This window comes from Arachis ipaensis, chromosome B4 (assembly GCF_059453495.1).
Source record: "Arachis ipaensis isolate K30076 ecotype BB chromosome B4, ASM5945349v1, whole genome shotgun sequence".
NCBI classification, from domain to species: Eukaryota; Viridiplantae; Streptophyta; class Magnoliopsida; order Fabales; family Fabaceae; genus Arachis; species Arachis ipaensis.
Window position 1 is genome coordinate 103,815,160 of NC_142439.1, and position 72,089 is coordinate 103,887,248.

Below are 72,089 nucleotides of genomic sequence, written 5' to 3' on the forward strand. Positions count from 1 at the left end.
ATATCATTATATCATTAATGTTCCTTTAATGTTGAGAGTACATACCTTTCTACCATGTTTTATTTAATTATTTAATGTACTCTAATTCCACCATGTGTATTTACATGACTTTTTATATCATTATATCATTAATGTTCCTTTAATATTGAGAGTACATACCTTTCTACCATATTTTATTTAATTATTTAATGATCCTAATTCCACCATATGCATTTACATGACTTTTCATATCATTATATCATTAATGTTCTTTTAATGTTGAGAGTACATACCTTTCTACCATGTTTTATTTAATTATTTAGAATATCCTAATTTTATCCTGTACATTTACATGACTTTTCATATCATTATATCATTAATGTTCCTTTAATATTGAGAGTACATACCTTTTTACCATGTTACATTTAATTATTTAGTATATCCTAATTTTATCCATCTTCATGCATGAGTGCTTCTTGTATGACCCTCTTTTTATGTATGCTTAAAATAACCTTGATTGTAAATTGAACAGAGGGAATGATCCTTCGGTAAGGGAAGGTGACCCCAAAAGACAAGATATCAAGATGATCCCTCGATAAGGGAGGGTGATCGATCGAGATGATCCTTTAGTAAGGGAAGGTGATCGCCAAGACATTCGAGATAAGAACCTTCGGTAAGGGAAGGGGACTCTCATTTTATACCGGTTTGAGTTCAATACCTTCCATAAAAGTTAAGAAAGGAGAAAGCATGAATGAAAGTTTGATTTTTATATTTTTTTTAAGATTTATTTATGACTATGTTGATGTTACTTAAGATGTTATCCTTCTATTCTCTTTCTATGTTCTTTCCTTTTTACCTATATGTTTTACGCTTTACAAGAGGTTCATAATACATGCCATATCGTACGACGTTCTTTTAAAATCCCGCACGTGGGCTGGAGATAGATATGGAGGTGTTGCATAGCACTCCTACTGAGACATTAGGTTCTCATCCCTTTTTCTTTTCCTATACTGTCTCCAGAGGAACATGGCACAGTGGATAGAGATGACGCAGTGCCCTCCGAAGGTAACTTCTGTGTATGACCCCTCGAAGCACGCGTGGGTAGTTTACGACCACTACTACCATGCTCCAAACTATCTACTTAGGTCGAGAGTTCATGGAAGGAGAACCCCAGCTGCCCGTCAAGTCCTAGTTCATCCCACACAACGGAACCAGATCTTCACTGCGCGAAGAGGTGTTGGAGGAAAACCACTGATACCTCGATTCGTGAATAACTGAAGGGTCTTGATCAAGGATAGGATATGACACAAGTATGGGAGCCTCTTCGACGAAACTAGTTAGGACGTATTAGTTTCTTTTCTTTGTTTAAATTACCTCTAAACATTTTATTTTGAACCGTACTCATGGATAAGTTTATTATTTCATATTTATTATCGTTTTAGTACTACTTGTTTTCCTCTTCATGCGCACTTCCTCCCTTCCTTGCATAACGATTAAGTTCAGTCTCTTTCTCTATCGAGTATGGCACCTTATTTAAAGACCCTCAAAGATAGGATATAACTTAGGGTGTTACAATTAATGGTATCAGAGCAAAGTCGATCCTAGGAATTCTATCTTAGGAGGTACGACTAATAAAACTTCTCCCTATGGTTATCCTTGAACAGGAAACCTATGGTAAGCCGTGGACGCCCACGTGGCTCGAGCTCGAGCTCATCAAACCTAGCAAAGCACATGAAGGAGATGGCCAAGGCAATGAAGGAGCAGGCCCAAGCCACTACTCTGATGGCCCAACAACTGTCCACTGGGGACAAGGATCCCAATATTCCCAGGCTGGAGGTGGGACAGACCCGTACAACTTTTGCTGACTTCAAGAAGATTGGTCCGCCTGAGTTCCGTGGAGCCCTCAACCCTGATATGGCAGAAGAATGGCTGACGAAAATAAAAAAGGTATTCACAATTTTTCCATGCACTGAGGAGCAGCAAGTGAGCTATGCTACCTTCATGCTCAAAGCTGATGCCAAGTTCTGGTGGGATGGAGCAAGACGGTTGTTGGAGGATGCTGGAACAGATATCAGTTGGGCCACCTTCAAAGAAGCTTTCTACAAGAAGTACTTTTCCCTTTCTATTCGAGAGTCCAAGGAGATGGAGTTTCTTCAGCTGAGGCAAGATAGGATGAGTATTGCAGAGTATACAGAGAAGTTTGAGAGACTCTGTAAATTTTCCGCCATGTATAAGGCTAATCCAAATGAAAAGTGGAAGTGTATGAAGTATCAAGGAGGGCTCAGGGCAGAAGTCCTAACCGCTATAGCCCCACTGGAAATCCGGGAGTTCTCCTCCCTCGTTAGCAAGTGCCAAGTGATAGAAGAATGCACCAAAAAACTAGCGTTGGAAAGAAGCGAGGCTTTCAAGAAAAGGCAATTGAATCAAGAATCATCTCAGCAGCCGCCGCAGAAGAAGGCCTTTCTTGAGAAACCTACAGGAAGGCAACCTCAACAGGGCACGGATCGCCAGGAACCTCCCACTGATGCCTCACCAAAGACCACCGAACTCAAGGAGTGTGCTTCATGTGGGAAGCAACATAGGGGTAGGTGCCTTGCCGGACAAAATGTCTGCTTCCGGTGTTTTCAGCCGGGGCAAATCGCCAGGGAATGCCCAGCAGTTCTCCCACCCCTTACCAATCTAACACAGCGTCAAGGGCGAGTCTTTGCCCTCAGCAGCAAGGAAGTCCACGAGTCAGAAGATCGAATCGAGGGTAAATGCACAATTAATGGAATCCTTTAACTATCCTAGATGATACTGGTGCTTCTCTTTCGTTCATATCTCTCTCCGCTACTAGTAAGATTAGCTAACCCATGTCCAAATCACTATGCATCCTACTAATGACCTTTATCGACCAAATTAGGATGTAGAATTTGGGGACAAATTCTTTTTTTATGGGGGTGATAATGTAACAACCGCCCCTTCTAGAAACAAAATTAAATTCGAAATTTGAAAATCAGTTAGGAGATAGGCTTAGGATTTTAAATTTATGGATATGAACCTAGTAACCACCCTCCGTTTGAAATTTAAAATATCCCAACTACCCTTTCCCCAAATGTATATAAATCGGGGAGCACCCATAGGTAGAAATCACTCCTCTCAAATACTAATCCTCTCCCTTCTACAAAGAAATAATATTTTGTGTGCAAACACAAGAGGCAAGCTCGAAGAAGCATTAGGAAAAAAGTAAGGAATTATACCTTTCTCACTTTATGTTGGCATGTAGTATGCTCTAGTTATTGTTCTTCCATCCATGCATGGTTACTATCTTTCATGTATCTCATGGCATTAAGTACCTTTTTGTTATCCCTTATCCATATTAACCATGTCTATCTATGTCATTCATAATCCCGTGATTCATGAGTACATACCTTTCTACCATGTTTTATTTAATTATTTAGTCCGATGCATTTACATGACTTTTCATATCATTATAACATCAATGTTCCTTTAATGTTGAGAGTACATACCTTTCTACCATGTTTTATTTAATTATTTAATGTACCCTAATTCCACCACGTGCATTTACATGACTTTTCATATCATTATATCATTAATGTTCCTTTAATGTTGAGAGTACATACCTTTCTACCATGTTTTATTTAATTATTTAATGTATCCTAATTCCACCATGTGCATTTACATGACTTTTCATATCATTATATCATTAATGTTCTTTTAATGTTGAGAGTACATACTTTTTTACCATATTTTATTTAATTATTTAGAATATCCTAATTTTATCCTGTGCATTTATATGACTTTTTTTTCATATCATTATATCATTAATGTTCCTTTAATATTGAGAGTACATACCTTTTTACCATGTTACATTTAATTATTTAGTATATCCTAATTTTATCCATCTTCATGCATGAGTGCTTCTTGTATGACCCTCTTTTTATGTATGCTTAAAATAACCTTGATTGTAAATTGAACTGAGGGAATGATCCTTCGGTAAGAGAAGGTGACCCCCAAAGATAAGATATCGAGATGATCCCTCGGTAAGGGAGGGTGATCGATCGAGATGATCCTTCGGTAAGGGAAGGTGATCGCCAAGACATTCGAGATAAGAACCTTCGGTAAGGGAAGTTGACTCTCATTTTATACCGATTTGAGCTCAATACCTTCCATAAAAGTTAAGAAAGGAGAAAGCATGAATGAAAGTTTGATTTTTATATTTTTTTTTAAGATTTATTTATGACTATGTTGATGTTACTTAAGATGTTATCCTTCTATTCTCTTTCTATGTTCTTTCCTTTTTACCTATATGTTTTACGCTTTACAGGAGGTTCATAATACATGCCATATCGTATGACGTTCTTTTAAAATCCCGCACGTGGGCTGGAGATAGATATGGAGGTGTTGCATAGCACTCCTACTGAGACGTTAGGTTCTCATCCCTTTTTCTTTTTCCATACTGTCTCCAGAGGAACATGGCACAGCGGATAGAGATGACGCAGTGCTCCCCGAAGGTAACTTCTGAGTATGACCCCTCGAAGCACGCGTGGGTAGTTTACGACCACTACTACCGTGCTCCAAACTATCTACTTAGGTCGAGAGTTCGTGGAAGGAGAACCCCAGCTGCCCGTCAAGTCCTAGTTCATCCCACACAACGAAACCAGATCTTCACTGCGCGAAAAGGTGTTGGAGGAAAACCACTGATACCTCGATTCGTGAATAACTGAAGAGTCTTGATCAAGGATAGGATATGACACAAATATGGGAGCCTCTTCGACGAAACTAGTTAGGACGTATTAGTTTCCTTTCTTTTTTTAAATTACCTCTAAACATTTTATTTTGAACCGTACTCATGGATAAGTTTATTATTTCATATTTATTATCGTTTTTGTACTACTTGTTTTCCTCTTCATGCGCACTTCCTCCCTTCCTTGCATAACGATTAAGTTCAGTCTCTTTCTCTATCGAGTATGGCACTTTATTTAAAGACCCTTAAAGATAGGATATAACTTAGGGTGTTACAGAAACTCTATCAACTATTGATTAATTCACTTTAGTGCTAGTAGTTGTAACAGGAACTACCATATAGAACTGGATCATCCTTGCATTCAAAAAGTTTTTTTTCTTTTACACAAAATAGTTTGTAAGTCCGTTTACCCATCTTGATTCCTCAAAAAAGACATAAGTGAGAGCAAACATAACAAATAATAATAATAATAATAATAATCAGTCTGCTAATTAGTTTTAATAATGGTCATTAACAATTCTAAAATTATAAAGACACTAGACCATTATCACAGGAATCACGTTGCCAATTCAATCCGACAGTCTTTGTCCCTACAAATGATAGTTATCGTACAAGGGGCTCATCTAACATAAATCTATATATATATATATATATATATAGATGTTTTTAGACAATCTACACCCAAAAATTAGCCATAATAATATTATATTTTGTTTTGCAATTTGTTTGCTTCAAAGTTTAACATTCTCGTTTGCTTATAAGAGAGATCTCTGATCTAGGTTAACAAGATAATATTCATTGATGAGCGCGACTGAAATTTTGATCAATTTATCTAATTTAAGTTATAAAGGATGAGAATTTAACTTTTCCTAATTCGCATCATATCATATGGTATACCCTGCCAGTTTGGAAGCCACTCAGATAAAGACGTCTAAAATGTCTTCTTTTAAAAATATTTTCATATTGTATTTTAATTGATTTCTGTGTAATTTATTCGGTGTTCTTCATTACATATTATTAAATTCCTCAAAAAATTTTCTTTTCAGAAACAATAAAAAATATTTAATTTAGACTAAAACAAAAAAATAATAAATTAACTATTAGATTTTTTTAAAAGATTATTTACATAAAAAAATATATCACATTCATTAATATATATATATATATAACAAGCTCTTAAAATTTTTATAAATAAAAAATAATTAATTTATATTCGTACAATATATAAAATAATTACTATATTATTATTATATTATATATTAAGATTCACTAATTTAAATTTTTTTTATTTTTAATATAAGCATTAGAAATAAATAAAATTTTTATAACTAAATGTAGTGTAACAAAATATATATAATATTAATTAGTTTTTAAAAAATATTTTCTTTCATTTTAGTAAAATAACTATTTATTAAACACTACAAAAAATAGAGTTATTTTAACACTTTATTTTTTAACATCATAATTAAATGTCAAAATTAATATATATTTTTGACAAATATCACAAATGTCAAATTTTTTATGTTTTCTTGATGAATAATTTGACCGTAGAAAATTATTCCTCAATTTTGATACTCATTTGTTTTCAATTTACTCCACTATTTTTCTTTTTCTTTGGGCTCTATGTTAATTTTGACATCACACTGCTCTCAGTTTAGGATTATACTACTCATTCTTTATCTTCAAAATCTCAATTTATTCTTTAGTTTCAAGATCTCATTTCATTCTTTGTTAAAATTTTTTGTTGAAAATATTTTATAGTCAATAAGTGTCAAAATAAATAGTATTTTTGACAATTAATAAGTATCACAGAAAATATGTTGTCAAAATTTTCTAACAAATTATTTTTGACAGCCAATATTTATCAAAATAAGATTTAAATTTTTTTTACAATCACTTATATGTTAAAAATACTATTTTTAACAAAATTTTTATTAACATATTTTCATAGTTAAAATAATGTCAAAATTTATTTTTTTGACAAATTTTAATTTTCTTTTACACATTATAACCCTCAAAAATAATCTATGTTGTTGTAGTGAAAGTAGACAAATTAATTATTTTCTTCTCATATACAGTTTTTTTAAGACATAAAAGTAATTAATTAGGACATTGGTTAAGATAATTAAAGTCACTATTTCATTAAATTTTAATTTAAAAAAAATCCTAGTTAATTTTGATATAGAAATTTCGAATTTGAAAACATTGATAAAAATTATGTTGAATTTTGATTTATTTGATTCTCATTTAAATTAATCACTATATAAGTTAAAGTTCTGTTTTGAAGTTATATTTGAGCTTTAATCTGATTTTTAAAGTTTCAATTTACTTAGTTTGATTTTTTAACTTAGGTATCCGTGACTCATATTAGGATTTTAAGTGTTTAGTTGAAAAAAAATAAGGTAAAAAAAAATTTCAATTGTCACATCAAACAGTCGCTAGAATGTATAATGTAACAGTCGTTAGTCCATCTCAGCATGTCGTTAACGATTTTGTGAGACAGTAACAAAAATAAGATTAGGAACCAATGTGAGTCATAACTATTAAGTTGGGAGACTAAATTGAGTAAATCGAAATTTTTGAAATTAGATTGAAACATAGTTGTTAGAACCGAACCAGTGATCGAACCGGTCAAGCTACTAGTTCACTGGTTTATTGGTTCAACCGATAAATCACTGGTTGAACTGATAAAACCGGTCACTACAAGAAAAAGCGTATTTATCGACGCAAAAAATCGACGGCTATCTCTTCCGTCGATATTTTTCGACGGCTTGCTGTCGATATTTTTTAAGAAATAAAAATAAAAATAAAATAATAAAATCGACGGCTTGTTCGTTGATTTTTTTATGATGCATTAAATTCCTCTTAACTATCGTCGTATTGTCAACGAATCGGAGGGCGAAAATACTTATTTTAAAATCGACGGACATGGCGTCTATTTTTATATTTAAAATATCGACAACATTTCCTCGATAAATTTAAACGATCCAAATTGCTTTCTAAAATCAAATAAATGGTGTGGATTTAATGGATAAAATAGACGCTAAAGGCGTTGCTTTTTTTCAAATTAAAATCAACAAACTTACCGTTGATTTTTATTGCTAATACACCTACCCCGCGCCCACTTCCCGCTCCAATTCAGAAACACAAAATATCGACAGAAATGGCGTCGATTTTAGTAAGCATATTATAGAAAGAAATGGCGTCGATTTTATTGGATCAAATATCGACAAAAATGGCGTTGATTTTATTTAATAATATCGACGGCGATGTTGTCGATTTTAGTAAAAATGTAAAACTCTCAAACTCATATTATAGACAGAAGAGCTGTCAATTTTATTAAATTATTATCGACGGCCAGGCAAGCCGTCGATTTTATTAGCATTTTGAAAAATCGACAAGCTTAATAGCGACCAACTTCGCTGTGTATTTTGCCGTCGAATTTTAATATTATCGACGGCTTAGCCGTCGATTTGGCCGTCAATTTTAATGACATTTTTTGTAGTGGGTCTCACGTAAATATAAAATATAAAATAGTTAAAAATTTAAAATTAAAATTTGAAATACATATCTTCACTAAAATTTTATGAAGAATCAAGTCTCAACTTCTAAAAATAACTAATATAAAAAAATCATAAAATTTTAATACTACAATAGTATCTTATTTTGACACAATAAAAAAATAATTAATTCACAAAGCCTATCATCTAACTATAATATCAGTAGATTTTAACACTAACATAAAAACAAATAACCTTAATCACAATACTAGCAATAAAATAGATCAAGTAAATTAATAAATTTTTAGTGAAATTTATATTTATATTAATAATGGTATATAATTAAAATATAATTAATTTTAAAAATAGAAAAAACAAAAATTAAATTAAATTTAGATATTTATGTATACTATATAATTAGTATTTGTCAAATATAACATTTAAAAGTGCAATGGCTAAGTGGCAAGTAGAGGTTGTTTTTGCTCCAAGGTTCTTGGTTTGAGACCTTGTGGAGACATTTTAAAAAATTTTTCAAGTAGACCAGTTTGGTTAGACCGATTTGCACCGGTTCTTACCGGTTCACATCGGTTTTATTCCTTAAACGGTCCAAGGAGTAAACCGTTAGTCCAGTTCACTAGTTTTTTGGTCGAACCAGCCGATCCAGTTCGATTTTTACAACTATGAATTCAAATACGAACATAATTAGAGAGAACAATAAGTATTATCTCTTTGTTGACAATTAAGTTGTTTTAATGGTAATTAAGATCTAATAATAGTTTATAATAAAAGAAGCATTCTTTTGCAACAATGAACCTATAGTAGTAGTTAAGGGTGTTCATAGATTAGATCATATCCATATAAATCCACAGTATTTATCCGTATCTGATCTGTAATTTAAGGATATGATCTGATCTGTAAGATGATCGGATTGGATCGAATCGGATCCACACTCTAATCAGATAGAAGTAAATATGTTTACAAAAGTAAACAAAAAAAATTATTGACTTTTTTATAAAAATAAAATTTTTTAATATTTTTTATTTTATAGATATATTTGATATCTGATCCAAACATAAAAAGTGTGAATATCAAATTTGATCTAATGAGTTTAGTGCAGATTGGATCGAAATTTTAGCCATATTCCATCTGTAAACACCCCTAGCAATAATAACTAAAAAATTATAATGATTATATTTTTAACTAAGAGGAAATGCAAAAAAAAAAGTACTAAATACAAGAACATTTAATCAAATATTAAAAGAAAATTTTACTTTAATTTAAAACAGTTGGACTTTTTGGTTCATATATATATATATATATATATATATATATAATGTAGTAATAATAATAATATGATAATTATTTTATATATCACACAAATATAAACGTTTTTTTTCTATGATCTTAAGAAAGGTTTTGTAACTCCCTAACCTTGTTATCGATTTTTGTAGTGTTAGCCCTCATATTATCAATTTGATTCATATATAATTCGGATGATAAATTATTTGGTGACGTGCTTCCTTTTTTACTGTGATATACTTGTTTATTATTATTATTATTATTATTATTATTATTATTATTATTATTATTATGTACATTAAAAAATAACAGGCCAAATTATTGCCATAACATAATAGAAGTATGGAAGTTTATCATTCTTCTCTAATGGAGGAAACAAAATTCTTTTCAATAGTTTATTTAACGTTTAGTAGAATAAAAATAAATTTTATTAGAATAAATTTTAGTACGAGTTTAATATTTTTATTCATCATAAAATATTTATAGAATTACTCGTAGATAAATTTTGGAAAAAAAAAAACATGATTTTTAATTTTATTTTTAAATAAACTTTATTTTTAATTTTAAAATAAATTTTAATTTTATTTTTTAATAATATTAATTTTTGACCGTATATAATTATTCAATTATTTTTTAATCATATATAAATAAATTATTCTTAATAAGACTTTTTTGTGTTATTCAATTATCTTTTTTAAAAAATAATTAATTATTAAAATAATTAAACTTTTCACAACAAAAATAATAAAAAAATTATGAACGAAAAAAATTAACCTGATAATTTTTTGTATTTTTATTTATATTTTAATTATAAGCATAAATATAATTTAATTATATTATTTATGAAATGTGACTATAGATATAGATAAAATTTAGTTATATTACTTATATATAGTTTCATTGTATTGTATTGCTTATAAAGTTAGATTATAATTATGACAATAGAATTGTTCTTGTATTTTTATATGTGTGACTAATTGGTGGTATTAAAATATTACTCTTAATTATAAATAAAGTTTATAATTTTAAAAATCAAAGACTTAATTAAAAAGATACGAAAAAAATGATGTTAAAATATTCTAACTCTTTAAAATAAAAATATTCGAAATTCAATTAAAAATTATTTAAAATTTAAACTCAATAAAAATTTATATTCAATGTGTTTTGTATTAAATATATTTAATAACCTATTATATCATATTGGTTGAAATTAGTTTTTATAATGTTAATTTTTTAATAACACTTTATTAGAAAAAATAATATTTTCAGAATTTTTTAAAAACTAATTAATATTATATATATTTTGTTACATTACATCCTGTTATAAAAAATTTATTTATTTTTAATGCTTATATTAAAAATAAAAACAAAATTTAAATTAGTAAATTTTAATCTATAATATAATAATAATATAATAATTATTTTATATATTATAAGAATAAAAATTAATTATATAAAAATTTTAAGAGTTATATATATATATATATATTTTGATGAATGTGATATATTTTTTTATGTAAATAATCTTTTAAAAAAAATCTAATAGTTAATCTATTACTTTTTTGTTTTAGTATAAATTAAATATTTTTTTATTATTTTTGGAAAGAAAATTTTTTAAGGAATTTAATAATATGTGATGAGGAATACCGAATAAATTATACAGAAATCAATTAAAACACAACATGAAAACATCTTTAAAAAAAGACGTTTTAGGCGTCTTTATCTGAGTGACCTCCTTACTATAATTTAATATAGAGAAAATTCTCCTCTCTCTTCCTAATCGATGCTAAAACGATACTCCCCTCCCTTTTAATTTATTTGTATACTTTCTTCTCTTATAATTTTTAAAAAACCACTCCTTTATTCCATTTTAAATTTTGTCTTGACTAACGTAAATTTTACCTATTTTTTTAAAAAAATTATTTTTTATAAAAATATCCTTTAACAAAAAATTTATTTTTTGTGATTAAAATTTGTTTACCAAAATATCTTTTAAAAAGATTATATTTTTACTAATTAAATTGAATTTTTACTAAAATCATTTTTTAAAAAATTATTTAATGATTAAATTATTTTTTTTCTAAGATAACAAATTATTGTTTTAATGATAAAAAAATTATCTTTTTTAAAAACATAAGTGAGAGTCACCCTTGCTTCTGAAAATTGTTCTTGGAGAATTCATGCTTCATGCTTCTCCTTCTTCAGCTTTCTTTTCAGATTTTTCTAAAATTTTTTAAAAAATATTTTGATAAAAATATAATTTAATCGATAGAAAAATAATTTGTTAAAAGATATTTCGGTAAACAAAATTTAATCACAAAAAAATAAAATTTTTTTTAAAGGATACTTTTGTAAAAAAATAATTTATTTTTTTTGAAAAATGGATAAAATTAACGTTAGTTAACACAAAAAAAATTAAAATGAATTAAAGATGAAGTTTTTTAAAAATTATAAAAAAGGAGAGTGTATATTTTACAAATAGAAGAAAGAGAAATGTCAATTTAGCATTTCTCAGAAGAGGAGAGTGAGATTTTCTCTTTAATATATTTTATAACTCTTCAAATTGACTAATGATAAAAATTAGAAAAAAGATTGGAATCTAATTAAATTATTTCTTTCTAATATTCCTAAGGTTATATTCTAAGTTTAATCATGAGGATTGATTAAATTTGATTTTCATAACAAAAATGATAATAATATAAAATAATTTTTGATAAAATTGTTAGAATATTACAAATAAATATTCAAATTTGTCTCTAAAATATTATTCATTTTTCAACTTGGTTCCTAAAAATTTTTTTAATCAAATTCGTCTTTCAAAGATTTTAAATTAGTCATATTAGTCATTCCATCACTATCGTCACTGACAACATCAAAATTTACTGATGTGGCACATTAAGTGACACCACACTGACCATAGCACATCCCTAACAGTCATAATTGGTTGTTAACGTGATAAATTTATACAATTGAGTCAAATCAATTCCAAAATGAGGAGGACATTGAGATATTGAAATCCTTCAATTTAGAATTGATTTTATCTAATTTTATAAATTTATCATGTTAGCACCTAATTAGGATTGTCAGGTAGGTATTGTGGCATCACTTAACGTGTCATATCAGTAAACTCTGATGCCATGAACAACGGAAGTGAGAGAAGAACTAATGTGATGAACTTAAAATCTATCAAGGATAAATTTTTAAAAAAATATTTCGAGAATGAATTTGAAAAACGAACAATCTTTCAAAAATGAATTTGACCATTTACTCATAATATATTACTTCTTGCTAATTGTGTTGACAAGATTTAGTTATCAAAATAATAAAACAAATAAAAAATACATATATATTTTCCTTGAAGAAGGTTAAGAAAATTAAATTCACAAATAAAATTAGATAAAAGGTAACTGTTTAAGAACAGACGATATATGGTGCTAATCTTTTTTATATTCATAATCGACTCCCAAACTCAAAATCTGGTATGGCAGACCCTTTTCATTTTTGGCATCTAATAAGCTATTTCATTCTTATGAAAAAATTTATTGGTGGATACTCCAAATTTCAAATCACAATTAATGGTGTACATGCTCAGTTCAGCCCGGACTTGAAGCATTTTTGTGCACGTTGGCTTGAACCCGAAGTGGCTTAAGTCTGACCCAGAAAAAGGAAATGAAACCCAGAAGAATACCTCACCCGGGTCCAAACCATAGCTTGGTCACCTGGCCCATCCTGATGAGGATGCACTATTCCAATAAAAATATACTTAGCTAGCTTAGGGCATAACACAATCCGGAATCCTATCTTCCCTCAGCACGCACACTCACATAGCATGCTCAATCCATGTATGACGGCACCCTTTCTCTCTTAGCACTCTCTCTGTCTCTCACCACCCGCCACCATCACCACTCACCAGCCTAGAGCTCAGAGTCACTTTGGCCCGAGATGAAGCTCCTCAGTTCGACTTCTTCTCTCACCTTCAAGACCACGGTACTGGTGCTGCACTGCTTCTTGGTGACGATGACCCTCAGTGACAATGACACTATCAGTGGCTACGAAGTGCGATAGTGCTTCTATGCTCTATTTTCCCGGTGTTGCTTCCCGTAGTCATCTACTTCTTCTCTTGCACCATCAGTCCTCGTGAAGGTTAACCACACCACCACTAGAAGCTCCAGCAAATCTCAGTCAGCTACCACCTCTACTCTGTTGCCCCTGGCTGTCTTCTTCTTCTGAACCCCTAGTCGCCTTTTTCTTCTCCTCTCTCACCTCTGTTCTCAAGCTCAGGTAAACCATTAGTATTTTTATTAGGAATTTTGATTATTGTTCTTATTAGTATTTTGATCATTGAAACTTCTCATTAGGAGTTTTGATTGTTATTCTGATTAGGATTAGGGGTTTTGATTATTATTTTGATTATTGGAACTTCTGATTAGGAGTTTTGATTATTGTTCTGATTAGTATTTTGATTATTGTTCTGACTTCTGATTACCAGTGATGGTATTTTCTTTTTTTTTTCTGGAAAAATTAATTAGTGATGGTATTTTGGTGTGTTGATTATCAGTACTAAATATTTGCTCTGATTATTGCTTAGCTTGTTTTTTTCTGATTTGTTCTTAAGTTAGTTTATGTGCTTATTTTTTATATTAAAGTTTCGATTTCACCAGATTTTTACCTAGTACAATTGTGGTCCGAAGGTGTATAGGTTTCATCAAGTCTAAAGTCAGATTATGGTCTAAAAATTAGGCTCGTTACATATTTAAGGTCGAGTCTGAGTTAGGAAGAACTCGGTTTCACCTAGCCTTTATACACCCATAAGCACAATTTCTTTCAAAAATGACGAATATCCTTCTCATCTCTCAATTACCTTTGAGTTGTACCATCTTGGGCAGGAATATTACGGCATTTCTCAATATACACTACAACAATTCTGGCAGATAACGGCAAAAATTTTGCGGCGGGTTTATAAAACCGCTGCAAAATAAATAATTGCAGCACATATCGCGGTGGTTAGGAGTGGGGTTGCAATCAGCCTTGTATTTAGCGGAGATTTTCCTAGAACTGCCATTTGACGGAGGAAAAATATCGGTAAAGAATTTCACAAAAATAATCACGTTGCAAGTATAGTTCTAAATCGACAATTAAACCTCAATCAATATTTAATTTGTTTGTCACAAATACAAACCCAATAAAAATAAATCGAAGTATTCAAACCTCGGATCGTCTCTCAAGGAATTGCAGGGAAGTGTACTTATAATTGGTTATGGAAAAGTATTTTTGGGGTTTTTGTGATAAGAGACAAGTAATGTAAATAACAAGAAAATAAAATAACAACTAAGAAAAGTCCTAGCAAGGATTGAGAATTGGAATTCCTATCCTCATTATCATTGTCAATTGTGATGGTAATTATGAATTGCCTTCACTTAGTTAACCTCTAACAATGAAGGAAAGTCAAGTGAGCAAAATCAACTTAAGTTCACAAGTCCTAATCAAAGACTAGATTTAGTGAAGCCTAAGCCAACTAGCAAGTCTCAATTACCAATCAACAAAAGACTTTTGATAACTCAAGAGTCTCTAAATAATCAATCCAAGGCAAGAGCATGAAAATCTAAATTAAAATCCACCCAAGCATTTTATAAAATACTTGGAAGGCACAAAATAAAAGCATGATAAACTTAACAAGGAATATTAAATCTAAACAACCAATTGCAAGCATCAATGACTAACAATTAAAGAGAGTAACAATAAACATAAAAAAAAACATAATTGCATTAACAGAAATTAAATGTAACAAGAGCTCATAAACATAAAAATGGTGAAAGGGGGGAATTAACAAGAGAAGAAGATGAACTAAAGTGCTTAAACAAATAAAAGTAAGACAAAAACTAAGTTAAAGGAAGATTGAACCTGAACCTAAAGAGAAATTGAAAGAAGAAATCCTAAAACCTAGAGAGAGGAGAGAGCCTCTCTCTCTAGAATTCTACATCTAACCCTAACTAATTGTGTGAATGAAAGTTGAATGATTCAATCCCCTTTCTAGCTTCACTCGGCAGCTTCTATTCTTCAATTTCGGGCTTGAAACTGGGCCCAAAGCAGCCCAGAAATCGCCCCCATCGTTTCCTGTAAATTGCAGCACGTGACGCTCTGTCACGCGTACGCGTCGCTGAACCAAAATCCTATTCACGCGTACGAGTCATCCACGCGTACGCGTCGCTTGTCTGCTGCACAGTCACGCATACGCGTCGTCCATGCGTGCGCGTCGCGTCCAGATTCTGAAATCCTTAATTTCTTGTGTTCCTTCCACTTCTGTATGCTTCCTTTCCATCCTGTAAGCCATTCCTGCCCTATAAAACCTGAAATCACTTAACACACACATCATGACATCGAATAAAAGGAGAATTAAAAACTAGCAATTTAAAGCCAAAGAAGCATGTTTTCAATCATAACACAAAATTAGGAAGGAAAATGTAAAACATGCGATTTCTATGAGTAAGTGTGAGAATAATGGATAAAATCCACTCAATTCAGTATAAAATAAACAGTAAAATAGTGGTTTATCAATCTCCCCACACTTAAACATTAGCATGTCCTCATGCTAAGCTCAAGAGAAGCATAAGAGTGAAGAGGAATGGTAAGACTTATTAAATGCAACCTATCTATATGAATGCAACTAAATGTGAAATGCTTCTACCTACTTGGTTAAAAGTAAATAAATCTTTCAAGAACAAGTATGAACTGGATTCCACTAATTCAAATCATAAAATGAAGTACAAATAGACTTGCACGAAGAAAGCTCGTAAAAGCTGGGAACAAAGAATCGAGCATCGAACCCTCACCAGAAGTGTATACACTCAAATCACTCAAGTGTTTAAGGTTCGGTTCTCTCAATTCTCTACTAATCTTGCTTTCTAAGACTTTCTCTTCTTCTACCAATCAACAAAAATTTAATGCACAAATACACATATCAAGAGGTCGTTTCAAGGGTTGTAATGGGGTTAGGGTCAAGGTAGGATTGTATTTGGTTAAGTGGACTAAAATCTGAATCCTTGATTAACCCAAACTTCCCACCTAACTTAAGACAATCCATGTAATCACAATACAAAATTTAACTACCCATTAACTATGTTTTCCACATATTCATGCATCTGATTTTGAGTACAATACATATGCATTGCTATCACCATTTACTTTGGGGCATTTTGTCCCCTTTTATTATTTGCTCTTTTTCTTTTCTTTTTTTTCTTTTTTTTTTCTTTTTATTTTTCGCAATGCATATGATTAAGGTATTGAATTCAACAATATGTGCTTAACTATCTTTTTCACAAATTCACCAAAAATATACAATACCCAATTCTCAAACCAAACGTTTCCAAACCTAATTTCCCCACACTTAATTCATGAGCACTCTCACTAGTCTAAGCTAACCAAGAATTCAAATTAAGGACATTATTATTTTTCTCTTAGAGTTAATGATGTGCTAAAGTAAAGAACAAATTGGGTTAAAAGGCTCAACATTGATTTGCAAAGGATAATGAAAGGGTAAGGCCATATGAGTATGTAAGCTCAATGAAACAGAGGTCTCAATCATGTAGGTTGATAAACCCCATTTTTAGGGTTTATCTTGTATAGGTTTTGAGGGTTTTATCAATGATCTTTCACACTTATTCATATAAAAATGCATGGTTTTGTGTTCCCTTCCCAATTTTGCCTCATAGATGAAAGCATGCTTCTTTTGCACTAAATTAGATATATCTTAATCCTCCTCTATTACCATTCGATGCCGTGATCCGTGTGTTAATAAAGTTTATAGGGCAGGGACGGCTTGGAGGAGAGGATGGGAGCATGCATAAAGGGAAGGAGCATAGAAAATTGAGCTTTGGAAACTTCAGCAGTGAGGTGAACGCGCACATGGTGCGTCCGCGCGGATGCGCGCTACCAAAGCCAAAGCTAGGAGCCAAGCTGGAAGTCGGCGCGTTTAGCGGCTGGGCCTCAATCCTCATGGACGCACCCACATACGCTGCGCCTGTGCGCATATTGCAATTACCCCAGGGACACGTACGCGTACACGCCGATGGCCACACGTGATTTTTTAAAGAGAAAATATGACCAGCGATTTCAGGCAGTTACAGGCCCTGTTTTGGGGTAGAGTTTTGGTAGGAAAAGCTTAAGAAGGCTAAGGATTGAAGGGCTTGGGAGGATTCACTCATTCTTACATTTTGCTAGATATTTCTCATAGTTAGTTACATTTTATAGAGAGAGAACCTTCAACTTCTCTCTAGGATTCCATTCTCCATTGCAAGTCTCCTTTGATTCTCTTGGTGAGATCCATTGTAATTCACTTTTACTTTGATGCAATTAGTAGATCTACTCTTCTCCTATTCTCAATTTGTGTTCTTTGGATCCTTCCACTTTGGATCTAGATCTAACATTGTTACTTTGATTTGGATTAGTGAATTGAGGTATTTTCATGTTCATTACTTGTAGTTGTTCAATTTTTGATGATTGTGTGATTTAGGTAGCTTGCATTCAACTATTTTCTTCAATTCCATAATGTCTCTTATGAATGCTCACCAAATGTTTGATGAAATGATAACCCTTGCTATGGAGTAGAATTTTCTTACTTGGCTTGATGGTTGAGTTATTGGAGACACTTGAATAGTGGATATCAATTGTTGATTGAGAATTAAGAGTTGCTAATTGACTTGGAGGGCACTAAAGCTAGACTTCCCAAGGATTAGACTAGGACTTGTGACTCAAGTTAGTTACTTTCACTTGACTTTCCTCCATGACTAGGGGGTTAATGGTGCACGAAATTGTGATCATCAATGGCGCCAACATCATGGTACGCACAATTGTAATCTCAACTCTTTGTCACAACTCCGCACAAACTAACCAACAAGTGCACTGGGTCGTCCAAGTAATAAACCTTACGTGAGTAAGGGTTGATCCCACGGAGATTGTCAGCTTGAAGCAAGCTATGGTCATCTTGTAAATCTCAGTCAGGCGGATTCAAATGGTTATGGAGAATTGATAATTAAAATATAAATAAAACATAAAATAGGATAGAGATACTTATGTAATTCATTGGTGAGAATTTCAGATAAGCGTATGAAGATGCTTTGTTCCTTCTGAACATCTGATTTCCTATTACCTTCTTCCAATCATTCATACTCCTTTCCATGGCAAGCTGTATGTTGGGTTTCACCGTTGTCAATGGCTACCTCCCGTCCTCTCAGTGAAAATGTTCCAAATGCGCTGTCACCGCACGACTAATCAGCTGTTGGTTCTCGATCATGTTGGAATAGGATCCATTGATCCTTTTGCGTTTGTCACTACGCCCAACACTCGCGAGTTTGAAGCTCGTCACAGTCATCCCTTCCCAGATCCTACTCGGAAGACCACAGACAAGGTTTAGACTTTTCGGATCTCAGGAATGGCCGCCAATGATTCTAGCCTATACCACGAAGGTTCTAATCTTAGATTAGAAACCCAAGAGATACACATTCAAGCTTGATTGCATGTAGAATGGAAGTGGTTGTCAGGCACGCGTTCATAGGGGAGAATGGTGATGAGTGTCACGGATCATCACATTCATCATGTCGAAGAATGAATGGATATCTTAGAATAGAAATAGGCTTGAGTTGAATAGAAAAACAATAGTACTTTGCATTAATTCATGAGGAACAGCAGAGCTCCACACCTTAATCTATGGTGTGTAGAAACTCCACCGTTGAAAATACATAAGTGAAAATAGTCTAGGCATGGTAGAATGGCCAGCCTCAAAGGTCTAAGGACTAAACGTCCAAAGATGAAAATACAATAGTAAAAGGTCCTATTTATAGATAACTAGTAGCCTAGGGTTACAGAAATAAGTAATTAATGCAGAAATTCACTTTCGGGCCCACTTGGTGTGTGCTTGGGCTGAGCATTACAGCTTTCACGTGTAGAGGCTTTTCTTGGAGTTAAACACCAGCTTTTGTGCCAGTTTGGGTGTTTAACTCCAGCTTTTATGCTAGTTCTGGCGTTTTAACGCCAGAATTTCTATGCTGACTTGAAACGCCGGTTTGGGCCATCAAATCTCAGGCAAAGTATGGACTATTATATATTGCTGGAAATCCCATAATGTCTACTTTCCAACGCAATTGAGAGCGCTCCAATTGGGCTTCTATAGCTCCAGAAAATCCACTTCGAGTGTAGGGAGGTCAGAATCCAACAGCATCTGCAGTCCTTTTTCAGCCTCTGAATCAGATTTTTGCTCAGGTCCCTCAATTTCAGCCAGAAAATACCTAAAATCACAGAAAAACACACAAACTCATAGTAAAGTCCAGAAATGTGATTTTTATTTAAAAACTAATAAAAACATAATAAAAACTAACTAAAATATACTAAAAACATACTAAAAATAATGCCAAAAAGCGTATAAATTATCCGCTCATCACAACACCAAATTTAAATTGTTGCTTGTCCCCAAGCAACTGAAAATCAAATAGGATAAAAAGAAGAGAATATACTATTAATTCTAAAATATCAATGAAACTTAGCTCCAATTAGATGAGCGGGACTAGTAGCTTTTTGCCTCTGAACAGTTTTGGCATCTCACTTTATCCCTTGAAGTTCAGAATGATTGGCATCTATAGGAACTCAGAATTCAGATAGTGTTATTGATTCTCCTAGTTCAGTATGTTGATTCTTGAACACAACTACTTTATGAGTCTTGGCTGTGACCCTAAGCATTTTGTTTTCCAGTATTACCACCGGATACATAAATGCCACAGACACATAACTGGGTGAACCTTTTCAGATTGTGACTCAGCTTTGCTAGAGTCCCCAATTAGAGGTGTCCAGAGCTCTTAAGCACACTCTTTTTGCTTCGGACCACGACTTTAACCGCTCAGTCTCAAGTTTTTACTTGACACCTTCACGCCACAAGCACATGGTTAGGGACAGCTTGGTTTAGCCACTTAGGCCAGGATTTTATTCCTTTAGGCCCTCCTATCCACTGATGATCAAAGTCTTGGATCCTTTTTATTATACCCTTGCCTTTTGGTTTAAAGGGCTATTGGCTTTTTCTGCTTGCTTTTTTTTCCTTTTTTCTTTCTTTCTTTTATTTTTTCGCCATTTTTTTTCTGCAAGCTTTTCCCTGCTTTTTCTTGCTTCAAGAATCAATTTTATGATTTTTCAGATTATCAATAACATTTCTCCTTTTTCATTATTCTTTCAAGAGCCAACAATTTTAACATTCATAAACAACAAATTCAAAAATATGCACTGTTCAAGCATTCATTCAGAAAACAAAAAGTATTGTCACCACATCAAAATAATTAAACTAGTTTCAAGGATGAATTCGAAATCATGTACTTCTTGTTCTTTTGTGATTAAAACATTTTTCTTTTGAGAAAGGTGATGGATTCATAAGACATTCATAGCTTTAAGACATAGACACTAAGACATTAGTGATCATGTAATAAAGACACAAACATAGATAAACATAAAGCATAAAAATTCAAAAAACAGAAAATAAAGAACAAGGAAATTAAAGAACGGGTCCACCTCAGTGATGGTGGCTAGTTCTTCCTCTTGAAGATCTTATGGAGTGCTTGAGCTCCTCAATGTCTCTTCCTTGCCTTTGTTGCTCCTCTCTCATGATTCTTTGATCTTCTCTAATTTCATGAAGGAGGATAGAATGCTCTTGGTGTTCCACCCTTAGTTGTTCCATATTGAAACTTAATTCTCCTAGGGAGGTGTTAATTTGCTCCCAATAATTTTATGGAGGAAAATGCATCCCTTGAGGCATCTCAGGGATTTCATGATGAAGAATTTCCTCATGCTCTTGTCCATGAGTGGGATCTCTTCTTTGCTCCATCCTTTTCTTAGTGATGGGCTTGTCCTCATCAATGAGGATGTCTTCCTCTATGTCAATTCCAGCTGAATTGCAAAGGTGACAAATGAGATGAGGGAAGGCTAACCTTGACAAAGTAGAGGACTTGTCTGCCACCTTGTAGAGTTCTAGGGATATAACCTCATGAACTTCTACTTCCTCTCCAGTCATGATGCTATGGATCATGATAGCCCGGTCTATAGTAACTTCAGACCAGTTGCTAGTGGGAATGATTGAGTGTTGGATGAACTCCAACCATCCCCTAGCCACGGGCTTGAGGTCATGCCTTCTTAGTTGAACCGGCTTCCTTCTTGAATATTTCTTCCATTGAGTGCCCTCTTCACAAATGTCTATGAGGACTTGGTCCAACCTTTGATCAAAGTTGACCCTTCTAGTGTAGGGGCGTGCATCTCCTTGCATTATGGGCAAGTTGAATGCCAACCTTACATTTTCCGGACTGAAATCTAGGCATTTCCCCCGGACCATTGTAAGCCAATTCCTTGGGTCTGGGTTCACACTTTGATCATGGTTCTTGGTGATCCATGCATTGGCATAGAACTTTTGAACCATTAAGATCCTGACTTATTGAATGGGGTTGGTGAGAATTTCCCAACCTCTTCTTCGAATCTTATGTCGGATCTCTGGCTATTCACCCTTTTTGAGCTTGAAAGGGACCTCAGGGATCACCTTCTTCTTGGCCACAACTTCATAGAAGTGGTCTTGATGCACCCTTGAGATGAATCTCTCCATCTTCCATGACTTGGAGGTGTAAGCTTTTGCCTTCCCTTTCCTCTTTCTAGAGGTTTCTCCGGCCTTAGGTGCCATAAATGGTTATGGAAAAACAAAAAGCAATGCTTTTACCATACCAAACTTAGAAGGTTTGCTTGTCCTCGAACAAAAGAAGAAGGAAGAGAGTAGAGGAAGAAGAAATAGAGGAGATGGAGGGGGGTTAGTGTTTCGGCCAAGGGGGAGAAGTAGTGTTTAAGATGTGTGAAAATGAAGGGGTGAAGATGGGTTTATATAGGAGTGGGGAGAGGGTAAGGTTCGGCCATGTATGGGTGGGTTTGGGAGGAAAAGTGGTTCGAATTTGAATGGTGAGGTAGGTGGAGTTTATGATGGATGGATGTGGATTGGTGAAGGGTTTATGGAGAAGAGGGTAGGATTTGATAGGTGAGGGGTTGTTGAGGAAGAGGTATTGAGGTGATTGGTGAAGGGTATTATAAAAAGGTGTGAAGAAGAGAGAGAGTGAGTTGAGGTTGGTGGGGATCCTGTGGGGTCCACAGATCCTGAGGTGTCAAGGATTTCTCATCCCTGCACCAATTAGGCTTGCAAAACACCCTTTGCTGCCAATCCTGGCGTTAAACACCAGGTTGCTGCCCATTTCTGGCGTTTAATGCCAGCTTCTTGCCCTTTTCTAGCGTTAAACACCAGTCTGGTGCCCATTTCTGGCGTTAAACGCCCAGAATGGTGCCAGACTGGGCGTTTAACGCCCATTCTGCTGCCCTTACTGGCGTTTAAACGCCAGTAGGCTTCTCCTCCACGGTGTACTATTTTTCATTCTGTTTTTCAGTTTGTTTTTGCTTTTTCAATTGTTTTTGTGACTTCACATGATCATCAACTTACAGAAAACATAAAATAAATATGGAAAATAGAAATTTAACATAGATAAGTAAAATTGGGTTGCCTCCCAACAAGCGCTTCTTTAATGTCAGTAGCTTGACAGTGGGCTCTCATGGAGCCTCACAGATACTCAGAGCATGATGATGGCCTCTTAACACCAAACTTAGAGTTTGGTTATGGCCTCCCAACACCAAACTTAGAGTTTGAATGTGGGGTTTGACTCTGTATTGAGAGAAGCTTTTCATGCTTCTTCTCCATGGTTACAGAGGAAGATCCTTGAGCTTTAAACACAAGGGAGTCCTCATTCACTTGAAGGACCAATTCTCCTCTGTCAATATCAATCACATCTTTTGATGTGGCTAGGAAGGGTCTGCTAAGGATGATGGATTCATCCATACACTTCCCAGTATCTAGGATTATGAAATCAGCAGGGATGTAGTGGTCTTCAACCTTTTTACCAAGACATCCTCTACAAGTCCATAAGCCTGTTTCCTTGAATTGTCTACCATCTCTAGTGAGATTCTTGCAGCTTGTACCTCAAGGATCCCTAGCTTCTCCATTACAGAGAGAGACATGAGGTTTATGCTTGACCCTAGGTCACACAGAGCCTTCTCAAAGGTTATGGTGCCTATGGTACAAGATATTGAGAACTTTCCAGGATCTTGTCTCTTCAGAGGTAATTTCTGCCTAGTCAAGTCATCTAGTTCTTTGGTGAGCAAGGGGGTTCATCCTCCCAAGTCTCATTACCAAATAGCTTGGCATTTAGCTTCATGATTGCTCCAAGGTACTTAGCAACTTGTTCCTCAGTAACATCTTCATCCTCTTCAGAGGAAGAATACTCATCAGAGCTCATGAATGGCAAAAGTAAATTCAATGGAATCTCTATGGTCTCAGTGTGAGCCTCAGATTCCCATGGTTCCTCATTAGGGAACTCCTTGGAGGTCAGTGGACGTCCATTGAGGTCTTCCTCAGTGGAGATCACTGCCTCTTCCTCCTCTCCAGGTTCGGCCGTGTGGGTTATGTTAATGGCCTTGCACTCTCCTTTTGGATTATCTTCTGTATTGCTTGGAAGAGTACTAGGAGGGAGTTCAGTAACTTTCTTACTCAGCTGACCCACTTGTGCCTCTAAATTTCTAATGGAGGACCTTATTTCAGTCATGAAACTTTGAGTGGTTTTAATTAAATCAGAGACTACAGTTGCTAATTCAGAGTGGTTCTGCTTAGAATTCTCTGTTTGTTGCTGAGAAGATAATGGAAAAGGTTTGCCATTGCTAAACCTATTTCTTCCATCATTATTATTGTTGAAGCCTTGTTGAGGCCTCTGTTGATCCTTCCATGAGAGGTTTGGATGATTTCTCCATGAAGGATTATAGGTGTTTCCATAGGATTCTCCCATGTAATTCACCTCTTCCATTACTGGGTTCTCGGGATCATAAGCTTTTTCTTCAGATGAAGCTTCTTTGGTACTGACTGTTGCTGCTTGCATTCCAGACAGACTCTGAGAAATCATATTGACTTGCTGAGTCAATATTTTGTTCTTGAGCCAATATGGCATTCAGAGTATCAATCTCAAGAACTCCTTTCTTCTGACTTGTCCTATTATTCACAGGATTCCTTTCAGAGGTGTACATGAATTGGTTATTTGCAACCATTTCAATGAGTTCCTGAGCTTCTGCAGGCGTCTTCTTCAGATGAAGAGATCCTCCACCAAAGCTGTCCAATGACATCTTGGACAGTTCAGACAGACCATCATAGAAGATACCTATGATGCTCCATTCTGAAAGCATGTCAGAAGGACACCTTCTGATCAATTGCTTGTATCTTTTCCAAGCTTCATAGAGGGATTCACCTTCCTTCTGTCTGAAGGTTTGGACTTCCACTCTAAGCTTGCTCAATTTTTGAGGTGGAAAGAACTTTGCCAAGAAGGCATTGACTAGCTTTTCCCAAGAGTTCAGGCTTTCTTTAGGTTGTGAATCCAACCATGTTCTAGCTCTGTCTCTTACAGCAAAGGGAAAAAGCATAAGCTTGTAGACCTCGGGATCAACCCCATTGGTCTTGACAGTGTCATAGATTTGCAAGAATTCAGCTAAGAACTGATGAGGATCTTCCAATGGAAGTCCATGAAACTTGCAATTCTGTTGCATCAAAGAAACTAATTGAGGCTTAAGCTCAAAGTTGTTTGCTCCAATGGCAGGGATTGAGATGCTTCTCCCATAGAAGTCGGGAGTAGGTGCAGTAAAGTCACCAAGCACCTTCCTTGCATTGTTGGCATTGTTGTTGTTTTCGGCTGCCATGACTTCTTCTTGTTTGAAAGTTTCTGTTAGGTCCTCTATAGAGAGTTGTACTTTAGCTTCTTTTAGCTTTCTCTTCAAGGTCCTTTCAGGTTCAGGATCAGCTTCAACAAGAATGCCCTTGTCCTTTATCCTGCTCATATGAAAAGAGAGGAGAAGAAAATATGGAATCCTCTATGTCACAGTATAGAGATTCCTTGAGGTGTCAGAGGAAAATAAAAATAGAAGGATGAGGTAGAGAAGAGAGAATTCGAACTTATCAAGAGGGACAGAATTCGAATTGCTGATAATGGAGAAGTGTTAGTCCTTTAAATTGAAGGATTTGGGAAGAAGGGAAGAATTTTCGAAATTAAAGTAAAAAGATTTTGAAATAATTAAAAGAAATTTTGAAAATTTGGTAAATGATTTTCGAAAACTAAGATTGGAAAAGAAATTAAGTGATTTTTGGAAAAGATTTTGAAATTAGAAATAAAAAAGATATGATTGAAAATTAATTTTGAAAAAGATGTGATTGAAAAGATATGATTGAGAAGATATGATTGAGAGTCAAATTAAAAAGAGAAATTTTTAAAATTAAAGTTGATTACTTGACTAACAGGAAATTAAAAGATATGATTCTAGAATTAAAATTTGATCCTTTCTTAATAGGCAAGTAACAACTTGAAAATTTTGAATTAAATCATTAATTGTAGCAAGGATTTTCGAAAATAATAATAATTTAAAAAAATGGAAAGAAATTGATTTTGAAAAGATATGATTGAAGAGATATGATTTGAAAAAAAAATTTGATTTTGAAAAATTATGAATATTTGAAAAATATTTGAATTAAAAACAAAATCTTCCCTCTAGTGTCCTCCTGGCGTTAAACGCCCAGAATGGCATCCATTCTGGCATTTAACGCCCAAAATGCTACCTTTTTGGGCGTTTAACACCCAGCCAGGGTACCTGGCTGGCGTTTAAACACCAGTTTTCCTTCCTCACTGGGTGTTTTGAACGCCCATCTTTTTCTCTGTAATTCCTTTGCTGCATGTTCTGAATCTTCAATTCTCTGTATTATTGACTTGAAAAGACATGGTTGGAAAACTAAGATTAAACAAATAATGCATGCAGGACACCAAACTTAGAAGTTTGTATACTAAGGACTATAACAATTTGAAAATGCATATGAGAAACAACAAAAGACACAAAACAAGAGAATTTAAAGATCAGAGCAAGGAAATCATCAAGTACAACTTGAAGATCAATGAAGAACATAATGCATGTAATTTTCGAAAATTAGAAGAATGCAATTGACACCAAACTTAAGATTAGACACTAGACTCAAACAAGAAACATAAAATATTTTTGATTTTAAGATTTTATAATTTTTTTTTGTAATTTTTTTGAAAATTAAGTGGAAAAAGAGAAAAAAGGACTTCAAAATTCTTAATGAGAATTCCAAGAATCATGCAATGTTAGTCTAAAACTCCGGTCCAGGAGTTAGACATGGCTTACTAGCCAGCCAAGCTTTCAGTGAAAGCTTCAGTCCAAAACACTAGACATAGCCAATGGCCAGCCAAGCTTTAGCAGATCATTACTTTCAACAGCAAGATTGATAGAAATCAACAAGCTCTTGTGATGATAAGTTGAAACCTCGGTCCAAAAGTTTAGACATGGCTTCTCAGCCAGCCAAATTTCAACAAATCATCATGAAACTCTAGAATTCATTCTTAAGAGTTCTGAAGAACAAAATAGAAATACATTTTTTTTTGAAATTTTTTTTTTTCGAAAAAAAAAAGCAAAAAGCTTAAACATAAATTAAAATGACCTAATCTGAGCAACAAGATGAACCATCAGTTGTCCAAACTCGAACAATCCCCGGCAACGGTGCCAAAAATTTAGTGCACAAAATTGTGATCATCAATGGCGCCAACATCATGGTACGCACAATTGTAATCTCAACTCTTTGTCACAACTCCGCACAACTAACCAGCAAGTGCACTGGGTCGTCCAAGTAATAAACCTTACGTGAGTAAGGGTCGATCCCACGGAGATTGTCGGCTTGAAGCAAGCTATGGTCATCTTGTAAATCTCAGTCAGACGGATTCAAATGGTTATGGAGAATTGATAATTAAAATATGAATAAAACATAAAATAGGATCGAGATACTTATGTAATTCATTGGTGAGAATTTCAGATAAGCGTATGAAGATGCTTTGTTCCTTCTGAACATCTGCTTTTCTATTGCCTTCTTCCAATCATTCATACTCCTTTCCATAGCAAGCTGTATGTTGGGTTTCACCGTTGTCAATGACTACCTCCCGTCCTCTCAGTGAAAATGTTCCAAATGCGCTGTCACCGCACGGCTAATCAGCTGTTGGTTCTCGATCATGTTGGAATAGGATCCATTGATCCTTTTGCGTCTGTCACTACGCCCAACACTCGCGAGTTTGAAGCTCGTCACAGTCATCCCTTCCCAGATCCTACTCGGAATACCACAGATAAGGTTTAGACTTTTCGGATCTCAGGAATGGCCGCCAATGATTCTAGCCTATACCACGAAGGTTCTAATCTTAGATTAGAAACCCAAGAGATACACATTCAAGCTTGATTGCATGTAGAACGGAAGTGGTTGTCAGGCACGCGTTCATAGGGGAGAATGGTGATGGGTGTCACGGATTATCACATTCATCATGTCGAAGAACGAATGGATATCTTAGAACAAAAATAGGCTTGAGTTGAATAGAAAAATAATAGTACTTTGCATTAATTCATGAGGAACAGCAGAGCTCCACACCTTAATCTATGGTGTGTAGAAACTCCACCATTGAAAATACATAAGTGAAAATAGCCTAGGCATGGTCGAATGGCCAGCCTCAAAGGTCTAAGGACTAAACGTCCAAAGATGAAAATACAATAGTAAAAGGTCCTATTTATAGATAACTAGTAGCCTAGGGTTACAGAAATAAGTAATTAATGCAGAAATCCACTTCTGGGCCCACTTGGTGTGTGCTTGGGCTGAGCATTGCAGCTTTCACATGTAGAGGCTTTTCTTGGAGTTAAACGCTAGCTTTTGTGCCAGTTTAGGGTTTAACTCCAGCTTTTATGCCAGTTCTGGCGTTTTGACGCCAGAATTTCTATGCTGACTTGGAACGCCAGTTTGGGCCATCAAATCTCAGGCAAAGTATGGACTATTATATATTTCTGGAAAGCCCAGGATGTCTACTTTCTAACGCAATTAAGAGCGCGCCAATTGGGCTTCTGTAGCTCCAGAAAATCTACTTCGAGTGCAGGGAGGTCAGAATCTAACAGCATCTGCAGTCCTTTTTCAGCCTCTGAATCAGATTTTTGCTCAAGTCCCTCAATTTCAGCCAGAAAATATCTAAAATCACAGAAAAACATACAAACTCATAGTAAAATCCAAAAATGTGATTTTTATTTAAAAACTAATAAAAACATAATAAAAACTAACTAAAATATACTAAAAACATACTAAAAATAATGCCAAAAAGCGTATAAATTATCCGCTCATTAGTTAACTAAGTGAAGCAATAATCAATTGTTATCATAATTGAAGGAAGCTATAATGATGAAACTTCCAATGCTCACCCTTGGCCAAGGCTTTTATCTTGATCAATTGTTGTTTACTTTTCTTAGCTTGAACTCTTACACCAACTCTCAAAACTACAGAAGACTTCCTAATCAATAATGTGCATTCTAAGGCAATTCCTAGGGAGGACGACTCGGGACTAATACTCTCGATTATAGATTATAGAATTGTTTGATGCGAGATTTGCGTGTCGGTTAGACTATACTCACGATTGTATTCATTACTAAATTCTATACCGACACAACAAATTCACGTTCATCAAAATAGCACTGTTGTCGGAGAGTTAGCTTATGTGTGCCATGTTATTGTTTAGTGTGAATATGTGTATATGTACATACTTGCATTCTCTTTTAGTTGTTTGATTGTTTGATCACTAGTTAGGATTGATCCACTTGTTGTCATGAGTCTTATACTTCCTTCATTGTATGACGCATTCACAACCGGATCCGAGCTTAACCCCATTTGATCCGGAAATTGAAAGAACTTTGCTTCTTATTAGGCAAGCTCGGAGGCGGTTAGCCTTTGAGGAAGGTGAAAAGGTTCTTACCAATTCACCAACCTTATCCGAAGTGGATTCCGAACCGTCATTCGAAGAAGGCGCTAGCTACTCTTCCACTGATACTACTAATAGTTCTTCTTTTGATCTAGGTGCCGACACTATGGCCGCTCCAAGGAGAGTTACTCTCAAGGAAGCGGGTGCATCGGACTTTGTTCTCCAACCTCTTCATGTTCTTCATCCAAACTTGAATGCGAATTTCAAACTCAAGACTGCTTTGATTCACCTCCTACCTAAGTTCCATGGACTTCCCGCACAAGATCCTATTCGACACCTGAAGAACTGAAGATTGATGGTTTAGAATTCAGAATAAATTTCCGTTGCAAGTATAGTTTCTAAACCGAGCAATCAACCTTTCTTACAAACGTTGTGTTTGTCACTTAAGCAAACCCAATAAAATTGATAACCGAGTATTTAAACCTCGGGTCGCATTCTCAAGGAACTGCAGGGAGGTATGTTCTTATTATTGGTTATGAGTTTTGTAAATTGGGGTTTTGAAAGTAAGGAACAAATAATTTAAATGACAAATAAAATAAATAAATAACTGTGAAATAAACTCTTGGCAATGTATGAAAATTTAGAAATCCTATCCTAGTTATCCTTATCAATGGTGATGAGAATTGAGTTTTAATCCCACTTAGTTAGCCTTTACTAAAGCAAAGGGAGGTCAAGTGGACCAATTAGTTTGATCCTCAGGTTCTAGTCAATTCCTAAGAAAGGACTAGAGTTATTGGAGTTTAATTCAATTGGTAAAAAATAACAATTATCAGTCACGATGAGTTGACAACTCAAGAGTTACCAATTAATCAACCAAAGCCAAAAGGAAGAAAATATAAATTATTAATATAAATAAAGGAGAGCAATCATGATTCTGAAATACCTCAAACTATATTAAATAGAAAATCAAATCTAAACATGAATGGTTCATATGCCAAATTGGCAACAAAAGTAATTAAAGGAAAGCATTAAAGTATCTGAAAATAAAAGAGAAATATAAAGTAAAGGAATATTGAACCTGATAAGGAGTTGGAATACTAAATTGAAATAATAAGAAATCCTAATCCTAAAACCTAAGAGAGAGGAGAGAACCTCTCTCTCTAAAAACTACATCTAAACTATGAAAAGTGAATAATTGGAGACCTCCCCCCTCCTTGAATTGATGAATTCCTCCACTTTATAACTTCTAATCTGTTCCTTCTGGACTTGGATTTGGGCCAAAAAGGAACTCAGAAATCGCTGGGAGCATTTTCTGTAATTTCTGGTGCGTTGCGTCTGTCACGCGTCCGCGTGGGTCACGCGGTCGCGTCATCTGGAGTTTTCCTTGTCACGCGTTCGCTTCGGTCACGCATACGCATCATCTGTGTTTTGCTCATGGCGCGCGTCCGTGTCAGTCACGCATTCGCGTCGCTGCCTTTTCGCGCTGGGCATGCGACTGAGTCGTCCATGCGTTCGTGTCGCTGCCAGTTTCTTCAAAAACTCCATTTTGTGCTTTCCTTCCATTTTTGTATGTTTCATTTCCATCCCTTAAGTCATTCCTGCCTTAGAAGATCTGAAACTACTCAACACACAAATAACGATATCGAATGGTAATAAAGGGTAATTAAAATAATTATTTTTAAAGCATAGGAAACATGCTTTTCACATATATTGCATAATAAGGAAGGGAAAGTAAAACCATGCAAATTACATGAATAAGTGGGTGAAGGGTTGAATAAATTACTTAAATTGAGCATAATATATATCATAAAATATGGGTTTATCAACCTCCCCACACTTAAACAATAGCATGTCCTCATGCTAAGTCCAAGATAAAGAGTAAGGTAAGGTTAAAGTGGTGGAATCTCATGCAATGCAATCTATCCTAAATGCAACTACCTAAATGAATCATACAATTCTGATTTTTATTCACTTGTATATAAAACTTACATGCAGTTAAATTAATTCACATTCTCAAGGAATCATATATGCATAGCCAAACCTTAGATAATATTAAAGCACTTTTACAATTGAGATGGGTAAAAATATTTTTCAAACTTGCAAGACAATTAACAATTTAAGCAGAGATCTACGGTGATGAGTGGTGCACGAAATTGTGATCTCAGGCAATGGCGCTAGAAATTCTGTACGCACGTCTTAATAAATCGTTTTTCATTCACAACTTCGATACAACTAACCAGCAAGTGCACTGGGTCGTCCAAGTAATAAACCTTACGTGAGTAAGGGTCGATCCCACGGAGATTGTTGGTATGAAGCAAGCTATGGTCACCTTGTAAATCTCAGTCAGGCGGATATAAAATAGTTATGGAGTTTTCGAAATTATATAATAAAATAAGGATAGAAATACTTATGTAAATCATTGGTGAGAATTTCAGATAAGCGCATAGAGATGCATTCGTTCCTCTGAACCTCAGCTTTCCTGCTGTCTTCATCCAATCAATCTTACTCCTTTTCATGGCTGGCTTTATGTAAGGACATCACCATTGTCAATGGCTACATCCCATCCTCTTGTGAAAATGGTCCAAATGCTCTGTCACAGCACGGCTAATCATCTGAGGTTCTCGATCATACTGGAATAGGATTCACCCTCTTTTTGCGTCTGTCACTACGCCCAGCACTCGCGAGTTTGAAGTTCGTCACAGTCATTCAATCCCAGAGTCCTACTCGGAATACCACAGACAAGGTTTAGACTTTCCGGACTCTCATGAATGCCGCCATCAATCTAGCTTATACCACGAAGATTCTGATTAAGAGATCTAAGAGATACTCATTCAATCTAAAGTAGAACGGAAGTGGTTGTCAGGCACGCGTTCATAGGGAATGATGATGATTGTCACGTTCATCACATTCAGGTTGAAGTGCGAATGAATATCTTAGAAGCGGAATAAGTTGAATTGAATAGAAAAATAGTAGTACTTTGCATTAATCTTTGAGGAACAGCAGAGCTCCACACCTTAATCTATGGAGTGTAGAAACTCTACCGTTGAAAATTACATAAGTGAAAGGTTCAGGCATGGCCGAATGGCCAGCCTCCAAAATGTGATCAAAGATGATCCGAAGATCATAAGATGTCTAATACAATAGTAAAAAGTCCTATTTATACTAAACTAGTTACTAGGGTTTACAGAAGTAAGTAATTGATGCATAAATCCACATCTGGGGCCCACTTGGTGTGTGCTTGGGCTGAGCTTGAATGTTACACATACAGAGGCTCTTTCTGGAGTTGAACGCCAGGTTGTAACGTATTTCTGGCGTTCAACTCTGGTTTGTGACTTGTTTCTGGCGTTTAACTCCAGACAGCAGCGTAGAACTGGCGTTAAACGCCCTTTTACGTCGTCTAAACTAGGCCAAAGTATGGACTATTATATATTGCTGGAAAGCCCTAGATGTCTACTTTCCAACGCAATTGGAAGCGCGCCATTTTGAATTCTGTAGCTCCAGAAAATCCACTTTGAGTGCAGGGAGGTCAGAATCCAACAGCATCAGCAGTCCTTCTTCAACCTCTGAATCTGATTTTTGCTCAAGTCCCTCAATTTCAGCCAGAAAATACCTGAAATCATAGAAAAACACGCAAACTCATAGTAAAGTCCAGAAATGTGAATTTAACATAAAAACTAATGAAAACATCCCTAAAAGTAACTAGATTCTACTAAAAACATACTAAAAACAATGCCAAAAAGCGTATAAATTATCCGCTCATCAATGAGCTATTGAACTCTTACTCGATTATGTGTTTACTCTCTAGTCACTCAGTGTTTATTGGGTTAATCACTCTGTTCTTCTTTTTATCCTTACTTTCTATAACTTTGTTCTTCATCTAACCAATCAACAATTATAGAATACAGACATACAAAAACCATGAGGTCTTTTTCAAGGTTGTAATGGGGCCAAGGTAAAGGTAAGGGTATATGTATAAGGCTAAGTGAGCTAATAAGTGAATCCTTGACTAGTCCAAGATCTCACCTAACATACATATTTTGTAATTCAAAGTTTCTTAACCTATTTGCCAAACTTTTCTCACTTTGTATTGCAAGCTCATACATTAACTTAAATTTTATCCCATGTGCATTGATTCTTTTTATTTTGCAATTGGGGAATTTTTGTATCCCGTTAATTAAATATCGAAATTTTTTTTAATGCACATGGTAATTCAATTGTTTTGATTTCACATGAGCATGCTTCCCAAATTTTTATTTTTGAAACATCTTTATTCTTTTTAACTTTCCACCTTTGTTTCTATCATCCAAGTTCCCATTAAAATTCCCTACACTTAAATAATACACAATTTCTATCTTAAGCTAACCAAGGATTCAACTTGGGATTTTTTATTTTATTTTTCTGCTTAAGGCTAGTAATGTGGTTTATAGAACAAGAGGGGATTAAAATGCTCAAGGGGGCTAACAAGGGTGATGTAAAAGGTAGGCTAATTTGGGATAAGTGAGCAAATTTTTCAAGCAATGGCCTCAATCATCTCTTAGTATGTATCTATATTCTATATTGGACATATAGATTAAAACAAAGCAAAGAACATCAGAATAAAAAGAAGGGCGAAACACACATGAATAAAAATTATGGTTTGAATGTAACCATACAATTAAGCTCAAAACTCACAGGCTGTGTGTTCTCTAGCTCAAAAATCATATATCAGTTATATATGTCATGCAAGTAGAAATTAAGAGTTCCCATTATTCTCAATGTAATTTTTTTTGGGTGGCTTTAAAGTTTTAGTGTTCCTCCTTCATGAAATGTTGTTAACTAACTAACATGTTATGTTCTATATACAAGGTGTGTGGATTGTTTTTTATTATGTTAAAGTCTCTAGTTTACTTCCTTTTTATTTTCAATTTAAATCAAACTATCATATGATAAAAGGGGTAAACTATACTAATTAATCCACATTTTCTATAACTAATAAGTTTAGAATTGCAAACTAAACTAAATGGCTAAAATATGAACTAAAGTGCAAAATACGGAAATAAAGTAAAAAAATACAGCAAAACAGCAATGTATAAATACTGAAAGATAAAAATAAAAATAAAAATAAAAATACAGAAAAATAAACAAAATAAGATGGAAAGAGTCTGTAGTGGTTCACCAAAAAATACGCCAGAGATGGCGACCTCCCCACACTTAAAATAAAGCATCATCCTCGATGCTCACTCAAGCTGGGTGTGAAGGAGTGTCATCACTGGAAGGATGGGCTGCTGGAGTCTCTGTGGTGGCCTGAGGATCTGCAGACTGGATGAGCGTAGGAGGATCTGTCTGCTGTAGAGGAGGCTCTGACTGGATGGAAATCTCTGGATCTGCGGCCTGAATCTGGTGTGGCACCTCCTGCTGTGGTGCAGCCTGCTCTGGTCCTGCCTGTGCAGCCTGGGTAGGTGTCTCCTCCTCGTGATCGTCCTCCTCTACCTCAGATGTATCAGAAGGGGTGTCAGGCTCAGAGGGGATGTCGCCGCCGGAACAGATCATCAACTTGACGTGCTCATAGCATCACTTGTTGCGACTCTCCATACGATCCAAGCGGGCGAAGAGTCGATGCACCAAATGGTAAATAGGCTCAGGAGCAGCTGGAGGTGCAGTGGGTGGGGCAGGTGCAGCAGTGGAAGAAGAAGGGACGGCTGAAGGTGTGGCTGTCTCATCAGGAGCGGTGAGGAATGGGGGTGTATAGCCCAAAGACAGAAACTTCCTGCTGTGAGGGATGATCTTCTTGCGGTCTGCAGCAGTCGGCTGTGCATCAGCATCCTCCCAAGGCAGTCAGCTCGACGGCCTAGCTGGGTGACCAGATAAGGGAAGGGGAGGGTGCCTCTGACATGGACCCTAGCCATATAGTACCGGATGAATCGTGACAGATGCAGGTCTTTACCCTCCATCACACACCAGAGGAGGGTGATCATAGCAGCAGGCAGCTCCGTCTCATGAGTACTCGGCATAACAAAGTTGCTCAAGATCTGGTGCCAGAGCCGAGCCTCATCATTCAGATACATCAGCTTGATTCCCTTAGGCATTGTTGTGTTCATTCCCATGACCCATGGGACAGTAGGGTCAAGGGCTATCCTCTCCTTGACAGCATCCCCGTCAAATCGCATAAACCTCATATCCTCCTCATCCTTTTGGTAACCGTCAGGCTGATCTGACTTACGCTGAAGCTGCAGAATATCCTCAATGGCCTCTTCAGTGACCAGTATCTGTTTCCCTCTGAGGTGTACTACATCCAGGGAAGTCTTGAAATAATTGCAGTAAAACTCTCTTACCCAGGAAGCATTGACCTCTGTCAAATTTCTCTCCAAGAAGAACCAGCCTCTTTGTTTGATCTGATCAGAGGTGTACTGCTGTAGTTCTTCTGGAATTTTCAGAGTCCTCTCCAGGTATAAATTTCTGGAGGTGGCAAACACTGGATACTTCAGCTCACAGTATCGGTTTGCAAACTTAATGGGATCATTGGCAGGGAGGAGCTGGTCAGCCTTCTCCTGCGGGGTAAAGTGCTTTTCCCACCAGGAGTCATCATGCATAATCTCCAGGATAGACATAGAGGATTCACCTCTTTTCTGTTTGCCAGTTATTGCTTTGTCTTTGCCCTTATGTTGAGGGTTAGACATCCTGAAAAACAGAAATCTAAGATATAATAAAAACAGGAAAACAAGTAGGCAAATAACAAGATAAGCACATAGTGGCAAAGGAGCAGTAGAATTATGAAATGAGTTAAAGAAATGTATATTTTGGATTGTTTCGGAGGTAAAAATCTGAGATGAAAAATCACAATCCAAAATATGTTATGAGTGGAATACTTGTTAATTAGGAGCAACAATAATCATGCCATGAGTCAAAAAGTTTGAAAGAGTTAGTCAGAAAGCAGAGGGGGAAGTTAGAAAGTTAAAAGTGGGTAAAATTGAAAAAGAGGTTAGAAAGCAAAAATTAGTGAGTTAGTAAAAAAAAAGTCAGAGTAAGTGGCATGATGATTGGTTTCTAAGTAACAAGAATTTCACAATTTGAAGCAACAGACAACTCATATTCAAGCAAGGAAATCAAGTTGTTGATGATTCATATAGATATAGAAATAGCGAAAAGTGAAATCTAATCATCAATAATGTGATTTATTAACCGGGAAAACAGAGGAATAAGAATGCTGGCCCGTGCATTCATGAATTGGTTTGGTAAAAGCTGAGGAGTGCCAAATTCAAATTGCCAAAACCAAAACATGAATGAATATCAAAATAATTTACTGAAAATTGGGCAGCATTCCGGCTAAAATTGGGCATTCCCGGGTAATAAACAGCAAGCAGAATAGTTCATATAAATTAAAACAAATCTGCAAATAGACATAAATAATATGAATATGAAAGAGCAGTCGCAATAGCAGCATGAACAGTAAGAACATCATATGAACAATACTAACATCACAACAACAGCAGAATTGCAAAAATTATAAAACAAGTAGCAAGAACAGCGCAATGAATCAGGCCTAAATCCACTAACCACATCCTAGCTACCTAACCACCTAGAATCCACTACAACATACATCTCTAACTATCCTAAATTTAAACATAAACTGAAAAAAATATGCAAATAACTATGAATGAAAGAAAGGTGATGTTCGGCGGAACCTGGTAGGCGTATGAACTAAGCTAGGGAACAGAGAGATGGCAGGAGTGTGGTTGCGGTGGTGCTGGGAGGGGCACAGTGGCGCGGTGGCGAAACAAGGCTGCGCGGTTGCGGGTGGCTGTTTGTGGTGGCGGGGGGATTTTGGGTAGGGTGATCGGTGGAGGGGGGTGGTTGAAGAAGAATGGGGGTAAGGGTGGTGGTGGTGGGAGGCGTGGCGGTGATGGCAGGGTGGTGGTGGTGGTTGCGGAGGGGGCAGCGGTGGTGGAGGGAAGAAGAGAAGAGAAAGAGAAGAAAGCGAGTGAAGGAAGAAGGGGGGTGGCGTCGCGGTCGTGGCTAGGTGGTCGAGGGTGGTGCGGTGGTTGGAGGTGGTTGGGGTGGTGGTGTGGGTGGCGGGGAGCAGAAAGGGAGCAGTGGGGGGGGGGGTTGGGGGGAAGAATGGGGCGCGATGGGGTAGGGTTTCGTGATGGACGCGAACGCGTGGGCCGTTTTGTGCTAAACGCACGACAGCCGCACAATTCCAGCCCAGATTTCTGGGCGTTGGATTTTTACGCTGATTTCCAAATCACGCGTTCGCGTGATTGACGCGGACGTGTGGGAGGTGTTTTTCGTAACTGACGCGAATGCTTTAGCGATGCGATCGCGTCAATGGCTTCCTTTCTTTCTTTTTTTTTTATGCAGGTATGCAATTATGTAGTATGCAATGCTAAATGCAAATTTTATGAATAACATCCAGGTTCAGTAAAAATAATATAACATAAAATCAAATAGTACGAAATAAAAGTTGAAAAAGAAACGACCGTACCATGGTGGGTTGTCTCCCACCTAGAACTTTTAGTTAAAGTCCTTAAGTTAGACATGGATGAGCTTCCTGTTATGGTGGCTTATGCTTAAATTCATCCAGAAATCTCCACCAATATTTGGAATGCCAACAGCCTCCGGGGTCCCAAACTAGGCATGTAAAGCTTCTGAGCAGCTTCACACAGATTCTCAGGCTCCTAGGGTGACGAATATCAGAATATTTTCCAGGATCCCAAACTTTGCTTTTAAGTCCGCCTTCGTCTTGATCTATATTTTTCCATCCGGGCGGTTTAGAAACTGTATTCTCGCCAAGATGACCAAACGTCTTCCGTGACCCATTCAATTGAACTTGATACCAATCCTTGCACTTCGAATTGAAGCGTGGAACCTTATTGGATTTTGTACACCAGCTCTGAGTGCGAGCCATTTCCCTCTTACTCTTAAAGCCGCAGAGAGCTCTAAGCTAGCCATCTGTTTCAAGCAAACCATATTCAAGTGGAAAAGTAAAGTTAAAGGTTAAGGATTGTACCCACTTGAAGCTTGTAACAGGTGGTAATGGCCTTGGGATAGGTGTTTCCAGTGGTTCTGTAAGTTCTACTCCCTTATAATCTGTTGTGAATTCCTCCACTTCTTTGCAAAATTCTTCAGCTACAACTGCGTTCTGATCAAAGTCTTCTATGGCTTCCTCATCACTTAAGTCATACGTTGGAGGTTGAGAGAAATCTACCTCGACGTCATCTTCGTATTCACTTGGATAAGGCTCTTCAGGTTCAAGGGATTCAGTTGCGAATGTGAGTTCGTGACTAGGAGAGCTTGATTCGTGATCATTACTGCCCATGGAATCAACTTCTTGGTCTGTTCCGTCCAATTCTTCACAAGGCATATGCTGTGGAGGTCGTGTACTATCCTCCTTGGCATCCAATTCGGACTTCTCAGCAGAATCCTGTATAGTTCTTGATTCCCATGAAGGTTCAACATCTCCTATATCTTCAACCACTTCTTCCTCTACAACTATCATGGCTTCCTCTAATTGTTCCAGCACAAAGTTATGCTCCTCATTGTCCACCGGAGTTTCTAGTATTTCCTTCATACTACGCTCTTCTTTTGATTCCCCACATGTAGCCATGGGAGTACTTTGAGTTCTCAGTTGTCGGGAAGCTATTAAGTTTACTACCTCAGTTATGGCAGTAGTGAGTTCCAGTACGCCCTTTTCTATCTTTGCTTGCCCTTGAAGAAGAACACGAAGTCTGTTGTCCATAGGAGGTTGGGGTGGGTATGAGGGTTCATTGGTTGGAAAAGAGGGTTCAAAATAAGAATGTGGTGGTTCTTGGGAGTAATTGGATTGGGGTTGTGGTGGATAAGGGTCATATGGTGGTGAATGGTGAAAAGGAACTTGTGAGTGTGGTGGTTCAAATCTACGTTGAGAGGATGGTCTATAAGCACAGGGTGGGCCTTGTTGGTAATTGCAAGGTGGTCTACCATGTCTGTTAGCTTGGTATGCATTGTATAGTGGTCCTCGTCCATGATATCTTGGAGGGTGTTGTTGCCTAAAGGGTTGATCAGATCCTCTTGACTCCATCCATCCTTGATTGCTCTGACCTTGATGCATGTTCCTGCTGTAACTTTCGTTCCTTTCAACAATATTAGAACCAAATTCAAAGCGAGAGGGGTGAGAATTCATAGTAGCTAAAAAAAATAAAAAGGGAAAAACGAAAACAAACAAACAAGTAAAAGAAAAATATTTACAATAACCAATAATAAGGCACACGTTTGCAATTCCCTGGCAACGACGCCATTTTGAAGAACTGAAGATTGATGGTTTAGAATTCAGAATAAATTCCCGTTGCAAGTATAGTTTCTAAACCGAGCAATCAACCTTTCTTACAAACGTTGTGTTTGTCACTTAAGCAAACCCAATAAAATTGATAACCGAGTATTTAAACCTCGGGTCGTCTTCTAAAGGAACTGCAGGGAGGTATGTTCTTATTATTGGTTATGAGTTTTGTAAATTGGGGTTTTGAAAGTTAGGAACAAATAATTTAAATGACAAATAAAATAAATAAATAACTGTGAAATAAACTCTTGGCAAGGTATGAAAATTTGGAAATCCTATCCTAGTTATCCTTATCAATGGTGATGAGAATTGAGTTTTAATCTCACTTAGTTAGCCTTTACTAAAGCAAAGGGAGGTCAAGTGGACCAATTAGTTTGATCCTCAGGTTCTAGTCAATTCCTAAGAAAGGACTAGAGTTATTGGAGTTTAATTCAATTGGTAAAAATAACAATTATCAGTCACGATGAGTTGACAACTCAAGAGTTACCAATTAATCAACCAAAGCCAAAAGAAAGAAAATATAAATTATTAATATAAATAAAGGAGAGCAATCATGATTCTAAAATACCTCAAATTATATTAAATAGAAAATCAAATCTAAACATGAATGGTTCATAAGCCAAATTGGCAACAAATGTAATTAAAGGAAAGCATTAAAGTATCTGAAAATAAAAGAGAAATATAAAGTAAAGGAATGTTGAACCTGATAAGGAGTTGGAATACTAAATTGAAATAATAAGAAATCCTAATCCTAAAACCTAAGAGAGAGGAGAGAACTTCTCTCTCTAAAAACTACATCTAAACTATGAAAAGTGAATAATTGGAGACCTCCCCCCTCCTTGAATGGATGCATTCCCCCACTTTATAACTTCTAATCTGTGCCTTCTGGACTTGGATCTGGGCCAAAAAGGAACTCAGAACTTGCTGGGAGCGTTTTCTGTAATTTCTGGTGCGTGGCGTCTATCACGTGTCCGCGTGGGTCACGCGGTCACGTCATCTGGAGTTTTCCTTGTCACGCGTTTGCTTCGGTCACGCGTACGCATCATCTGTGTTCTGCTCATGGCGCGCGTCCGCGTCAGTCACGCGTTCGCGTCGCTGCCTTTTCGCGTTGGGCATGCGACCGCGTCGTCCATGCGTTCGCGTCGCTGCCAGTTTCTTCAAAAACTCTATTTTGTGCTTTCCTTCCATTTTTGTATGTTTCCTTTCCATCCCTTAAGTCATTCCTGCCTTAGAAGATCTGAAAATACTCAACACACAAATTATGGCATCGAATGGTAATAAAGGGTAATTAAAATAATTATTTTTAAAGCATAGGAAACATGCTTTTCACATATATTACATAATGAGGAAGGAAAAGTAAAACCATGCAAATTACATGAATAAGTGGGTGATGCACGGAAGCTTGTCTCTCAACAATTTCCCTCGGCAAGTATACCGAATTGTCATCAAGTAAAAACTCACAATAGAGTGAGGTCGAATCCCACAGGGATTGATTGGTCAATAAACTTTAATTAGAGTAACATTCTAGTTGATCTAGCAGAAATTGATTTGAGAATTGCAGGAAATTAAATGGCGGGAAAGTAAATGGCAGAAAATGTAAATGCTGGAAATAAAGAGCTGAATATAAATGACGGAAAGTAAAGTGCAGAATCTTAAATGGGGAATGGGGAATTTAGCATGAAAGTGAATTGCAGAAATTAAAGAGAATGGGTAAGATCAGAAATGGGGGATTCATTGGGCTTAGGAGATGTTGCAATTCTCCGGATCAAGTTCATTTTCATCTCTTCCTCAATCAATGCATTTATTGATCTCCTTGGCAATCTTAAGTGATTGAATTCCAATTCCTTGGTAATTCAATCTCTCAAATCTTGATCAATAGCCAATTCCTTGGTCTAATTGCTCATGAGAAGAGATGAAGTATGGTCACTGATTGTACCACATGTATTTCCAAATCAAAGTATTGGGAGAATTATATGTCACCATATCCGCCCAACCCCCAATTTGGTCCAACATGAGAAAGCATTTCTAGCATGATCCCTTCATTCCTCTTCCAAGGTTCCGAAGAGATCCAAGTATGAATAGCTTCTTTTCCAAGACAACTACCCAATTGGATGAAGATTGAAAGCTTTCTAGTAAAATCAAGAGAAAAGAGAGAAGAAGAATAATGAAAACTATTATTGACCCATCAAATTACAACAGAGCTCCCTAACCCAATAAAAGGGGTTTAGTTGTTCATGGCTCTGGGAATGGAAAACAAAGATGGAGAATGCATTCTGAAAGTAAAACTAGAAGTTGCAGAGAAAGTAAAATTATACAGAGAGTAGTCCTCTCAATCCAAAAGCTCCTCTCTAGTTCAAAACTACTCCTATATATACTACTCTTCTGATCTTCCAGTTGGCTCTTCAAGTCTTGGATATGGGCCTTTGGATCTTGAGTTGAAGCAGTTTGAAATCTTCAGTGGGCTCAGCTTTACTTGCAGAGAAAGTGTGAAGTAGGCATGGACTTTGGCTAGGACGTTAGTGGCGTTAACGTTAAGTGAAAATGTGGGTTTGAGAACGTTAGTAACGATCACCTTTTGCACTAACGTTCCTAGCCCAAGATGAGTTACGTTAACTTCAACGTTAGTGGCACTAACGTGACCACTAACGTTGCCTCTTGGTCCATCGCGAGCGTTATTGGAGTTTACCTTTGCCAATAACGTTGCCTTTAGCCCCTTTTTCTCACGTTAGAGTCCACGTTAGTATAACTAACGTGGCTCTTAACGTGGGTATGCCTTAGCCTCGAGAGCGTTAGTGACACTTACCTTTGTCACTAATGCTCCAAACGCCCCTTCTCACGTTAGTGCCCCACGTTAATTGTCTTAACGTGGCCACTAACGTGGTGGTGATTGCCATCTCCAACGTTAGTGACAAAGGTGAGTGTCACTAACGTTGGCTCATCAATTCTTTCCTCTACGTTAGCTTCTACATTAATGCACTTAACGTGGTAACTAACGTTGCTCATAGTGGCTTAGTCCAACGTTAGTGACAAAAGTGAGTGTCACTAAAGTTGGCGATTCCTTGCTCCTTCCACGTTAGAGTTCACGTTAACCAAGTTAACATGGCTCTTAACGTAGCTAATATGGGCTTAGTCCAACGTTAGTGACAAAGGTGAGTGTCACTAACATTGGCATTATCTTCCTCTTCCACGTTAGAGTTCACGTTAACTGAGTTAACGTGACTCTTAATGTGGCCAATCGCCCTTTTGGAGCGTTAGTGGCACTTACTTTTACCACTAACGCTTGGAGCTTCCTTTTCTTCCACGTTAACTACCACGTTAATGTAGTTAACGTGGTAATTAACGTGGGCTATGATGGTTTCGAAGACGTTATTGGCGATTACTTTTCTCATTAACCTTGCAAGCTAGCTCCCATTCCACGTTAGTGGTCATGTTAGTTAGACTAACGTGGCTACTAACGTGGCTTTTCCTTGCTTCCTTTGTCTTGAAATCAAGCAAATAAAGTGCATCAAAGCTCTAATCCAAGTTATGAGTCATGCATCATCCAATTTGTCATTAAATTCATGCATAATTCTCATAAAATCATATAAAATTCACAATGTTTGCTTGAATCAAGTTGTAAGTGAAATTCTACCCAAAACTTGCTTATTTCCTAAGAAAATGCATGAAACTACCCTAAAACAGTAAAGAAAAGGTCAGTGAAACTGGCCAAAATGCCCTGGCATCACAACACCAAACTTAAAGCTTGCTTGTCCCTAAGCAAGTACTGGAACAAGAGAATGATGAATGAAATGACAAGAGAAATGAATCATTATTGTGGAAGTCATGTCCTTGGTTTTATGGGGTTTCATGCATAACAACTTAGGTTCATTCCTTTACTGGCTTTCAGACCTTTATCATGTCCTGGAGTACTCACTTGATTGCACCCTTTTAGACTTTTATTTGTTGACCCCTTTGTCTTTTCAAGGTTTATTGCATCCTTAGACTAAGTGCTCTGTGAGGGGGGCGACTCTTTAAAATAAGCTTTCAGCCAACACTCCCGAACCAGTTGGTTCAAGGTGCTAGGTGTTGAGACACCCTTAAGGACTTACTCCCTCAAGTCTCTCTCCCTCATACATGCACACCACAGGCACATGGTTTGTTATTTTCTTTCCTTGAGGCCTTGGTGTCTAGCACCTCTTTGGGTTACTAAATGTTATGTAGCAAGGTTGCTCTTGATAGTGGATTTTCAGTTGATAATCCCGGGTTAGTTAACCCAAGTTACCAAGTGATGAAGCACTCCTAAGAACTTATTCATCCAAGCAGATCCTTGGTACAAGAACACCACAGACACATCCCTCAAGATTCAAGCCCTTGGTGCCTAGCCTTATTTCTTATTACTTTTCTTTCTTTTTTAACTCTTATTGTTCTTTTCCTTTTTCTTATTAGGATCTTGTTATTTAGCTAGTCTCATGGGGTGTGTTTCAAGCATATGACTTCAGGACAGATAGTTGCCTTCCTACCTTGTTGGTGAACCAACTTAGCTAAGTGATTACTACACCACAAGCTTAAGAACCTACTCCACAATTGATCATCACTCTGGTCTTTCATAACATCTCTTTTTATTTGACTCAAGGGACAAGCATACAAGTAAGCAAGGTGAAAATGAAGACAGGTAACTTGAACCAGCACACATATGACAAAGGCAATGAAAGCAAATATTAAATTCTAGTGATTTAAGCTAAAGAGTAACTATTAATCAGGGGCACATTCAGACTTTCAAATTTTTTTTTAACATCTCCAAGCATATGGGATCAAGTAGCAACACAACCTTTTGGTGATGCCTTCTGGTTATCTCTTTGTTGTCATCATCCATAGCTTCTGCGTCCTTCTTCGCCTCCTTGGATGGTGGTGCACTATTTTTTTAGAAGGTTGATTGAATTCCTGCAAAGTTATTGGAAGTTGCTTGTTCCCCAAGCACTTGAGGAATAGTTAGCTTGCATGTATGCTTGTAAATTTCTGGACTTAATTTGGTGTGTGAACACCAAACTTAGTTCATTGCCTAATGCAGAACCTCATGTGCTTTTATTGATAAAACAACTATGAAATAGAAACTAAACTATTGTTAAGTGGTTTCCCTGATTGGTTGGGGCTAGCAACTTGCCATTGAAGAGGTGTAATGTGATTCTAACTGAAATCTTTGGTGGAACACCAAACTTAGAATTACACATTCACTCTTGGATTGGTTTGGTGTGCAACACCAAACTTGGCTCCTCACAATACGAGGGAAACTGCTTATATCCTTTATTGAGATGATCATGAAAAGGAAACTACCTTAGGTTGGGTTGCCTCCCAACGAAGCACTCTTTTAGCGCCGCTAGCTCGATGATTTCTCCATCAGTTGAGATGATATTTTATTTTGGGGATTTCCCCCATGTTGCCCATGTAGTGCTTGAGCCTTTGTCCGTTCACAGTGAACGTCCTCTTTGAACTTTCCTCCATGAATTCTATGTGTCCATACTGCGAGACCTTTGTGACAAGAAAGGGTCCTGACCACCTTGATTTGAGTTTCCCAGGGAAAAGTCTTAATTTGGAATTGTAGAGGAGCACTTGCTGTCCTTTTTCGAAGCTCCTGGGTGCGAGATGGAGGTCGTGCCTTCTCTTTGCCTTTTCTTTATAAATCTTGGCATTTTCATAGGCTTGAGATCTGAACTCCTCCATTTCCTGCAGCTGCAAGACCCTCTTTTTACCAGCAGCAACGCTATCAAAATTTAGTAGCTTGAGAGCCCAGAGGGCTTTGTGTTCCAGCTCCAATGGTAAATGACAAGCTTTTCCATACACCAGTTGATATGGGGACATTCCGATTGGTGTTTTGAATACCGTTCTGTATGCCCAAAGAGTATCATCCAGCTTCTTCGACCAATCCTTTCTTGATGCTCCTACAGTCTTTTCCAGAATCCTTTTTAACTCTCTGTTAGATATCTCAGTTTGCCCACTTGTTTGGGGGTGGTAAGGCGTGGCAATCTTGTGTTTCATCCCGTATCGTAGGAGGAGCGCTTCTAGTGGTCTGTTACAAAAATGGCTCCCTCCATCACTGATGAGTGCTCGGGGGACTCCGAACCGGCTAAAGATGTTCTTTCTGAGGAAGTTTATGACTACCTTATTGTCATTCGTTAGGGTTGCAATAGCCTCTACCCACTTGGAAACGTAATCCACTGCTACCAAAATGTACTTGTTTGCATATGAGGTTGGGAATGGTCCCATGAAATCGATTCCCCACACATCAAACAGTTCCAGTTCTAAGATGAAATTCTGTGGCATCTCATTTCTTTTGGGTAAGTTTCCAGCTCTTTGACATTCATTGCAGTTCTTTACTAGTTCTTTGGCATCCTTGAAAAGGGTGGGCCAAAAGAATCCGCTTTGTAACACCTTGGCTGCAGTTCTATCCCCTCCAAAATGGCCTCCATAGCACGAGTCGTGGCAGTTCCACAAGACTTCTCGTCCCTCTTCTTCCGAAACACATCTTCTCAAGATTCCATCTAAACACTTCTTGAAGAGATAGGTTCATCCCAAACAAAATACTTTGCGTCATTGATGAGCTTTCTCTTTTGATGTTTGTTGATCTCTGGAGGTAAAGCCCCAGTTGCCTTGAAATTGGCAATGTTTGCAAACCAGGGTGCTTTGTGAATTGTCATTAACTGCTCATCTGGGAAACATTCATTTACATTTGTATCATGTGTTCCACCTTTGTCATGAGGGATCCTGGATAGGTGATCGGCTACCTTGTTCTCCACTCCTTTCTTGTCTCTAATCTCAATATTGAATTCCTGCAACAATAAGATCCACCTTATCAGTCTTGGTTTTGACTCCTGCTTGGCAAACAAGTATTTAAGTGCTATGTGGTCTGTGAAAACAATCACTTTGGCACCAATGAGGTATGATCTAAACTTGTCAAATGCAAAAACTGTTGCCAGCAACTCCTTTTCAGTGGTGGTGTAATTTCTTTGAGTGTCATTGAGGACTTTGCTGGCATAGTATATCACATGGACTAAGTTATCTTTTCTCTGCCCTAACACTGCCCCCACTGTAAAATCAGATGCATCACACATCAGTTCAAATGGTAAGTTCCAATCAGGTGGGGAAATGATAGGGGCAGAGGACAGCCTCTTTTTCAAGTTTTCGAATGCTAGCATGCATTTTTCATCAAAGACAAATGGTACATCAGATACAACGAGATTGCTTAAGGGCTTGGCTATCTTTGAAAAATCTTTAATAAACCTTCTGTAAAAGCCGGCATTTCCTAAAAAGCTCCTAATTGCCTTGACATCACTTGGTGGGGGTAATTTTTCAATGAGTTCCACCTTAGCTCTATCTACCTCAATGCCTTGGTTAGAAACCTTATGGCCAAGAACTATTCCCCCTATCACCATAAAGTGACATTTCTCCCAGTTCAAGACCAAGTTGGTCTCTTGACATCTTTTTAATACCAGGGCCAAGTGATTTAGGCAATTAGTGAAGGAATCTCCGAATACCGAAAAGTCATCCATAAAGACTTCAATGAATTTTTCTATCATATCTGAGAAAATGGAGAGCATGCAGCGTTAGAAAGTTGTAGGTGCATTACATAGCCCAAATGGCATGCGCTTGTAGGCAAACACTCCATATGGGCAAGTGAATGAGGTTTTCTCTTGGTCTCTTGGATCAACCACTATTTGGTTATATCCTGAATAACCATCGAGAAAACAGTAATATGCGTGTCCTGCAAGTCTTTCTAGCATCTGATCCATGAAAGGAAGGGGGAAATGATATTTTCTTGTAGCTTTATTGAGTTTTCTGTAGTCTATGCACATCCGCCATCCTGTGACAGTCCTTGTAGGGATTAGTTCGTTCTTCTCATTGGGGACTATAGTGATTTCTCCCTTTTTTGGGGCAACTTGCACGGGGCTGACCCATGGGCTGTCGGAGATCGGGTATATTACCCCTCCCTGCCATAACTTCATAACTTCTTTCTGTACCACTTCCTTCATGACCGGATTCAGCCTCCTTTGGGGTTGAATGGATGGTTTGGCATCATCTTCCAGCAGTATCTTATGCATGCATATGGCCGAACAGATTCCCTTCAGGTCAGTGAGGGTCCATCCAATGGCATCCTTTTGCTTTCGCAATACTTGGAGTAATTCATCCTCTTGATCTCGGCTGAGGGATGAGTTTATGATCACTGGGTAACTTTCACTCTCTCCTAAGTATGCATATTTGAGAGTGGGTGGCAGAGCTTTGAGTTCAAGTTTGGGTGCTTCTATCTTTTCATTCTCTTCCTTTGGTGCACCCTGTATATGAATCTCTACTGTTGCAGCCTCTTCGCTAGATGTTGATTCCTCCTTTGTTAACCCTTCAAGTTCTTCTTCTTCAAAAATCTCCTGTACTGCATCTTCCAGTGAATCCAACCTCATACATTCTCCCAATGGTTCTGGTGGGTAACTCATGGCCTTGAACGTCAATGACAGCTCCAGCAGTGGCCAAAAACGGTCTCCCAGGATGATGGAGGCTTTGGCTTCCTCCTGCATGTCCAGCACTACAAAGTCTGCTGGGAAGATGAAGTCTCCTACCTTCACTAGCAAGTCTTCCACTATGCCGTGAGGAAACTTGAATGATCGGTCTGCCAGTTGTAAGGCCATTTTTGTTGGTTTGGCCTCCTCAATCTTTATTTGTCTCATCATAGCTATAGACATCAGATTTATGCTGGCTCCTAAATCACATAGAGTCTTTTCTACTGTTATTTCTCCTATAATACAAGGAATCTGGAAGCTCCCAGGATCCTTCAATTTCTGGGGCAATTTATGCTGAATGATGGCACTACATTCTTCGGTTAGTATCACAGTATCGTTGTTCTTCCAGCTTCTCTTCTTGGTCATCAATTCCTTCAAGAACTTGGCATAGAGCGGCATTTGCTCTATTGCTTTAGCAAATGGTATGTTAATCTGTAGTTTCTTGAAGATTTCTAAAAATCTGGAGAACTGGCTGTTATCCCCCTTCTTCCTCAATTGTTGAGGATATGGGGCTTTCGGAACATATGGCTTCAACTCTTCTCCCTTTTGATGTGAATTGGAGGTGGGGACTTGAACTTCATCTTGTTCCTCCTTCCTTCCAATTGAATCTTTTTCTTGTGGTTGCTTGGACGCCTCCTTCAATTCCTTTCCACTTCTGAGGGTGATAGCATGACACTCCTCCCTTGGGTTTAGTTCAATGTTACTGCGAAGGTCATGGCTGGGAGCGTGCTGAAATAGGTAGCCAATTTGTGTCTCAAGTTTCTTGATGGCAGCATGATAAACCACTATTTTATGGTTTATCTTGTGCTTAATTGAGTGGATTTTATCAACTCTTTACCCACTTATTCATACTATTTGCATGGTTTTACATTTGCCTTCCTAATTATGTGCTTTAATTGAAAACATGCTTCTTTGGCCTTAAGTTCCCTATGTTTAAATCCTCTCTAATTACCATTAGATGCCTTGAAATGTGTGTTAAGTGATTTCAGAGATTACAAGGCAAGAATGGCTCAGAGGATGGAAAGGAAGCATGCAAAAGTGGAAGGAATACAAGAAGTTGGAGAAATTGCTAAGCTGTCCAGCCTGACCTCTTTGCACTCAAACGGCTATAACTTTAGCTACAGAGATTCAAACGACACGGTTCCAGTTGCGTTAGAAAGCTAACGTTCGGGGCTTCGATATAATATATAATATGTCAAAGCTTCCCTGACGCTAGGCAACACGACCGCGTGCTCCATGCGGGCACATTGCAGTGACGAAAATCAGCGTGTTTGAATTTGCAACCAGCGAATTCTGGGCTGTTTCTGACCCAGTTTGCGGCCCAGAAAACACAGATTAGAGGCTATAAAGTGGGAGAATGCATCCATTCATGAAGATGCTCTCATATTCACAATTTTAAGAGTAGATGTAGTTTTTAGAGAGAGAGGTTCTCTCCTCTCTCTTAGGATTAGGATTTAGGATTTCTCTTAGTTTTAGGAGTGGCTCTCAATCCCAGGTTCTTTATTTTTATTTATTTTCCCAATTTAATTTATGAACTCTTCTATGTTACATATAATTTTCTTAATTAATGTTATTTGAGGTATTTCAGATTTAAGATTGCTTTGCTCTGTTTAAGATTGCTTTCAAATTAATTTAGATATTTTTTTCTCCCTTTTGGCTTTGGTCAAGTGATTGGTAATACTTGAGTTATCAAACTCAGCAAGTGATTGAAATTGGCAGATTCTGCTTGAGCTAGGATTGCTCTAAGGCTAGTCTCTCCACAGGAGTTGACTAGGACTTGAGAATCAAGCTAATCTGTCCACTAAACCTTCCTTTGCTTAGTAAAGGCTGACCAAGTGAGATTAAAACCCAATTCTCTTCACACCTGATAAGGGTAACTAGGATAGGACCTCCAATTTTTCATACCTTGCCAAGAGTTTATTTTATAGTTATTTATTTATTTTATTTTTCTTATGCAACATACTGCTCCCTAATTTCTAAAACCCCTAATTTACAAACTCATAACCAATAATAAGAACATACCTCCCTGCAATTCCGTGAGAAGACGACCCGAGGTTTAAATACTCGGTTATCAATTTTAAAAAGGGGTTTGTTAATTGTGACAACCAAAATGTTTGTACGAAGGAATTTTTGAAGGTTTAGAAACTATACTTGCAACAAGGATTTATTTTTGAAGGAATTTTTGTAAGGACCTGTACCTGCCACGCTTTATCCGGCACTATATGGCCAGGGTCCACATCCGAGGCACTCTTCCCTTTCCCTATCTGGTTACCCAGCTGGGCTGTCGAGCTGACGTGCCATGGGAGGATGCTGATGAGAGACCACCTGCTGCAGAATGCAAGAAGATTATCCCGCACAGCAGGAACTTTCTGGCCCTGGGCTACAGACCTCCATTCCTGACTGCCACTGCTGATATAGCCACACCATCCACCGGCCCCTCTTCCTCTACCGCTGCACCATCCACCCCTGCCACCACCACTGCACCTCCACCTGCCACAGAGCCTGTCTATCATCTGGTGCACCGCTTGTTTCGACGACTTGACCAGATGGAGCGTCGCAACAAGCGACGCTATGAGCACCTGAAGCTGATGATACGATCCGGCGACATCCCCTCCGAGCCTGACACACCATCCGAGGCCTCTGAGGAGGAGGCGGATGCGCCTGAGGCAGAGACCCATCCCCAGGGAGAGGCAGAGCAGGCAGACACCGAGCAGGCTGCACCACAGGCAGAGGTCCCACATCAGATCCAGGCTGTAGACCCTGAGATCCCCATTCAGACAGCCCCTCCTCTACAGCAGCCAGACCTTCAGCCAGTCACCACCACAGAGACCCCAGCTACCATTTCTTCCAGTGATGACACCCCTTCACACCCTGCTTGAGTGAGCATCAGGGACGATGCTTCATTTTAAGTGTGGAGAGGTCGCCATCTCTGGCGTATTATTTTGGTGAAACACTACAGACTCTTTTTCTTTTATTTTGGATATTTTTCTGTATTTTTTTATTTTTATTCTTATTTTCTGATACATTGTTATTTTTATGTATTTTTACTATGTTTTCTGCATTTTGTACTTTAGTTCATATTTTTAGTTATTTAGTTTAGTTACAATTCTAACTTAGTAGTTATAGAAAATTGTGGATTAATTAGTATAGTTTACACTTTTAGCATAAGATAGCTTAGTTTAAATTAAAAATATAAAAAGGAAGTAAACTAGAAACAATCCACACACCTTGTATATATAGAATTACATGTTAGTTAGTTAACAACATTTCATCAAGGAGGAACACTAGAACTTTAAAGCCACCTTAAGTTTTACATTGAGAATAATGGGAATTTTTAACTAAACCTGCATGACATATATAACTGATAAATGATTTTTGAGCTAGAGAACATACAGCCTGTGAGTTTTGAGCTTAATTGTATGGTTATATTTAAACCATAATTTTTATTCCTGTGTGTTCCGCCCTTCTTATTTATTCTGGTGTTCTTTACTTTGTTTTAATTTATATGTCCAATTATAGAATATAGAATATAGAATATAGATATGCATACCAAAAGAGTGATTGAGGCCGTCATTTGATTTTAGCTCACTTATCCCAAATTAACCTACCTTTCACATCACCCTTGTTAGCCCCCTTGAACCTTTAAATTCCCTTTTATTCTATTTAGCCACACTACTAGCCTTAAGCAGAAAAACAAAATAAAATCCCAAGTTGAATCCTTGGTTAGCTTAAGATAGCAAATTATGAATAGTTTAAATATGGGAAACCTATTGGGAACATGGATGATAAAAACAAGAGGTAGAAAAATTGAAAAGAATAAAATAACTCAAAATAAGAAATTTTGGGAAGCATGCTCATGAGAAATCAAAGTGATTAAATTACCATGTGCATTAAAAAAAAAGAAAGTTATTTTTCAGTATTTAATAAAGGGGATACAAAAGAATTCTCCAAATGCAAAATAAAAGCAATGTACATGGGATAAAAATAAAAATTGAAACATGAGCATGTAACATCAAAAGTGGGAAAATATGGAAAAATAGGTAAAGAAGTTTTGTTTTACTAAGTATGTATGTTAGGTGAGATCTTAGTCTAATTAAGGATTCACTTATTAGCTCACTTAGCCTTATACATATATCCTTACCTTTACCTTGGCCCCATTACAACCTTAATTAAAGACCTCATGATTTTTGGTATGACTGTATTCTATAATTGTTGATTGGTTAGATGAAGAACAAAGTTATAGAAAGGAAGAATAAAAAGAGGAATAGAGTGATTAACCCAATAAACACTGAGTGACTAGAGAGTAAACACAAATCCAGCGAGGGTTCAATAGCTCATTAACATTTATCTCTGTTTGAATTATCTAATTGTCTTGCAAGTTCATAAAATGCTTTTTCTCCCATCTCAATTGTAAAAGTGCTTATTGATTATCTAAGGCTTGGCTATATATACATATATGACTCCTTGAGAATGTGAATTAATTTAACTACCTGTAAGCTTTATATACAAGTGAGTAAATAAAAATTAGAATTGCATGATGCATTTAGGTAGTTGCATTTAGATTAGATTGCATTGCATGACATTCCATCACTTTAACCTTACTTATTACCTTGGATTTAGCATGAGGACATGCTATTGTTTAAGTGTGGGGAGGTTGATAAACCCATATTTTATGATATATTTTGTGCTTAGTTTGAGTGATTTATTCAATCCTTCACCCACTTATTCATGTTAATTGCATGATTTTACTTTCCCTTCCTTATTATGTGATGTATGTGAAAAACATGTTTTCTATGCTTTTAAATTAATTATTTTAATCACCTTTAATTCCATTCGATGCCGTGATTAGTGTGTTGAGTAGTTTCAGATCTTCTACGGCAGGAATGACTTAAAGGATGGAAAGGAAACATACAAAAATGGAAGGAAAGCACAAAACGGAGTTTCTGAAGAAATTGGCATCCACGCGATCGCATGGGCGACGCGGACGCGTGCCAAGCGCGAATCAACAGCAACGCGGCCGCATGACTGACGCGACCGCGCGCCTTAAGCAGAACGCACATGACGCGGTCGCATGACTGACGCGACCGCGTGGCAAGAAAAGCTCCGAATGACGTGACCGCGTGACCCACACGGACCCGTGACAGTGGCCACGCACTAGAAATTGCAGAAAACGCTCCCAGCGATTTCTGAAGCCCTTTTTGGCCCAAATCCAAGTCCAGAAGGCATAGACCAGAGGCTATGAAGTGAGGGAATACATTCATTCAAAAAAAAAAACCACTTTAGTTTAGTTTTCATGATTTAGATTTAGTTTAGAGAGAGATTCTCTCTCTCTTTAGGATTAGAATTTAGGACTTCTCTCTTTAGGAGTAACTCTCGATCCCAGGTTTTAATATTCCTTTACTTTAAGCTTCCCTTTTACTTTTATTTATTGCTTTAGTTGCTTGTTTACTTTTATAATTGAATTTATGAATACTCCCATGTTACATATTACTATTTTGAATTAATGTTATTTGAGGTATTTCAGTTTAATATCGCTTTCTTTTATTTATGTTACTGTCATTCCCAATCTGAAGGCATTTTTATTTCGATAGATTTATTTTTCCCCCTTTTGGTCTTGGTTAAGAAATCAGTAACTCAGGAGCTATCAAACTCAAACATGCTTGACAATTGTTATCTTTGTTAATTTGAGCTTCAATAATCCCAATCTTTTCTTAGGAAATAAATAGGATTCGAAGATCAATTAATTAATCCCTTGACCTTCCTCTACTTTAGTAAAGGTTAACAAAGCAGAATTAAGATTCAATTATCATCATCTTTGATAAGGATAGCTAGGATAGGACCTCTAATTTCTCATACCTTGCCAAAAGCTTATTTACAGTCATTTATTTAATTTACTTGCTATTTAAATTACTTGTTCTTCATTTACTTTATTTGTCATTTAAATCACTTGCTTCTCATGCTCTAAACCCCGATTTACAATCTTTATAGCCAATAATAAGAACATACTTCCCTGCAGTTCCTTGAGAAGACGACCCGAGGTTTAAATACTCGGTTATCAATTTTAAAGGGGTTTGTTACTTGTGACACCCAAAACGTTTGTACGAAGGGATTTCTGTTGGTTTAGAAACTATATCTACAATGCGACTATTTTTACAAATTCTTTACTAGCAAAAATCACGTTCGTCAAAATAGAGAAAGGAAAGGACAAAGCTACTCCCAAACCACCGGCAAGGAAAGGAATGAAAAGAGCCCCAGCTGAGGAACCACAACCCCCATCCACTTGCACATCTTAGCATGCACCGAGGACGGTGCAATCTTTAAGTGTAGGGAGGTCGATACCGATCTCTGTGGGTTAGTACCTTCCTATCTCAACACCAATGATTTATTTTCCTTATTAGTTGTTGCATTTGCATATTTGTTTGATTTTTTTGCATATTTTACCACTTGGTTAAAGTAATATTTTCTTTTTCAAGAAACCTTTTAGAGCATTTCACTAATTTGAATAAAATTTAATGTTACACTTGTTTGAAGAAATATTATACTAGAACATGGTTTAGAACTCGAACACACAAAACCTGTGAGATTTTTTAGCCTATTTGAATTGGTTGCATTTTATCAACCAAAATTCTGTTTTAGTGTGTATTTTTCTCTCTAAAATTATGATCTTTGTCTTGCTTAATTCTATATTTCCATTATTTGATGTATGCATACACTTACATGATTGAGGCCTTATTTCACTGAGCTTACATACCCATATGGCCTTAACCCTTTCATTAACCATTGCAAACCAATTTTGAGCCTATTTTACCCCTTTGTTCTTTACTTTAGCTCATCACTAACTCTAAGCGGAAAACAATAATGTCCTTAATTTGAATCCTTGGTTAGCTTAGACTAGTGAGAATGCTTATAATTTAAGTGTGGGAAAATTGAGATTGAAAATATTTGGTTTGAGAATTGAGTATGTTAGAATTTTTCTGAAAATGTGAAAGAAATGTTTAGGACATATTCATGCATTCAATAATTTAACCATATGCATTGAAAAAAAATAAAAAAATAAAGAAAAAAAATAAAAAATAAAAAATAAAAAATATATAATATATAATATAAAAAAATAAAATAATAAAAAAAAGAAGAAGAAAAAGAGAAAAAAAAGAGAAAAAGTGCAAATAAGAGAAAGGGGACAAAATGCCCCAAAGTAAGTGGTGAAAGCAATGCATATGTACGGTACTTAGAATTAGAATGCATGAATAATGTGGAAAACATGGTTAATGGATAGTTAGATTTTGTATTGTGATTACATGGATTGTCTAAAGTTAGGTGGAAAGTTTAAGTTAATTAAGGATTTAGATTTTAGTCCACTTGGCCAAATACAATCCTACCTTGACCCTAACCCCATTACAACCCTTAAAAGACCTCTTGATATGTGTATCTGTGCATTAAATTTATGTTGATTGCTAGATGAAGAGCAAGTCTTAGAAAGCAAGGTTAGTAGAGAATTGAGAGAATTGAACCTAAAACACATGAGTGATTAGAGTGTATACATTTCCAGTGAGGGTTCGATACTCAATTCCTTGTTCCCTGCTTTAATGAGCTATTTTCTTCTTACAAGTCCATTTGTACTTCATTTTTATGATTTGAATTAGTGAAATCCAGTTTATGTATGTTCTTAAAAGATTTGTTTGCTTTTAACCAAGTAGGTAGAAACATTCTGCATGTAGTTGCATTCATACAGATAGGTTGCATTTCATGCATTCTACCATTCCTCTTCACTCCTTTATAGCTTTTCTTGAGCTTAGCATGAGGACATGCTAATGTTTAAGTGTGGGGAGGTTGATAAACCACTATTTTATGGTTTATCTTGTACTTAATTGAGTGGATTTTATCAACTCTTTACCCACTTATTCATACTATTTGCATGGTTTTACATTTGCCTTCCTAATTATGTGCTTTGATTGAAAACATGCTTCTTTGGCCTTAAGTTCCCTATGTTTAAATCCTCTCTTATTACCATTAGATGCCTTGATATGTGTGTTAAGTGATTTCAGAGATTACAGGGCAAGAATGGCTCAGAGGGTGGAAAGGAAGCATGCAAAAGTGGAAGGAATACAAGAAGTTGGAGAAATTGCTAAGCTGTCCAGCCTGACCTCTTCGCACTCAAACGGCTATAACTTTAGCTACAGAGGTCCAAACGACACGGTTTTAGTTGCGTTGGAAAGCTAACGTCCGGTGTTTCGATTTAATATATAATATGCATAGTTTCCCTGACACTAGGCGACGCGACCGTGTGCTCCATGCGGCCGCATCGCAGTGACGAAAATCAGCGTATTTGAATTCGCAACCAGCAAATTCTGGGCTGTTTCTGACCCAGTTTGCGTCTCAGAAAACACAGATTAGAGACTATAAAGTGGGAGAATGCATCCATTCATGAAGATGCTCTCATATTCACAATTTTAGGAGTAGATGTAATTTTTAGAGAGAGAGGTTCTCTCCTCTCTCTTAGGATTAGGATTTAGGATTTCTCTTAGTTTTAGGAGTGGCTCTCAATCCCAGGTTCTTTATTTTTATTTATTTTCCCAATTTAATTTATGAACTTTTCTATGTTACATATAATTTTCTTAATTAATGTTATTTGAGGTATTTCAAATTTAAGATTGCTTTGCTCTGTTTAAGATTGCTTTCAATTTAATTTAGATATTTTTTTCTCCCTTTTGGCTTTGGTCAAGTGATTGGTAATACTTGAGTTATCAAACTCAACAAGTGATTGAAATTGGCAGATTCTGCTTGAACTAGGATTGCTCTAAGGCTAGTCTCTCCACAGGAGTTGACTAGGACTTGAGAATCAAGCCAATCAGTCCACTCAACCTTCCTTTGCTTAGTAAAGGCTGACCAAGTGGGATTAAAACCCAATTCTGTTCACACCTAATAAGGGTAACTAGGATATGACCTCCAATTTTTCATACCTTGCCAAGAGTTTATTTTATAGTTATTTATTTATTTTATTCTTCTTATGCAATATACTGCTCCCTAATTTCTAAAACCCCTAATTTACAAACTCATAACCAATAATAAGAACATACCTCCCTGCAATTCCTTGAGAAGACGACCCAAGATTTAAATACTCGGTTATCAATTTTAAAAAGGGGTTTGTTACTTGTGACAACCAAAATATTTGTACGAAGGAATTTTTGAAGGTTTAGAAACTATACTTGCAACGAGGATTTATCCGCAAATTTCTAGACCACGCAAAAGTTCCTCTCGTCACAGCAACTTGATTTTGCATGTTGGACCGCACTTTCTCTAGGAACACTTTATTGTCCTGGACCTCCTTACATATGACTTCAAGTAAGGTCTCAATCCTTGATAGTCTTTCTTCTGATGATGGTGAGTTGAGATTGGAGGGATGAGAAGAGCCGTTTTGGCTTTGGTATGGATGTTGAGGTGTGTTGTTAAGTGGGTGCTGATATGATCTCTGTGTGGAATGTTGGTGAGCCGTATGGTTGTTGGGGTTGTGACATCTCTGATCTTGGCTTTGGTCTTGTTGGTTTCCCCACCCAAAGTTTGGGTGGTTCCTTGGTGCACGAAAATTACTTCACACTATGTAATTCCGCACAACTAATCAGCAAGTGCACTGGGTCATCCAAGTAATACCTTACGTGAGTAAGGGTCGAATCCCACGGAGATTGTTGGCTTGAAGCAATCTATGGTTATCTTGTAACTCTTAGTCAGGAAAACAATTCACTTATCAAATTGAATTACGAAAAATAAGAGAGTATGAAATAAATACTTATTATGCAGTAATGGAGAATATGTTGGGGTTTTGGAGATGCTTTGTCTTCTGAATTTCAGCTTTTCTCTTGTATTCCCCTTCCCTCATGCATGCAAAAGTGCAAAGTTCCTTCCATGGCAAGCTCTATGTAAGGTGTTACCGTTGTCAATGGCTACTTCTCATCTCCTTAGTGAAAATGGTCCAAATGCTCTGTCACAGCACGGCTAATCATCTAGAGGTTCTCGATCATACTGGAATAGGATTTACTATCCTTTTGCGTCTGTCACTACGCCCAGCACTCGCGAGTTTGAAGTCCGTCACAGTCATTCAATCCCAGAATCCTACTCGGAATACCACAGACAAGGTTTAGACTTTCCGGATTCTCTGGAATGACGCCATCAATTCTAGCTTATACCACGAAGATTCTGATTATGGAATCTAAGAGATACTCATTCAATCTAATATAGAACAGAGGTGGTTTTCATGCACACGTTCATAGGTTGAGGAAGGTGATGAGTGTCACGGATCATCACATTCTCCATAATTAAGCATGAATGAATATCTTAGATAGGAACACGCATGTTTGAATGGAAAATAGAAGTACTTGCATTAATTCATCGAGACGCTGCAGAGCTCCTCACCCCCCCAAAAATGGGGTTTAGAGACTCATGCTGCCAAAAGGTACAAATTTCAGATCTAAAATGTCATGAGATTCAAAATAAATCTATAAAAGTTGTTTAAATACTAAACTAGTAACCTAGGTTTACAGAAAATGAGTAAACTATGATAGATAGTGCAGAAATCCACTTCTGAGGCCCACTTGGTGTGTGCTGGGGCTGAGACTAAAGCTTCTCACGTGCCTAGGCTGTTTTGGGCGTTCAACGCCAGGTTGTAACCTGTTTCTGGCGTTGAACTCCAACTTGTAACCTGTTTCTGGCGCTGGACGCCAGACTACAACATGGAACTAGCGTTGAACGCCAGTTTATGTCATCTATTCTTGAGCAAAGTATGGACTATTATATATTGATGGAAAGCCCTTGATGTCTTCTTTTCAACGCAATTAGAAGCGCACCAATTGAAATTCTGTAGCTCCCGAAAATCCATTCCGAGTGTAGAGAGGTTAGAATTCAACAGCATCAGCAATCCTTTTTCAGCCCGAATCAGATTTTTGCTCAGCTCCCTCAATTTCAGCTAGAAAATACCTGAAATTACAGAAAAGCACACAAACTCATAGCGAAGTCCAGAAATATGAATTTTTCCTAGAAACTAATGAAAATATACTAAAAACTTAACTAAAAATCCTAAAAACTACATGAAATTAACCCCAAAAAGCGTATAAAATATCCGCTCATCACAATACCAAACTTAAACTGTTGCTTGTCCCCAAGCAACTAGACAAATAAAATAGAATACAAATAAGTCATGAAGCAATAATATCTCAGAGTTTTTGAGTGAAGCTCAGATTCTAATTAAATGAGCGGGACTAGTAGCTTTTTGCTTCCGAACAGTTTTGGCATCTCACTTTATCCATTGAAGCTCAGAATGATTGGCATCTATAGGAACTTAGAATTCAGATAGTGTTATTGATTCTCCTAGTTCAGTATGTTGATTCTTGAACACAGCTACTTTTATGAGTCTTGGCCGTGGCCCTAAGCACTTTGTTTTCCAGTATTACCACCGGATATATAAATGCCACAGACACATAATTGGGTGAACCTTTTCAGATTGTGACTCAGCTTTGCTATAGTCCCCAATTAGAGGTGTCCAGGGTTCTTAAGCACACTCTTCTTTTTGCTTTGGACCTTGACTTTAACCGCTCAGTCTCAAGTTATCACTTGACACCTTCACACCACAAGCACATGGTTAGGGATAGCTTGGTTTAGCCGCTTAGACCAGTATTTGGTTTCCTCAGGCCCTCCTATCCACTGATGCTCAAAGCCTTAGATCCTTTTTATTACCCTTGCCTTTTGGTTTTAAGGGCTATTGGCTTTTTCTGCTTGCTTTTTTTTTTGCAAGCTTTGTATTCACTGCTTTTTCTTGCTTCAAGAATCATTTTTATGATTTTTCAGATTACCAATAACATGTCTCATGTTCATCATTCTTTCAAGAGCCAACATATTTAACATTTAAGAACATCAAATTCCAAAGACATATGCTCTGTTCAGGCATTCATTCAGAAGGCAAAAAGCATTGTCACCACATGTAATTAATTAGAATTTCTTGTATTAAAAACTCGAAAAATATTGCCTCCTTATTCTAAAGAAAATCTTCTATTTTATTCATGTTTAATGATGATGAGAAAAATAAATTATAGCTTACTTGGAGATAAAATAACTACTAATTACTACTATAACTATTAAGGTAAAACTCAAATAAGAACAATTATCACAGAGTTAAGGCTAAGATTAGGGCTCAACAACCTTGAATTTGGGATGTGGATGTTCTTCTAGTCTGTGGAGTGCTTGGTCCTTCAAGAGATAACTTCTGACGCTTCAGTTCCTTTAAGTCACGCCCTTGCTCTTCTTGTTCCCTGAGCAGTTTGCAGAGCATACTATTTTGATTTTGCTGTTCTTCCTTTATTTGGTCCATAGATTCTTGCATCTTGGTAACAGATGCTTCAAGCTGTTCCCAATATTCAAATTGAGGGACTTCTGGGAGGAATTCTTGCGCCCTCCTCTTGATGGGGTCATCCTGCATTTGTTGTTTTTCCATTGTGATTTTAGTGATTGGTTGCTCCACTGAGATGTACTCCGTTATTCCCATCCTTACTCCAGCATCTTTGCAGAGCATAGAAATTAGGCTTGGATAAGCCAACATGGCATCTTTGGAGTTCTTATTTGCAAGTATGTAGAATTCAGATGGAATCAGTTGATGAACTTCCACTTCTTTTCCCAACATAATGCAATGGATCATCACTGCTCTTTTGACGGTGACTTCAGAACGGTTGCTAGTGGGTAATATAGAACGCCCAATGAAGTCCAGCCATCCTCTGGCGACTGGTTTGAGATCTTCTCTCTTGAGTTGATTTGGGACACCCTTGCTGCTGGTGGTCCACCTGGCTCCAGGGATGCATATATCCTCTAGAATCTTATCCAGGCCCTTGTTTGTTCTCATCATTCTCCTATTGAAGGAGTCTGGGTCATCTTTCAGCTGAGGTAGCTTAAAGATCTCCCTGATTTTGTCAGGGTGGATGTGAACAATCTTTCCTCTGACCATAGTCCGATAGTCATAGAGGGCAGTTCCAGATATTCTCTGCCTGTCTGTTTGCCACAGATTAGCGTAGAACTCCTGAACTATATTCCTTCCCACTTTCGTTTCAGGATTAGCTAGGACTTCCCAATTCCTGTTTCGAATCTGCTCTTGGATCTCCGGATATTCATTTTCTTTCAGATCGAACTTGACTTCCGGGATCACTGATCTTAGACCCATTATTTTGTAGTAATGGTCTGAATGTTCTTTGGTTAAGAACCTCCCTTGATTCCAAAGTGGTTTTGGAATACTCTCCTTCTTGCCTCTTGGAGTGGGTTGTTTTCCTTTAGGAGCCATGATCTTAGTGGGTATGGTTTAGTGATCACGGATAAACACACCAAACTTAGAGGTTTGCTTGTCCTCAAGCAAAAGAAAAGAAAGGAGATGGGTAGAAGGAGAGCTTGTGTCGAATAGTGGATGAGAGGAGGGAGGCCGAATGTGGTTTTAAAAGGGAGGGGGTGGGATTTTCGAAAATATTAAAAAGATAAGATAGAAGATATGATTTAAAAAAGTATGATATGAAAAGATGTGAATTAAGATTGAAAAGATAATAAAGATATTTGAAAAAGATAAATTTGGATTTTGAAAAAGATAATGTGGAGATTTGAAAAAGATTTTAGAAGGAAAAGAGATAGATTTGTTTTGGAAAATTTGAAAAAGAGTTGGATTGGATTGAAAAAAGAATTTGTGTTTATGGATTAAGATACATTTGATATTTTTAAAGTAGGGTTTTTAGAAATTAGGGTTCTTAGAAATCAGGGTTTGTAACATGTTTATGCAAGAAATCATGAATTGAAACATGAAAATTAAAATTAAAATGGAAAATATGAAGTAAAAACGAATTTACCTCCTCCCCACCATCCTGGCGTTAAACGCCCAAATGCTGCATGTTTTGGGCGTTTAACGCCCAATTGCTGCTTCTCCTGGGCGTTCAACGCCCAGCTGTTGCTTCTTTCTGGCGTTGAACGCCAGGAACTCCTTTGTCAATGGGTGTTTTTCTGAACGCCCAGGATGCTGTAAATCTGGCGTTTAACGCCCAGATAGCTATCCTTACTGGCGTTTTCTTGCCAGTGAGCTTTTTCTCTCTGTTTTGCGTGCTGAATCCTTCTGTAACCCTGTGAACTTATGCAATGGACTCTTTACCTTATTAACAATGAACTTTATATAAACAAATAAAATCAAGAATAGGGCAAAATGCCAGAGAAAGTGATGCCAATGGCTGGGTTGCTTCCCAGCAAGCGCTTCTTTATTGTCTTTAGCTGGACCTTGTTGAGCTTTTAATCTAGCTTCAGCCTTGAGCACTCTTGCTCAACATTGCCTTCAAGATAGTGCTTGATTCTCTGTCCATTAACAATGAACTTCTTATCAGAATCAATGTCTTGAAGCTCCACATAACCATATGGTGATACACTTGTAATCATATATGGTCTCCTCTACCGGGATTTCAGTTTCCCTGGGAATAGCCTGAGCCTAGAGTTAAACAACAAAACCTTTTGTCCTGGTTCAAAGATTCTAGATGACAGATTTCGGTCATGCCACCTCTTAGATTTCTCTTTATAAAGCTTGGCATTTTTGAAAGCAGTGAATCTGAATTCCTCTAGCTCATTCAGCTGGAGCAATCTTTTTTCTCCAGCTAATTTGGCATCAAAGTTTAGGAATCTGGTTGCCCAGTAGGCCTTATGTTCCAGTTCCACGGGCAGGTGACAAGCCTTACCATACACAAGTTGGTACGGAGAGGTCCCTATAGAAGTCTTGAATGCTGTTCTATAAGCCCACAGAGCATCATCTAGCCCTCTTGCCCAATCCTTTCTACGGGTACTGACAGTCCATTCCAGGATTCTTTTTAGTTCTCTATTAGAGACTTCAGCTTGCCCATTTGTCTGTGGATGATATGGAGTGGCCACCTTGTGGCTAATCCCATACCGGACCATGGCAGAGTAAAGCTGTTTGTTGCAGAAGTGAGTGCCCCTATCACTGATTAGTACTCTAGGGACACCAAACTTGCTGAAGATATGTTTCTGGAGGAATTTCAACACTGTTTTAGTATCATTAGTGGGTGTGGCAATGGCCTCTACCCACTTTGATACATAATCGACTGCCACCAGAATATAAGTGTTTGAGTATGATGGTGGGAAAGGCCCCATGAAGTCAATTCCCCATACATCAAACAACTCAATCTCCAAGATCCTTTGTTGAGGCATGGGGTAACCATGAGGCAGATTACCAGCTCTCTGGCAACTGTCACAGTTACGTACAAACTCTCGGGAATCTCTATAGAGGGTAGGCCAGTAGAAGCCACATTGGAGGACCTTGGTGGCTGTTCGCTCACCTCCGAAATGGCCTCCATATTGTGATCCATGGCAATGCCATAAGATCCTCTGTGCTTCTTCTCTAGGCACACACCAACGGATTATTCCGTCTGCACATCTCTTAAAGAGATAGGGTTCATCCCACAAGTAGTACTTTGCATCAGTAATTAATTTTTTCTTTTGTTGCCTGCTGTACTCCTTGGGTATGAACCTTGCAGCTTTATAGTTTGCTATGTCTGCAAACCATGGTGTTTCCTGAATGGCGAATAAATGCTCATCCGGAAAGGTTTCAGAGATCTCAAAAGAGGGGGGGGGAAGCCCCTTCTATTGGCTCTATCCGGGACAGATGATCAGCCACTTGGTTCTCTGTCCCTTTTCTGTCTCTTATTTCTATATCAAACTCTTGCAGCAGCAACACCCATCTTATAAGCCTGGTTTTGAATCCTGCTTTGTGAGCAGATATTTAAGAGCAGCATGGTCAGTGTACATATTACTTTTGATCCTACCAAGTATGATCTAAACTTGTCAATGGCATAGACCACTGCAAGTAATTCCTTTTCTGTGGTTGTGTAATTTTTCTGGGCATCATTTAAAACACGGCTAGCATAATAAATGACATGCAGAAGCTTGTCATTCCTCTGCCCCAGTACTGCACCAATGGCGTGATTACTGGCATCACACATTAATTCGAATGGTAATGTCCAGTCTGGTGCAGAGATAACTGGTGATGTGACCAGCTTAACTTTCAGAGTTTCAAACGCCTGCAGACATTCTGTGTCAAACACAAATGGCGTGTCAGCAGCTAGCAGGTTGCTTAGAGGTTTTGCAATTTTTGAAAAATGCTTTATAAACCTCCTATAGAATCCTGCATGCCCCAGAAAGCTTCTGATTGCCTTAACATTGGTAGGTGGTGGTAATTTTTCAATTGCCTCTATTTTAGCTTGATCCACCTCTATTCCCTTGTTTGAAATTTTATGCCCAAGGACAATCCCTTCATTCACCATAAAGTGACATTTTTCCCAGTTTAAAACCAGGTTGGTCTCTTGGCATCTTTTCAAAACCAATGTCAGGTGATCAAGACAGGAGCTGAATGAGTCTCTATATACAGAGAAGTCATCCATGAAGACTTCCAGAAATTTTTCCACCATATCAGAGAAAATAGAGAGCATGCATCTCTGAAAGGTTGCAGGTGCATTACACAGCCCAAATGGCATCCTTCTATAAGCAAACACTCCAGATGGACATGTGAATGCTGTTTTCTCTTGATCCTGGGGATCTACTGCAATTTGGTTGTAGCCTGAATAGCCATCCAAAAAATAGTAATAATCATGACCTGCTAGTCTTTCTAGCATCTGGTCTATGAATGGTAAAGGAAAATGATCCTTTCTGGTGGCTGTATTGAGCCTTCTGTAGTCAATACACATGCGCCACCCTGTAACTGTTCTTGTAGGAACCAGTTCATTTTTTTCATTATGAACCATTGTCATGCCTCCCTTTTTGGGGACAACTTGGACAGGCCTTACCCAGGGGCTATCAGAAATAGGATAAATAATCCCAGCCTCCAGTAATTTGGTGACCTCTTTCTGCACCACTTCCTTCATGGCTGGATTTAGCCGCCTCTGTGGTTGAACCACTGGCTTAGCATTGTCCTCCAATAAGATCTTATGTACGCATCTAGCTGGGCTTATGCCCTTAAGGTCACCTATGGACCACCCAAGAGCTGTCTTGTGTGTCCTTAGCACTTGAATTAGTGCGTCCTCTTCCTGTGGATTTAAAGCAGAGCTTATGATCACTGGAAAAGTATCACCTTCTCCCAGAAATGCATATTTCAGGGATGGTGGTAATGGTTTGAGCTCGGGTTTAGGAGGTTTTTCCTCTTCCTGAGAAAATTTCAGAGGCTCTTTCAATTCCTCTGAATCCTCAAGATCAGGCTGAACATCTTTAAAGATATCTTCTAACTCTGATTCGAGACTCTCAGCCATGTTGATTTCCTCTACCAAACAGTCAATAAGATAAACTTTCATGCAGTCTTTTGGTGTGTTTGGATGCTGCATGGCATTGACAACATTCAGCTTAAACTCATCCTCATTGACTCTCAGGGTGACTTCCCCCTTTTGGACATCAATGAGAGTTCGTCCAGTTGCTAGGAAAGGTCTTCCTAGAATGAGAGTAGCACTCTTGTGTTCCTCCATTTCCAGCACTACAAAGTCAGTGAGAAAGGCGAATGGCCCAACCCTGACAATCATGTCCTCAATCACGCCTGATGGGTATTTAATGGAGCCATCAGCAAGTTGGAGACATATCCGGGTTGGTTTAACTTCTTCAGTTAAACCAAGCTTTCTGATAGTGGATGCAGGTATTAGGTTGATGCTTGCCCCAAGATCACATAAAGCTACCTTGGTGCAATTACCCTCTAATATGCATGGTATCAGAAAGCTCCCAGGATCTTTAAGCTTTTCAGGAAAGCTTTTCAGAATGACTGCACTGCATTCTTCAGTGAGGAGAACTCTTTCAGTTTCTCTCCAATCCTTCTTATGACTCAAGATCTCTTTCATGAACTTGGCATAAGAAGGTATTTGCTCAAGTGCTTCTGCAATGGAATCTTTATTTCAAGAGTCCTGAGATAATCTGCAAAGCGAGCAAATTGCTTATCCTGCTCCTCTTGGCGGAGTTTTTGAGGATAAGGTATCTTGGCTTTATATTCTTCAACCTTAGTTGCTGCAGGTTTATTTCCTACAGAGGTGGTTGGAGAAGCCTTTTTAGAGGGGTTGTTATCAGCACTTGTGTATGTCTGATCCCTCACTGGCATTTGAATGCCAGGGTTAGAAGCTGGAGTGACGTTAGACGCCAACTCCTCACCTGTTCCTGGCGTCTGAACGCCAGAACTGTGCTTCTTTTGGGCGTTCAACGCCAATTCCTTGCTTGTTTCTGGCGTTGAACGCCAGTCCTGAGCATGGTTTGGGCATTCAGCGCCAGCCTTCCACCCAATTTCTGGCGTTTTAGCACCAGAATTATTTCTCCCCGGGCTCTTACTGTCCTCAGATGGAGTTTGGGTAGTTTGCTCATTTCTTTGCTTCCTGCTGCCTTGAGGTGGGGTATTTAATATTTTTCCACTTCTTAATTGAACTGCTTGGCATTCTTCTGTTATTTGTTTTGACAGCTGTTGCTTTGTTTGCTTTAATTGTTCTTCCATATTTATATTAGCCATCCTTGTCTCTTGTAGTCTCTCCTTGAATTCGGCTAACTGTTTTGTTAGAAAATCCAATTGCTGATTGAATTCAGTAGCTTGTTCAGCAGGACTGAGTTCAGTAGTCACTGTTTTAGCCTCTTTTTTCATGGAAGGTTCGCTGCTTAAGTACAGATGCTGATTTCTGGCAATTGTATCAATGAGCTCTTGAGCTTCTTCAATTGTCTTCCTCATGTGGATAGATCCACCAGCTGAGTAGTCTAGAGACATCTGAGCTCTTTCTGTAAGCCCATAATAGAAGATGTCTAGCTGAACCCACGCTGAAAACTTCTCAGAGGGGCATTTTCTTAGCATCTCTCTGTATCTCTCCCAGGCATCATAAAGAGATTCATTGTCTCCTTGTTTAAAGCCTTGGATGTCCAGCCTTAGCTGTGTCATCCGTTTTGGAGGAAAGTATTGATTCAGGAATTTTTCTGTCAGCTGTTTCCATGTCTTTATGCTAGCCTTAGGTTGGTTATTTAACCACCTCTTAGCTTGGTCTTTTACAGCAAATGGGAACAGTAATAATCTATAGACATCCTGATCTACTTCCTTATCATGTACTGTGTCAGCAATTTGTAAAAACTGTGCCAGAAACTCTGTAGGTTCTTCCTGTGGAAGACCGGAATACTGGCAACTTTGCTGCACCATAATAATGAGCTGAGGATTCAACTCAAAGCTACTGACTCCAATGGAGGGTATACTGATACTACTCCCATATGAAGCAGTGGTGGGGTTAGCATATGACCCCAGAGTCCTTCTGGACTGTTCATTTCCACTTAGATCCATGATGGAGAAAGGGAGATGATGTAAAATAGAGAAAAAATATTTTTATTTATTTATTTATTTATTTATTTCGAAAATAAAATAAATTAAAATAAAATAAATAAAAATGGGTGAAGGTCTTCGAAAAATGGAGACAGAGAAAGAAAAAAATGGTTAGGAAGTTTTGAAAAAGATATGATTGAAATGATTTGATTTTTAAATTTGATGACTAATTTAATGCTAATTTTTCGAAAATTATGAGTAGAATAAAGAAAAGATATTATATTTTTTTTATTTTTGAATTTTATGATGAAAGAGAAAAATACACAAAAGACACACACCTTAAAATTTTTAGATCTAATGCTCCTTGTTTTCAAAAATTTTGGAGGGAAAATACCAAGGAACACCAAACTTAAAAATTTTAAGATCAAAACACAAGGAAGACTCAAAGACACTTTGAAGAATCACAAGAACAACAAGAACATGAAGGAGGAACACCAAACTTAAAATTTTTAGAAAACCAAACTAAAATTTTCGAAAATTATAAAAAGATCAACAAGAAAACACCAAACTTAAAGTTTGGCACAAGATTTAATCAAAGAAAAATTATTTTTGAAAAGAAAGATTTTAAAAAGAAGATACCCAATTGCCAAGAACATAGACCAATGCTCTAGCCAATTGTGCAGTAAATGTAACACTTGTTTTGAAGAAGTATTTTTTTATAACTAAAAAAAAAGAAAATTTTAACCAAAAAAAATAATAGAAGACTCTAAACCAAAAAGAAAAATTTTTCCTAATCTAAGCAACAAAATAAACCGTTAGTTATCCAAACTCGAACAATCCCCGGCAACGGCGCCAAAAACTTGGTGCACGAAAATTACTTCACACTATGTAATTCCGCACAACTAACCAGCAAGTGCACTGGGTCATCCAAGTAATACCTTACGTGAGTAAGGGTCGAATCCCACGGAGATTGTTGGCTTGAAGCAATCTATGGTTATTTTGTAACTCTTAGTCAGGAAAACAATTCACTTATCAAATTGAATTACGAAAAATAAGAGAGTATGAAATAAATACTTATTATGCAGTAATGGAGAATATGTTGGGGTTTTGGAAATGCTTTGTCTTCTGAATTTTAGCTTTTCTCTTGTATTCCTCTTCCCTCATGCATGCAAAAGTGCAAAGTTCCTTCCATGGCAAGCTCTATGTAAGGTGTCACCATTGTCAATGGCTACTTCTCATCTCCTCAGTGAAAATGGTCCAAATACTCTATCACAGCATGACTAATCATTTAGAGGTTCTCGATCATACTGGAATAGGATTTACTATCCTTTTGCGTCTGTCACTACACCCAGCACTCGCGAGTTTGAAGTCCGTCACAGTCATTCAATCCCAGAATCCTACTCGGAATACCACAGACAAGGTTTAGACTTTCCGGATTCTCCTGAATGACGCCATCAATTCTAGCTTATACCACGAAGATTCTGATTATGGAATCTAAGAGATACTCATTCAATCTAATATAGAACGGAGGTGGTTGTCATGCACACGTTCATCGGTTGAGGAAGGTGATGAGTGTCACGGATCATCACCTTCTCCATAATTAAGCGCGAATGAATATCTTAGCTAGGAACACGCATGTTTGAATGGAAAATAGAAGTACTTGCATTAATTCATCGAGACGCTGCAGAGCTCCTCACCCCCAACAATGGGGTTTAGAGACTCATGCTGCCAAAAGGTACAAATTTCAGATCTAAAATGTCATGAGATTTAAAATAAATCTCTAAAAGTTGTTTAAATACTAAACTAGTAACCTAGATTTACAGAAAATGAGTAAACTATGATAGATAGTGCAGAAATCCACTTCTGGGGCCCACTTGGTGTGTGCTGGGGTTGAGACTAAAGCTTCTCACATGCCTGGGCTGTTTTGGGCGTTCAACGCCAGGTTGTAACCTGTTTCTGGCATTGAACTCCAACTTGTAACCTGTTTCTGGCGCTGGACGCCAGACTGCAATATGGAACTGGCGTTGAACGCCAGTTTACGTCATCTATTCTTGAGCAAAGTATGGACTATTATATATTGCTGGAAAGCCCTGGATGTCTACTTTTCAACGCAATTGGAAGCGCGCCAATTGGACTCCTGTAGCTCCAGAAAATCCATTCCGATTGCAGAGAGGTCAGAATCCAACAGCATTAGCAATCCTTTTTCAGCCCGAATCAGATTTTTACTCAGCTCCATCAATTTCAGCCAGAAAATACCTGAAATTACAGAAAAGCATACAAACTCATAGTAAAGTCCAGAAATATGAATTTTTCCTAGAAACTAATGAAAATATACTAAAAACTTAACTAAAACATCCTAAAAACTACATGAAATCAACCCCAAAAAGCGTATAAAATATCCATTCATCATTCCTCCAACCAGGATTATACGTTTTGGAGTATGGGTCATGGTTCTGCCTAGGTGAATTTCCAATGTAGTTGGCTTGCTCTTGACTACCCTCTGCCTCTTCATTCACTCCTTCTTGAGTTGCTGCTGAAGTGGTGATTGCTGCTACTTGATTTCTCTCCATCTTCTTGGTAAGGTCAGCCAACTGCTTGGTAATCATCTTGTTTTGAGCTAGCAGTACATCCACATTGTTCAGCTCTATCACTCCTCTAGTGTTGCCTCTTTCAGAAGCGTAGAAGTAGTCATTCTCAGCTACAGTCTCAATGACATCTATGACTTCTTCAATGGTCTTCTTCTTGTTCAGAGATCCCCCGGATGAGTGGTCTACTGCCTTCTTTGATTCATAAGAAAGACCTTCATAGAAAATGTGTAGCTGTACCCATTTATTGAACATATCTGGCGGGCACCTTCTTGTCAAATCTTTAAACCTCTCCCATGATTCGTAGAGAGTCTCACCATCTTGTTGCTTGAAAGTTTGAACCTCAGCTCTCAACCTGTTGATTCTTTGAGGAGGATAGAATCTTGCCAAGAATTATTTCACCACATCTTCCCAGGTTGTTAAGCTTTCCTTCGGGAAGGATTCCAGCCATTTAGATGCCTTGTCCTTGAGTGAGAAGGGGAATAGAAGTAGTTTGTAGGTGTCAGGATGAACACCATTAGACTTCACAGTGTCACATATCCTCAGGAAGGTGGTTAGATGTTGATTGGGATCTTCTTGAACACTTCCTCCAAATGAACAGTTGTTCTGAACAAGGGTGATGAGCTGTGGCTTTAGTTCAAAATTGTTGGCATGTATGGTTGGCTTTTGGATGCTACTTCCACAGTTTCCTGGGTTTGGATTGATGTAGGATCCTAGAACTCTTCTCTCTTGCCCAGCATGATGCACTAGGCCTTCTCTGCCATGGTTGTGAGCCTCTTCTTCATGATAGTTCTCCATATTCTTATCCATGTCCGGTCAAAATACTCCTCTTCTTCCTCCGTACCAACTACACTCTTTCCTCTTGCTTCCCTCCTTAATCTAAGGAAGGTCCTCTCAGGTTCAGAATCAAAGGAAGTTGAAGCCCCGCTTCTTCTACCTATCATACAACCCACAAATCACAAGCAAGAAAGATAGATGCAGACAGTATTCTTTGCAGAAATACTGTTAGTGTGAGTAATGCAATATATCAAACAGTTAGTGGGTCAGTGAATTAAATAGTAAACAACTAATAAAGGGGTAGGGGAAAGGAAGAAAACAGCTAAACTGAAAGTGAATTACTCAAATCAAATCAAACAAAATAAAAAAAATGCTCAATCTAGTTATCCACCAATTTAATCATTGTTGATACAAAATCAATCCCCGGCAACGGCGCCATAAACTTGATGCACGGAAACTTGTCTCTCAACAATTTCCCTCGGCAAGTATACCGAATTGTCATCAAGTAAAAACTCACAATAGAGTGAGGTCGAATCCCACAGGGATTGATTGGTCAATCAACTTTAATTAGAGGAACATTCTAGTTGAGCTAGCAGAAATTGACTTGAGAATTGCAGGAAATTAAATGGCGGGAAAGTAAATGGCAGAAAATGTAAATGCTGGAAATAAAGAGCTGAATATAAATGACGGAAAGTAAAGTGCAGAATCTTAAATGGGGAATGGGGAATTTAGCATGAAAGTAAATTGCAGAAATTAAAGAGAATGGGTAAGATCAGAAATGGGGGATTCATTGGGCTTAGGAGATGTTGTAATTCTCCGGATGAAGTTCATTTTCATCTCTTCCTCAATCAATGCATTCATTGATCTCCTTGGCAATCTTAAGTGATTGAATTCCAATTCTTTGGTAATTCAATCTCTTAAATCTTGATCAATAGCCAATTCCTTGGTCTAATTGCTCATGAGAAGAGATGAAGTATGGTCACTGATTGTACCACATGTATTTCCAAATCAAAATATTGGGAGAATTATATGTCACCATATCCGCCCAACCCCCAATTTGGTCCAATATGAGAAAGCATTTCTAGCATGATCCCTTCATTCCTCTTCCAAGGTTCCGAAGAGATCCAAGTATGAAAAGCTTCTTTTCCAAGACAACTACCCAATTGGATGAAGATTGAAAGCTTTCTAGTAAAATCAAGAGAAAAG

The 72,089-nt window shown here is 37.3% G+C and overlaps 1 protein-coding gene across 7 annotated transcripts; it reads left to right on the plus strand.

Moving 5' to 3' along the window:
* The first annotated feature begins 13,320 nt into the window (after window positions 1-13,320).
* Window positions 13,321-53,673, plus strand: LOC148568633 (uncharacterized). 7 transcript variants are annotated; one of them, XR_015881100.1, is made up of 2 exons: window positions 13,321-13,806; window positions 29,546-34,006. XR_015881100.1 is itself a non-coding variant. In XM_088485313.1 (2 exons), the coding sequence occupies exon 2, from the start codon at window positions 50,426-50,428 to the stop codon at window positions 51,080-51,082; it is 657 nt and encodes a 218-aa protein (XP_088341439.1). In that variant the 5' UTR covers window positions 13,321-13,806; window positions 49,184-50,425; the 3' UTR covers window positions 51,083-53,673. The 7 variants fall into 7 exon arrangements, 2 of the variants coding, with proteins under 2 accessions (XP_088341439.1, XP_088341438.1); XR_015881096.1 differs by lacking the exon at window positions 29,546-34,006 and adding an exon at window positions 14,412-17,993; XR_015881097.1 differs by lacking the exon at window positions 29,546-34,006 and adding an exon at window positions 17,323-17,993.
* The last annotated feature ends 18,416 nt before the right edge of the window (window positions 53,674-72,089 follow it).

Coding starts and splice junctions, on each gene's coding strand:
- LOC148568633 (XM_088485313.1), top strand. CDS start 50,426: ATGGCCAGGGTCCACATCCGAGGCACTCTTCCCTTTCCCTATCTGGTT.